The following is a 70160-nucleotide window of genomic DNA, read 5'->3' as shown; positions in this document are numbered from 1 at the left end:
CAGCCTGGACGACCTGGAGAGGTTTGTCATGGTGGCACGGCTTGTTCCAGAAGATGTCAAGAGATTTACGTCCATTGTCATTGCCAATGGGAAGCTCCTTTTCAAACAGAACTGTGAGAGAGGAGAGGTGGAGTCCAAGTGTGAAAAATGCACCCAGCGTCCCCAAAAAGAGACTGAGACCTGCCAAAAGAGCAGTCCCTTCAACAAACTGGCAACCGAACACTCCCTTGACCTGGCAAAGAAGAGCAGAGTGAATGTCTGTGGACGGGTGAGCTCAGGGTGACAAACAGTAAACCTGGGGGCTTTGTTTGTCACCTGAAATGGTCCTCACTGAGGGGGAATGCTGGGAATGTGTGTGTGTAGAAATGTGCACATATGTATGGAAGCCAGAGGACATCCGGGGTGTGACTCGTCAGTGTTTCTTACTGGCCTGGAAGTGGCCAACTAGGCTAGGCTGGCTGGATGGCAAGGCCTAGGGATCTGCCTTTCTGTGCCTCCCAGCACTGGAGTGACAGGCTTGTGCTACCACACCTAACCTTCCCCAACCCATTGAGCCAGGTCCTTGTACTTGCAAAGCACTTCCCAGGCCCTCTCTGAGTATGTGTGTATAGGTGTGTGATGTCTGGCTCTGTCTTTCCTATCTTATTTTATTGTTGTTGTTGTTTTGTTTTTGAGAACAGGGTCTCATTATGTAGCCCTGGCCTGGAACTCACTATGTAGACCAGGCTGGCCTGAGATCACAGAGATCCATCTGTCTCTGTCTGTGCCTCCCTCCTGAATGCTGTGTATAAAAGTGTGCGCCACCATGACTGGCACCAGTCTCTTTTCACTCTTTATTTTGAGATAGTATCTTCCTAAGTTGCCCAGAAGGGCTTTGGGTTTGTGTCCCTGACACCTTATCCTTCTATCCTGGTTAGGGTGATGGTGGCTGTGATGAAACACTACCAAAAGCAAGTTGTGGATGAAAGGGTTTATTTGGCTTACATTTCCACATCACTTAAGGAAGTCAGGACAGAAACTCAAGCAGGGCAAGAACCTGGAGGCAGGGGCTGGTGCAGAGGCCATGGAGGGGTGCTGCTTACTGGTTTGTTTCACATGGCTAGCTCAGCCTACTTTCTTATAGAACAAAGCACCATTGGAGGGGGTGGGAGAATCCTCCCACAAGGGGCTGGGCCCTCCCACATCAACCACTAACTAATAAAACACCATACAGGATTGCCTAAAGTCCAATCTTCTTTTTTCTTCTTTGGGTTTTTGAGACAGGGTTTCTCTGTGTAGCCTTCTCTGTGTAGTCCTGGACTCAATTTGTAGACCAGGCTGGCTTTGAACTCCCAGAGATCTGCCTGCCTCTGCCTCCCTGAGTGCTGAGATTACAGGTATGAGCTACCACGGCCAGCTCTAAAGTCCAATCTTACGGGGGCATTTTCTCAGTTGAGGTTCCCTCCTCTCCAATGACTCTAGCTTGTGTCAAGTTGATATAGAAGTAGTCAGCACAGAATCTTCCAAGGTGCTGAAATCAGAGCCCTGAGCTGTTACTGCTGGATTTCTTCACATTTGCAGGTTGAGTCACTGTAGGTGTGTTTCTCAGAGTCAGAGGAGGAGAACATTCTCGCTGCTGTGCTGACCAGCCAGCAGCTCAAGGAACCCCAAGAAGCTCTTCTCCGGCTGGGTACCTCTGTACCCCACAAGGAGACACTTGAGTTCAGGGATTCCCAGACTGCAGAGGCCCAGCAAGTGACTGTTACAAGCAGAGAGGCAGCACTTCCCAGGTTCTTCCGGAAGTGCCTGCTGACACATTCTAGAAAGTTGACTGTTTTTTGTTTGGTTTTTGTTTTGTTTTGTTTGTTTGTTTGTTTTGTATTTCCATTTTGTCAGGCTACATTGACAGGCAACGCTCAGACCTTTGCTACCAAAGCCAAGGCATGCATCAGTAGGCAGAATCATGAGCAAAAGCTCATATTTAAAAGTAAACTTTAAAGCCTGGTGGTGGTAGTGGTGCACACCTTTAATCCCAACACTTGAGAGTCTGAGGCAGGTGAATCTCTGTGAGTTCCAGGCCATCCTGGTCTACAGAGCGAGTTCCAGGACAGCCAGAGCCGTTTACATAGGGAAACCTTGTCTCAAAAATCAACCAACCAAACAAAGAAACAAAATAAACTCTAACTGGCTTGAGAGCGCACGCCTTTGATCCCAGCACTCCAGAAGCTGAGGAAGGGGGTGGGGAATTCCAGGCCAATCTAGGTTACACAGCAAGGTCTTGAGGGTGTGGTGGCGGTGGTGGTGGGGCTCAAAAACCACCAACCATGACAGAGAAACAAACAAACAAAAAAAGTGAACTTAAACCGAAAGCTATTCAAATGAGTACTATGAAGATTTAATTTTATTTTTCAGAAGTCACCTCACCTGCAAGAGAAAGGACGGCCCATCCTGGAAGGAAGGTCAAACGGAAACCAAGATTTTGGTGGCACGGTAAGCCCTCGTGCACCCCAGTGCTCTAAAGAGTGTGATCCTGCCCTGGACAGCTCTCCTGGGCTACAGAAACTCAGTGTTACCGTCTACTCCGTGTTTACGACATCCACGTGCCTTTTGCTTTCTTAGGCAGGGGGAGGAACCCTGGACACTTGGAGTCAAGCATGAACACCTAAGTATCAGGGGAAAACATTTTCAGATGCTCTTTAGGGTTATCATGGGTGACATCCACATGACAGGACATTGTCACGCGTCCTGTGATAATTTTCTCTCTCCCTCTCTCCTTTCTCTGCATTTTATAATTGAATCTAAGGTTCTGTGTAAGTCAGGCAAAGACTGCCACTGAGCTACACCCCAGCCTGGCAACCCTTTCATGCTTCTGATGATGCACACAATAATGCATTTTGGTTCGAGGTTTAGTATCTTCGTGGTATCTTTGACACTTGATCAAAATCTTTTAACCCAAAGATGTTATCACTGTGTGTTTTTATTGGCTGCCCTCTATTTGTGGCAGGAAGAAAATTTCCTTTCACCGACCTTAAATGTTTCCTCTAAATTAAATAATGCACACAGAATGAGTCCAGGGCTAGGGAGATGGCTCGGTGGGTAAGAGTGGCTTGCTATGCAAGCATGCAGACCTGAGTTCGAATCCCCAGCACCCATGTGAAAGAGCCAGTCATGGTGAGCTGCTATGTGACTGAAACCCCAGCATCAGAGGGCGGGTAGAGACAGTCAGCTTCTGGGAGCTCACTAACCAATCAGCCTAGCCAAGATGGGAACCTTCCAGTTCTATGAGAGACCGTAAGTCAAGGCGACAAGATGGGGACAGATTGGAGAAGACACCTGACACCATGTTTTAGTCTCTGAATGTATGTGCACAAGCAATACCTGTGCACCTACATACATGCACCACATAACACAAACACACACACACACACACACACTGAGCCTATTTAAAACCCAAGTAAGAGCCCAGTCGATGTTGAGAGATACAAAGGAGAAGAAGGTTACAGGAACTGTCGAGTTGCAGTAAGCCACACCAACAACTGAGGCACAGGAGAGAGCAAGAGAAAGGTGCCCTTTGCCTTGAACAAGCCAGATCAGGGCAGGTTCCCAAGTTTCAGCTGTCCCCAACCCTTAGTACTTAGCTTTGGCTCTCTCCTGCTGAAGGCCACAGTTTTGTCCCATATGAGGAATGCCTTGACTTCCTACCACTCTGATCTCTTGGATCTGGACAGAGGCTAAACATCCACAGTCCAAGCCCCCAGGTGATGCTGATGGGGCTGGTCCCCCCCAGGCAATGCTGATGGGCCTGGTCCAGGGCCCACATCTGCTTCACACTAATAGGGCTTTCTCATTGGCTCCATGTATGGGATGCACCATTGGCTTCTCAGGACCCACCTCTGCCCACAGCCCACAGCAGTCTCCCATTAAGAGACAATGACAGCTTCCTCCACCTCCGACTCCGTTCTTGACCGGGTAGAGGATAGAACCAGTGAGACATACTGACTGACACTGCCTGGAGAACAGGGCTCACGGCAAAGATCAGGCCCTCCTTGAACTGGCACTCTTCCTCCCGCCTCCAGAGAGTGGGGGTAACACCCAACTCCTCACCCCCGTGAACGTTTGAAAGTTGCAAGTTTATATAATCGGTGTGTCCTTTAGAATGTGTTTCTTATGGTTTACAGAGCTGATGGAGTAAAATTATATGAACAAATGCGTTACAGTCTATAGCCCAAGAATACATACTGTTGCACTTGGGTGGTGGTGGCTGCACGCCTTTAATCCCAGCACTCAGAGAGGCAGAGGCAGGCAGATCTCTGAGTTCTGAGTTCAAGGCCAGCCTGGTCTACAGAGTGAGTTCCAGGACAGCCAGGACTACACAGAGAAACCATGTCGAAAGAAAGAAAGAAAGAAAGAAAGAAAGAAAGAAAGAAAGAAAGAAAGAAAGAAAGAAAGAAAGAAAGAAAGAAATTCATTTGTTAGACTAATGTTACAGCCAGCTATGAATTTCCTTAGCAAATCTGCTTTTTCTCATAAGGGTTCTTGCAAATTGAGCCAAAACAGGAGAGCAAAGAACTGGCGATTCTAGTCCTTATTTTTTTTTCCCTCCTTCCTCTTCTCTAGAGTTCTACGTCTCTTGGCTCTCTCCCTCCCAGTCGGCAGAACCCGGAGAGGAAGATCCACCTGTCCGAGCACTGCAGGCTCTATTTCGGCGCACTCTTCAGAGCCATCGGTGTCTTGGCCAGCAGCCTCAGCAACAGCCAGCCCCCTGAGGTCTTCATTACTCAGAGCAAGCTGGTCATCACCGTCGGGCAGAAGCTGGTGGACACGCTGTGCAATGAGACCCAGGAGAAGGATGAGCGCAATGAGATCCTGCATGGCAGCAGTCACCTGTGTGGGCTGCTCAAGGACCTGGCGCTGGCCACCAAGAATGCGGTGATCAAGTACCCTAGCCCCAGCGCCCTGTACCGCCTCCAGACAGAGGTGGAGAAACTAGAGCACCACTCTCGGAAATTCAGAGACACATTGGAATGAAGCCTTTCCAATGCTCCCACAGAGGTCAACTCCTGGCTAGCTTCATACCCACAGCTGGTGCCACTCTGTTCTGGGGAAAAGCCACAGGGCTCGGGGATGGTATTAGTAAGTGGCTGAGCTCTGAAGGGCAATGGCTGACCACAAAGAGGTCAAGAGAGAGGGACAGGGGACAAGTCAAGACCTTGAGATGTTGACCTCGCCTTGCCAGGTGTGCGGCGCCAACAGTGGAAGCAGCATCGTAGGAGCCACGCGTCGTGTCAGCCAAATGTGTGTGTGGTTTACAGTCTACACTTAATTATTAGGCCGCACCTGCGGTCAAGTTAAAGGGCCTGAAGTGACAGCTGCGTATCAGAGGCTCTGCCCTCACAGACTGGGAGGACAGACCAAGGGGCAAAGAAATGTGAGCAGTGTGCCTGCTGCTAGTGAGAAAAGAAAGTTGGGGGGAATGGAGAATGGAGAAGGAGAAAGGATTACTTTCTGTTGCATTCATTAGAAAACTGCAGGGGTTGGTGTTGCAAGCCTTTAAGTTCAGCCCTGGGGAAGTAGAAGCAAACAGACCTTAACGAGGGCCAGACTAGCCCACAGTGAGTTCCATGCCAAAGAAGGATCTGTAGTGAGAACCTGTCTTTTTTTAAAGCCCCTCCCCCCAAAAGCAACGAGTTTGCCTTTATTATCAGTTGTTTTGCATTAACGCTGTGAGATGTATACGAATTGTACATGAATGTTTGTGCATATGTGTGTGAATGCGTGCAGCTGCTGGAAACTGAATCCAGGGTTTCATGAATACTAAGCATGTAGTACTCTGTCACCAAGATTGGCCCCTTGTTCTCCCCACCACAAAACTTACTTTGGCTGTTACTTCACCCCAAGGGTGATTTGTCTGTCTTCTGTTGAGTCCCCTACTAACTTATTTTGTACATTACAAATCCTGTATCAATCAGTTTCACTGCTCGGTTAGATTGGGTTTGTACGTCACTAGTCTCAAATCTATATTTATCTATAATCACGGATGGATTTAAACACATTCGCAAGGTCCTGAGAGATGGCTCAGGCGTTAAAAGCACCTAACACCAATATTGATTATCTCAGGGACCCACGTGGTAGAAGGAAAACTAACTCCTGATGACTGCCTTTGTACAACCACTCACAGAAAAACCTAAGCTGAAATTAAAAAAATTAAAACATGTAAGCACGCCGGCAGCAGTGCTTTCTTTGGAAGAGTCTTCGAGCCGCACCCCCTGAGTGCTGGTACCAAAGTGAAGCATCTGCTTAAAACGTCTTCGCTCTGAACATGTCTGCAGGGATCTGTGCAAGTCTGTATGTGTCAGTCTGGACTGGAAGCAAAACTGTCATTTGTGTGTTCCCGGAGTGGGGCAGGAAGACGTGGCATGCAGATGACAACCACAAAATGGTCACAGCTATGGAAGTGTTACCAAGCGCCCTCATGCAAACCACTTCCTTTTTCTCCCCTTGCAGCTCAGCTTTTCAACTCCCCTTTTCCTATGGTTACCTAACCTTATCATTCACTTAGTGCAGCTCCTGTTAGTATGATTATCTTTTCATGCCGTGGAAGGGTCCCTGTCTCCCCTGAACCCATGATAACTGCACAGACTAACAAAGCACCCCCAGGCTGTGTCTCCTGCAGAGGTGCCAAGTCCAAGTCTATCTTATCTGCATGTGGTGAGCACTTTTGAAACATTGACTCTGGGGACTGGAGAGATGGCTCAGTGGTTGAGAGCACTTGCTACTCTCACAGAAGACCCTGGTTTGGTTACCAGCATCCATATTGTGGCTCACAACCATTTGTAACTCCAGTTCAAGGGATCTTGCCTCTCTGGCCTCCTTAGACAGCAAGTGTGCATATGTGTGTACATACAAACATACATACATCCATAGTCATAAATGAAAACCCTCATACACACAGAACAAAAATAAATCCTTTTTTTAAAATATTGAATGTAAAAAAATATATATATTGAATGTAGGGGCCAGAGAGCATGCTCTTCTCTTCCAGAGAACCTCATTTCAGATCTTAGCATCTTTATTGTGCAGCTCATAACTGCTTGCAACCACAGCTCCAGAAGATCCAATGTCCTCTAGCCTCTGAGGGTATCTGTACATATGCAGCACACACATATACATAAATAATAGTTTTAAATCATGTTGAGTATAGAGCCAGGTATAGTGGTACACATCTGTAATTCAAACACTTGGTAAGGAGGCAGGAAGATCAGAAGTTCAAATCCAGCCTGGACTATGTGAGATCCTCTCTCAAGAGCACAAAATAGCAGTAACAGAGGGGAGTGAACAGGGTAGCAATTAGAATGGGTGGGAAAGAGAGTAGATGGGGATTCGGTCTCATACAAACAAACCACCATTGCCTCTAGCAGGCTGCTCTCTCAAGACCCTAAAATACAATCCCTTGTGAGGCTTGGATCCAGCCCAGGGGGCTGTGTGTGTGGAGGGGGATGTCATATTCAGAACAGCAGGATCCTGCTGTGAGTGAAGGAAGTTGTGACCGCTCTCTCTGAGCTATGCAGGAAAATGCTGGGCTCTTGAGATAACCTGAAGCCAGCTGGCCACATAGCTGGCCAACTTCAGGGCCTCCAATGTTGTCAAGGTACAGTTTTCAGGTCCCACACTCTGTGAGCTGTTTTAAATGAAGAAACTCCCCAATCATTTAATATTACCAATATAGACTCAGGAGCTCAGAGAGGCAGAGAAAGCAGCCACCTGACCTTCCTACTCAGCTCATGTTCCAGAAGGAAAAGCCAAAAGCTTGTTAGCTCACGGGACAGCCTGGGAAGAGAAAGCCAAAAGCCCCCTTTTCTTCTCCTCCATGCTGTCTTAAATACCCCCTCTCCAAGTCCCTTCTTTCTACTTAATCCCTGTGAGCTGGTTTCTTGCTCTGCCTCTTGACCCAGGGTTAACTTTATTAAGTCCGGTGTACAGAAAACTCTAGGATCTAAGGTGTGTGTTAGGGCTGAGACACACCCTAATCACCTGTTTACAATAAACAGAAAGTTCTTGGATTAAAGGTGTGTGACAGGCTTGAACCACACCAAACAAGAAACAGGTTTTATACTTCATAATCTCATGTGTTCACAATAAAATCAGTGGCAAAGTGGCTTCCTTGGATTATGCCCTCCTTGATTATGTCCAGACGAGGGACTTCTTTTTGTTTATATTACCTTAAATCAGGTGCCTGCCCCTGACAGTGTGAATAACCTATTCACACACATGCAACACACACTCAAAGTGACACAACTACTCATACACCCACACAAACTCACTCATAGACACATACTCATATGCATATACACTCCCACACCCACTTCTATTCTTTCTTTCACACACACCCACTGTTACACACACTCACTGACACTGACACATACTCACACTCCCAGTAACTCTTACCACTGGCTCTGTGTGGTAATGTGATGCATCTAAGGATTCCTTCTGTCGTTTCTATGGATGCAGAAAAAAAGAACAGGGCTTCTGGCAGAAGAGGCTGTGTGGGTGAGGCCTAAGCAACCCTGTGGTGTAATTAGTCAGTAGGGGGACTTACAGTACATCATACTCAGAGATATGCTTCATTTCTTTTTGTTTTGTGTTTTTGAGACAGAGTTTCTCCATGTAGCCTTAGCTGTCAAGGGACTCTCTCTCTCTGTAGACCAGGCCTTGAACTCACAGAGATCCTCCTGCTTCTGCCTCCCAAGTGGTGGGATTACCGGTGTGTGCTACCACTGCCCAGCACTGATTCATTTCTCTGAAAGTAAGAAGACTCCGGGGATTAAATGCTGTGGAACCAGGAACCAGATTTCAAGAGCCAAGACCGTGCTTCATTCTTCCAGCACAATGTGGGGTCACCACCCAAGAGGAACTTTGACTGGCAGCTCACAGCACAGGTGTCCTTTGCCTGGCACATTCCATATATCCAGGCTTCCAGGAGAAAGCAGATCGTTAGCCTGGATCGTGTTGTATGTATAGTTTAGGCTAAGCCATGCTTAGCCATTCTGGGGATGGTGAAAAGCCTTCCAACTTCCACGTTCCTGTATGATGATCGAGGGCCATGCTTCAAGCTGACCCTCCTAAGCACGGCAGCCAGGTGTGTTGCATAGACCTAGGTCTGCAAAGACAAGGATTTGAAGCACCAAAAGCAACTGGCACTCACTTTCATATCGTTGATTGATCTGTGTCCCTTCAGCCTCAAGGGATTATGCAGAGCTGGACTCAGGTGAAGGCTGGACACAACAGGTTTGTATCAGAGCCAGCGAGTTTAGGAACGTGTCATCTTTTATAGTAGACCCTAAGCATAGCCACGGGAGCTGTGTCTGACTGAGACAACATATTTATCTGATTGCTCAGCAGCTGGCTCTTGGGAGACAAAAGCAGGAGGGTTGCTGCAAGTTGAGGCCGACCAGGGCTATGTAGCTAGATTCTGTCTCAGCTTAAAAAAAGATTATACCTATATCTATCTATACAAATTATAGACATCTATAGACACATTTAACTATAGATACACCTGTGGTAGATATTTCTATGAAGTTGAGCTCAGCATGGTATACACAGCAAGTGTAAACATAGCAAGTTATAAGCCAGCAGGGTTATATAGTAAGCCCATCTCAAAAAATAATAGGTATATATATATATATATATATATATATATATATATATATATATGTACATGTATATATATGTATACACTGTTAGCCAAACCAAACCAAACCAAACAACAACAAAAACTTGTCCTTCACTCTGGAGGGAGAAACTATCTTTATCTTCCAAGGTTGTCTGACACAGTATCCATGAGAACAAAATGTCATGTGGTCTCCTCAGACATGCAGAAATGGAAGACAGCCATTGCAAGGCTGGGGAGGCAGCTAGAAGAGCAGGGATGCATGCAGCTGGAAGCAGGAATGGAGGCACCTGGAAACGGAAAGCTACAGGGAATCAAAGGGTAAAATCTTCTTGCTGCAGAAACACTCGTTTGTTTACTTGATGATAGGGCAGCATTTATTTGCGCTGGTTCTTTGGCTCAGCACTGTCCTAATGCCTGGCAAGCTTGAACTCAGCCCCTCCCCAGTGACAGACAGCCTAGTAGCTTGTGACACAGGGCTGGTTTCCATAGTTTTGAATTTTTTGAATTGTGTTCAAACAAACAACTGTTGTCAAGAGATGTGGGTCAGTTGGTAGAGTGTGTGCTTAGCACGCATAAAGGAAGTCCTGAGTTCCATCGCTAGCACCTCATTGATGGGGGTGGGGAAGGTCAGGGTTTCAAGGTCATTTCCAACTACACAGGGAGTTTTGGGGCTAGCCTGCACTATGTGAGAGCCTACAAAGCAAACAAAGAAAATCCTTGTCAACAAAGAGCAAACCCATTGTGTACAAGATCATGAAAAATGCTGCTTCTCGATGCAAATGTTTTCTTCCCTTTTTTCGAAGATAATGGCTATCATGGGGGGGTGAGCCTCCCCAGACTGATTTCAGAGGACTGCCCGGGAGCTTTAGAATCAAGTACACTTTGTCAGCATTGGCAACTTCCTGTTAAGTAAGTTTTTTTTTTTTTTTTTTTTTCTAAAATCCATCATTGTGTACCATTTCCTCCACATAAAGAGAAAGGAAATGGTGGGTGGTGGTGCTAGCAACCTGGCCTCAATTGAGTTCAGTTTGCCGAGAGGATGGAAGTGGTGAGGACCCACCTGAGAGATCTTCCACTGTGACAAGCACTGGGTCATCGTCTATCAGTTTTGGTGCAAATACATTTTTTTTAAGTGAGGGTCTTGCCGTGTGGCCCAGGCTAGCTTCAAAACCACCATTTTCCTCCCCATGTGCTAGGGTTGCAGGCATGTACCACTCCCCAAATGAACGGCATTTATAAAACGCCTTCTTGGCCCAGTGGGTGAGATGGATCTGTGAATAAAGGCGGTTATTGCCAAGTCTGGGATTGATCCGCAGGACTCATATGGTGCGAGAGAACCTCCTCCTGTAAATTGTTCTCTGACCTCCACACATGAGCTGTAGTCCGTACACATACAGCCCGGCAAAACATTCATATATAAAATTTAAAAATTTTTGAAAATTCTAATATATAGTTTTTGAGGCAGGATAGAAAGGAAAATTTAAATGGACATAGGAAGCAGGGGAAACTCTTTCTGCTAGGGTTAGTTTTCACTTTCCACAGACTGAGAGAAACACAACTGACTAAATTGTGACTGCTTGCCAATGGATCTCTGTAAGTTCAAGGCCAGCTAGGACTACACATCAAGCCCCTGGCTCAAGAAGAACAGGAGGAGAAAGAAGAGAAAGAGTAAGATAATGATGATGGTGATGATGATGATTTCCCAGAGTCTACATTCCTTTTTAAAGAGATAATGTTAAATAAGCCAGGCATGGTGGTACATGCCTTAAAGCCCTTGGCTCAGGAGGTTGTTTCCATGAGTTCCAGGGCCAGCATGGTCTACATAGTGAGTTCCAGGCCAGCCAAGGCTGTATAGCATGACCCTGCTTCAAATAAACAAACAAAAAGTGCTAAGGATCTGCTTCATTGGATACAGTGCCTGCCTATCACACACAAAGCCCTGTAATCCCAGCACTAAAGAGATGGAGGCAGGAGCATCAGAGGTTCGAGGTCACCCTTGGCTACACAGAGGGTTTCACTTTCCACAAACTGTCACAATCACCACAGCATGCTTCCTTAAAGACAGAACGCTTATGAGTCTTTGGGTTTCTCTGTATCAGCACACTCCTCTCATCCCCAAACCCAGGCAATGCACCCTTGGCAGGAAACTAAGTGAGCTAGCTCGTAATTTCCTACTTAATCTTTAAACTTTGTTTGAACTCTGCATTTTGTTGCAAGCTGCAGCCTTTGAGCTATGTAACTTCAGAACCCACAACATCAGATGGATAGCTACTGTTACAACACCTAAGGGTAACTCTCCCTCTTGAAAAGGTCATACCCAAGTACAGGGCGTTTAGTATTGTTTCTCTTTTTTTAATGTATACACAGCTGTAGATATGCATTTATAGCATGCTAGAAAAAAACATGATCTGCCACTGAAATGTATCCACATCCCTTAATTTTCTTTCTTTCTTTCTTTCTTTCTTTTTTTTTTTTTTTTTTTTTTTTTGGAAACAAAGTCTTACTCTATAGCCTAGGCTGTCCCTAGTACATGTCATGTAGGCGCAGGCTAGCCTTGAACTTAACGTAATTTGTAAGTTTGTAAGTCTGAAGGCACAGGTATAAGTCATTTTTCTGGGCCCACAACTACCTAGGATCCCAGGCACAGCCAAACCCAGAAGATGGAGTACTCCCCTAAGTGAGGGCGAAAACGCAAAAGAGATAGGCTTCTGAGACTGCCTGGTCACCTCAAGCAGTGGGGACTTCAGACATGCCACCTTTGCAAGACTGGAACTGACAGAGAAATGAAGACCACACCTCACCCTGAACTGCTTACGTATGCATGCCTACTGCTTCTGTTGTTCCTCTAGGCCTACAGCTCATGTCAGTACCCAAAGACAGACTGGAGAGTCCTTGAACCCCTTATTTGTCCTCTTCCCCATATGGTCACACTTTATCACCTTTTTTTCCGCCTTCACCATCCCTCATCTCTTTAACTGGCACAATGGGATGGTGGCTAAGCTTAGCAGGTCAGACACTGGAGCCCCAGCTTCTGCCCTAAAAACGCTGGATACGTGGTGGAGAGATGGCACAGCGGCTAAGAATGCTTGCTGTTCTTTCAGTAGTGACAGGTTTGGTTCCCAGAACCCCTGCAGCTCACAACCATAAACAACCCCTGTCTCAGGATGATCCAAAACCCTCTTCTGGCCTCTGCAGGGGCCTGCATTCACGTTGTGTGCATGCATGCAGGGTCCCCTCTCCTTCCCCTTCTTTCCTTTCTTTTTCTAAGTCTAGCTTTAAAATATATGATAGCATCAATCCTTAGACGTACAGCAAAGCTCGCCCTGGTCTGCAAAATGCTCAGGGTCCAGGCACGCAGACCTCGAGCCACCTGTTCCCTAGTCCTCCCTCAAGTCCCAGTTTCCCTGACACTTAGGTTCCCGAAACCACTGGAGAAGGGAAGCGGACCCTCCATGGTCGGAAGTGGACGCACTCCCAAGAACGCGCTGGCACTTCTCCCTGAAGCCACGCCCAACTCCCGTTACCGTTTTCACGGCAACTGGTGCTGAGCCTTAGCTCGGCTGGCCTCGCGCTGTGGACCCGCCCCATTTGCGGCACGACGGTTGGTGCGTCATCAAGGAGAGCCGGAAGTAGATAGAGTTTCTCTAGAGACCCCGGAAGCGACGGGCTCTGGTTTTTGCTGCAGTTTCTGACTCCGGCCTTGGGATGGGTTGCGACGGAGGAACAATCCCCAAGAGGCATGAGCTGGTGAAGGGGCCGAAGAAGGTCGAGAAGGTCAGCGGGGACTGCGGGCGGCGGGTTTTGGGATGAACAGTGTCCACCGGCGCTTATGGAGGTTTACTGTTTACAGCCACTGGGCAGTACGGGGTATCCTCCCAACAGACGCCGTGTTGAGACGTAAACATTAACGCTCAAAAGGACAGAGACTGAAGAGCTAGTTAGTGGCCTAGTCAGGACTGGGACTGCATCTGCAGTTAGCGACGATTACGCTAATAGATGCTGTTTATGAACTTTGTGTGGTTTGGTTTGGTTTTATGAGACCGAGTCTCATGGCTGACTGGAACTCCTGCCTCTGCCTGTAAAGTACTGGAATTAAAGGCGTGGGCTACCATGCCTAGCACTTTGTGTATTTAAAAAATACTATTATTTTTGTTGTTGTTTTCCTGGGTGTGTATACGTGAGTGCGGTACGCAAGAAAGCCAGAAGACGGCATTGGATCCTCTGGAGCCAGGGTTACAGATTTTTGTGAGCCATAAGACTTGGCGATTAGGAACCAAACTCGGAGCTTTTGGAAGAGCATTACAAAGTCTTAACCACTGAGCCATCTCTCCAGCCTAAACTTTGTGCATTAAAGACATCTCCCCCAACCGGCACCTTATTGTGTGAAGTCAGCCCCTTATTAAACCACTCCAGCACTGAACACACTGACTTAGTGGTTGATCCCAGTTGATCCGCACCTGACTTTGAGCTCCAGATTGTGGAAGCTGTGCACCATTTTTCTTTCAGAACTAGCACAGTTTCTGATACGATGAATATTTTAAATAAGTGAGTGAACAGTCTTCAAATCTTACAAGACGTTGAACACCTGGCATAGCTCCACACTAATGGGAGGGAAGTTGAGTACTTCAGAGTAACATCACTAAATTGAGTACCTCAGTTAACATCACTAAATTCATATGGCCTATAGTTGTGAACCACTATTCCCATCCAGTTATGTGCATTTCAAAGCTAGTGTAGATGATGACGGTGTAATAATACAAGGCGTGGAATGCCCCGATACAGTTCCTAGCACAAGGAGGACAATGTTTCTGACCCAGCAGTCAGAGAACGTTGGGATGGGAGGTAAAACCATCCAGTATTGTACTTAAGACAATGCAGTAGTTTCCTGTCACATTCCTAATAAACTCCACTGGGTCCTGTGTGAACAGCTCCTGCTTGTCTCTCTGCCCTTATCTTCTGCCCCTCTTTAGCTCTTTTCATTTTTGGGGCGGAGGAGGGACCTACTTGAGGCAAGGTTTTGCTGTTAGGTAGCCCAGGCCTGCCCCAGACTTGTGATTCTCCTGCCCCAGCCACCTGAGTGCTGGGATAACCATGTGTGAGGCTCAACTCCTTTTCCTCATTTCTTCATCCAGCCTTCATCACATTGGCTGCAGCTGGGGCTCTTCCATTGCAGTCACTCTGTTGCCCCTGTCCTCCTCTGCTGCTTTACTTTTTTTTTTTTTTTTTTTTTAATAATTCCTGTCACTGTGGTTATTAACTACATCTCTCTCTCCCATGTGGACTGGGGTCCTTGCGTGTCTTATCTCTGTAACCTCTATGATGTTTCCGCCCATAATAGACATTCACTGAGCATGTGTTGAAAGTAGGGATAGAGTGCCCTCAGAATCCGCTAACATGTCACATTCAAGTGTGCATAAAGTTTTCATTTTACTTTTGTTGTCTTGTGCCCAGGGCTGACAGGAGTAGTGTAATAAGAGTTGGCAAAAACAAAACAAAACCTGGTATCAGAAGGGTAAAGAAAAAATTATCAGGAAGTGTAGTTTTTATTAACTCCACTCATACAAGTACTTATTAAATGCTTGTTGTATGTACTGTTTTGGGCCCTAATGACAAACAAAAGAGCAGGATGTTCTATCCCTCCTAGAGCTTCCATATGAAATGCCTGTTATGAAGTAATAATACAGATATAGGATGGGAGATCTGTTCCTGCCTTGACACACAGCTCAAAAGTCTCATGGAAATATCACTTATTCTGAGTGTGGTGACTTTTTTTTTCTTAATTTGAAATAAGCTCTCACTATGTTGTGCTGGCTGGCCTGGAACACTCTATGTAGATCAGGCAGGCCTTAAACTAATAGAGATCCACCTGCCTCTGCTCAAATGCCAGGATTAGAGGTATGTATCCCCACATCCAGCTCATGGTGACTCGATGAAATCTTGGTTGGGGACTGGTTACCAGAAATACAATATCATGATTAGTAGCTTGACACTTTTTTTTTCTTTTTAATATTTATTTATTTCTTTGTTTATTTATTTATTGTGTGTGTGTATGTAAGAGCTTCTGTGTACCATGTGTGTGCAGGAACCCAAGAAGGCCAGTAGAGGGCATTAGAGTTCCCTGAAACTGGAATTGTGAGCCATCTAATGTAGTTATTGGTAACCAAAACTGAGTCCTCTGCTAGAGCAGTAAGTGCTCTCAAGCATTGCACCGTCTATCTAGCCCTGGAACTTGGCACTTTTATCCCCTCCATCTTCCAGGAAGAAGCTATATTCTGTAAGGTGTTAACTTACTGTAAAAATATAGATATCATTGTTGGTAATAGGGCTGGAGATAGCTCAGGTTAGAGGACCTCTTGGTGTGTGCAAAGTGACTCACCCCTGCCCTCTACTCCCCCAACTTCTATGTTTTAGTGTAGCATAGTTTAATGGCATGGTATGAACGTGCTTTGTTGTGTTGGGTCTTTATTTAGCATAATGTTAATTTAAAACTTTAAGTTTTGTATTATGTGCTGCTTATGTGGGGATCAGAGGACAACTTTTGGAAGCTGGTTCTCACAACACTGTGGGTTTCAGGGATCAGATTGAACTTGGATTTGTTTGTTTATTTTCTGTCTTGTTTTTCTCACTTCTGAGCCATCTCACCTGCTTTAATTTCTTAAACCTTTTAAAAGTCCAAATTCGTATGTCACCATTTTATTTATTTATCGTCAACTTACTTTTACATGAGAGCCCCATGTATGCTAGGTAGATGAATGCTGAAGAGCCACATTCTTCACACCCCAGCCATTTACATGTGTCCTCTTATCATTTTAAAAATATGTTGATTTATTTAGTTGGGGTTGTGGCACATGGATGGCACACATGTGAAAGCCAGAGGACAGTTTGCAGTTCTCTCTTTTACCATATGGGTTCCAGGGACAAATTTGAGTCATTAGACATGGAGACAAGTACCGGGACCCCGGAGCTAGCTCCCTGGCTCCATTGTTTTCTTTCAGAAGCAGCACCTTGTTGGGTCATCCAGGCTGGCCTCAAATTTTATCCTCCTGCCTCAGACTCTCGAGTGCTGGGATAGTCACTACTGCTCCTGGGTATGTGCTGTTATATTTGATTTAAAAATTTAAAACATCACAGTGTATGTACTTGTTTTCTTCCTGTTGCTGTGATAAAAATGCCATGACCAAAGCAACTTATTTTGACTTACGCTTCTGGAGGGAGTGTCATGGCAGCAGTGGGCAGAGCAGGCAGCTGACTGATCACAATTTTCTCCACACACAGGAAGGACACAAGAGTGAACAAGAAATAGAGCAAGTTAGAAAGCCCCAGGGCTGTGTTCCCTCCAGCAGGGCTACACCTCCGAGGTTTCATCAACTCCTCACACAGCACCACCCACTGGGGACCATGTGTTCACATCCATGCACTTGTGGAGGACATTTCTCATTCAGACCACCACAGTGTGGGTCAGATACACTCTCCACGTGAGGACTGGAATAACTGAGTGTGTTCTCTCTTAGGTTGACAAAGATGCTGAACTGGTGGCCCAGTGGAACTACTGCACTCTGAGCCAGGAAATCTTGAGGCGCCCAATAGTTGCCTGTGAACTTGGCAGGTGTGGATCCTTTCCTTGATCAAGATGCATTTGTTCTGCTGATTTTTGAAGAGACTATGGAAGTCCTTGATTGGTCAGATACGTGGGGAAGATGACCGTGTGTGGACATAGCTCTGTACCTTCTTACTCAGTTTGTTTTGAACTCAGGAGCCAATAGTAATTGCTACGATACAAATACAAAGCATGAAGCAGCCACACGTACCATAGAGAGCATCGGGGAGTCAGGGAAGTGAGGGCATGACCTGCCTAAAGGAGTAGGGGTGGAGCTGCTACTCAGTTCTAGCCAGTCCTTACAGCTGAAGAATGCGGGCCTGGTGCTTGTAAATCTTCTGGTCTTAATTTCTGAAGGCCAGGGGAAAATAACAACTTCCCATTGGTTTGTCCAAGTCTTGAAGTCCTCTCAGGCGTAGTTGAACTTGGCAGTCTGCCACCTTGGTTAAGTTGCTGCTTATGTGTCTTGGCAGCAGTGGAGGCGGGGTTACACCTGCTGTTAGTACCATAAATCGGGTGACTTTTGAGTCATGTTCAGTTCTTTTCCCCCTGTTTGGTTATCTGAAATCATTGTTGTTTCTTAAACTAACCCTTACTCTTATAGGCTGTATAACAAAGACGCCGTCATCGAGTTTCTATTGGACAAGTCTGCTGAAAAGGCTCTAGGGAAGGCAGCCTCACACATTAGAAGCATCAAGGTAGGATGAAGAATATGGGTAAGCTCCGGGGCCTCTGAGTAACGTTACTTTAATAGGATTTGTTTACACTGGAGACTGAATTCAGCACCAGCAAGATGGCTCGGTGCATGAAACCACTTGCCAGCTGTCTTGTGGTGCAAACCTATAATCTGAGTTCCATCCCTGGGACCCACATGGTGAAAGAGAGAAATAATTCAGTAGGTTGTTTTCTGACCTCCACAGTGTACTGTAATTATTTATGGCATAAACATGCAAAATTCTTTTTTAAAAATAGAATTCAGGGGCTGGGGAGATTGTTGGATAAAAAGCTTGACAGACTAGCTTAGGGACCTGAGTTCAGATCTCTATCACAGGTAAAAGCTACATAAGGTGGCATGTGCCTGGAAGCTCAGTCCTGGGGAGGTGGAGACAGGAGGGTCTCTGGGGCTCATGACAGCCAGTCTTGCTGAGCTCTTGAGCGCGGGGTTCACTTAGACTGTCTCAGAAAATAAGTTGAAGGCTGTGTGGGTCAGCTGCACTGAGCTCACTGAGCTCATTTCACATCCGTGTTATCAACGGTTCTCCACAGAATGTGACAGAGCTCAGGCTTTCTGACAACCCTGCCTGGGAAGGAGATAGAGGAAACACCAAGGGTGACAAGCATGATGACCTCCAGCGAGCACGGTTCATCTGCCCTGTGGTGGGCTTGGAGATGAATGGCCGCCACAGGTGAGTGGTGGCAGAGCAGGTGAAATGGCCTGGTCTCGTGGGATGTCTCTGTATTGTCCTAGACTGTTATAGAGTCTTGTGAGAAGCAGTACCCAGTCATGGTGGCCTTCTTCCCCAGCAGCCATCTGTGCACTCACTGCCCACCTTTCTCAATTTACTCAGAATAGTAGCCCTGCTCTCCCCATGGCCCTGCTCCGTTCTGGCCCTACTCTGCCCCAAGGCCCTGCTCAGCTCTGTGGCCTTGCTTTGCCCAGTGGCCCTGCTCAGCTCTGGAACCCTGCTCTACCCTGTAATCAGGTACTGCATGCACACTGGTCTTAGTGCCAGCCTAAGCTGCTCTCCCTTTGTCCCTTTCCAGGTTTTGCTTCCTTCGATGTTGCGGTTGTGTGTTTTCTGAACGAGCTTTGAAAGAGATAAAAGCTGAAGTTTGCCACACGGTGAGTTTCTGCCACACTCCATTTGTTCCTTTTGGCAGCTGAGGGAATCAGCATCTTTCCCTCTATCATTTAAATCCTAAATTCTTTCTGAAAGCATTTGATAAGTTTGCCTCCTCTTCTGTGGCTCAGACTCAAACACAATCAGGCCGTCCCTGACCACTTTCTACTCGAAACTGGCAGCCTGGAGGGCCTGACTCCTCCTCAGCCTCACTTGCTCTGCAGATCTTTGTCGCCGACCTTCCTTGTCATGGAGTACCTTGTCAGCCCTTTGATGTCATTGTCACAGAATTGTGGATGTGTGTGTCAGTCTCCTCAGTGGACTGTGAGATTGTGACATCAGGGGACAGTGTGTCATCTCTTCATCTCTAAGCCATGCTGTCAGTAAGGGATCACCTGAGGAGTGTTCTTGAGACTATCCTAGCCCACCCGAAAGAAAGAATGATGACTTGGCATTTGCAGGTGGTGCTACCCCAAGCCTTAGCTTCTTTGAGTTTCTCTGGTGCTTATAAGGGTGGCATCTAGTGTAATGTTAAATAGAATTCATGCTTGACTGTATTCAGTGAGTATAGGTGTGGTGGCCAGGCCTGTCATGGATTGTGCCCTCTGCTGGTGGCTTTTAGTGAGCAGTTGTCATGGCAGATCCTGTCCTAGCCCTTTACTGGTGGGATGCCCTAAAGGAAAAGATCCACCACAGTTCTGTTTTCATGGATCTTCCTTCAACTGGGGAGACCCTCACAGAAGTGAGGATCACCTAGATGTGATGTGCTTAGAGGGGAGCTCGCAAGGCTGTGTAGCCTAGGGAGAGCATCAAACTTAACAATGGGCAGCAAAGGCATCTTGAAGCTTTGAGTTCAGAGCTAAAAGGCACAGAGGCGCTAACAAGAGCTTAGGCAGGAGCAGGGTACAGCCATAGATATGACTCAAGAAGCAGCGAGTGTGGCAGGGTAAGGACAGGAGGCACAGGTGTAGTTATAGTTAGTCCCCTCACACACGCAGGCCTGGGGCGGCCACCTTGGTGTTCACGGGTTTTAGTCTAAGCTGATAGGAAGCCAACCTGAAGTGGGTGCAGATGTTCTTCAAACGAAAGTGCACCCTCCGCAAGAATGGCTCCACAAGAGTGGTTCCATTTCTGCAGCATTCAGAAAGCTGATGGGAGATGACGGCAGTAGCCAGTGCTGGGGCTGGGGCTGACTAGTCTTCATGTCAGGCTTTCTTTTTTAAAAAATGATATCTTGGGATCATTAACATGCTTGATGTTACTGGTGGCATGTATGAGCCTGTTGTTGAAGATGGTGACACATCCTGAGGTGTGTCCATGTTGAGAGCCTGGTGTGTATTAGTTTGGCCTGGGAAAGCAGCACCTGTCTGGGCTGCAGAGTTCAATATGTAAAGTGAAGAGATTATAATGATCCTGCAGAGCCCTTCCTTTTAGATCCAGAAATCCAAACAAGAACATGCTTAGGTAGGGAAATAAATAGACTCAGGTGTTATTATCAGGAACCAAACTCCGACTTTAAGTGTAAAGTTTCTGGAGTTTGTCAAATACACTGGTAGAGGGTTGGCTCGCTGCTGGGACTATCCTTTTAGGTACTGCGTGAGGAGCACAGAAGTCCAGCTAGGCTGTTTCTTCCCTCCCTTCTTTCCTTGACCTGACGGGAAGCAGAGAGGACTCTTGGGAAGTTTCTATGGGTCAGAGCTGCAATTGTACCGGGAACATTAGAACCCATTCACATGACCATACCTTACTACTTCAAGGAGCCTGGGAAAGGAGTCTGGCTGAGTGTGTAGGATGAAGCAGCAAGTGCTGGCCCTTTCTGCAAAACTTCGCCCAGTGCAGAGATGGCACAGCAGTTGCATTGACATGTGTCATGATGAGTAAAGGGAGATGAAGCCAGAGGGGCAAGGCCAGAAGATTGCCAGGTTTTAGGCACTGGCTGAGATGTATAAACACTAACAGGAAGAAGAACAGTGACGGGGAGGCTAGGCAGTGGGGCACCCGTGTCTTTAATCCCAATGCTCGGGAGGCAGGGGCAGGCAGAGCACTTTGTGTTCGAGCCCAGTCTTGTCTTCTGTGGCAGGAGGGCAGCTTGATCTCAGCTCATCAGCCTGGGCTGCAGCGAGATCTGTTCGTTTGTTTCCACAAGTGCCTGTGACACACACACACACACAATATACATAAGTAATGATAAAATAATTCAGACTCTCAGGCTCCAGCTGGTTTAGCTCATACTGTGAAATATGGTGTGTGCTTTGCCCTCTGAGAACAGCATCCACAGAGGTACAGGTGCTGTGGTTTGGTTTATACAATAAACAGATCAGTCACTAGCCAGAAAACGAATCGTATTCCTACTGTGTGCTTCGGGTCTTGTAATAAGAAGCACCTTTTTATGCAAGAGATCAGGGGGTAGCTTAACATTTTCAGTGTATCATAAGGAAAATGCTTGCTTAGACAAAGGCTACTTTAATCTTAAATATTTTGCTTAAAGCTGATTTACATATCTGCCTTTAGGATATTTTTGCTCTGTTCAGTTTTTCCAGGCCATGCCAGTACCTCACTGGCTGTGATCTCAGCTCAGTGTGAGAAGCCTCAGTTGACTGAGGTGCTAATATTTGGCCTTTACAAAAGTTTCCTTTCTGGGGCTCCTACTTTAATTAATACATATATATTAATTATGTATGTATTATATAATTAATTATATAATATATTATATATGATTATAAATATATATTTAAATATATAATTATATAATTATAGGTGTTTTATATAATTAATATATTATATGCTATATAATATAGCATGGTATATTTTATCTATTATATTTTTATATTATATATAATTAATATATATTAATTAAAATATATCTATTGCAAAGCTGGAGAGATGGCTTGGTGGTTAAAAGCACTGGATGTTCTTGCAAAAGACCTGAGTTCAATCCCTTCCACCACATGGTGTCTGGCACCCACTTGTAACTCCAGTTTCAAACCTTCTGACTTCCAAGGGCACATGGCACACATACATACATGCAGGCAAAACATTCATATCCATAAAATGGTTGAATATGTCAGTCTTTATGCCACCAAGGCATTGTTAGAGAAAGAGCATATATAAAAGTTTCCCATAACAGCAGCAACAATAGAAGAGTCAGGGACTTAGGAGGGAAGGTTCTGGACCCGTGGCTCAGCATGGCCAAGGCCTTTCATGCCTTCAGCCTGGACACGCAGGGTGATAGCTGTTTGCCACATGGATTACCTGATGTGATAAACCCAGTAAAAGTCAGGAGTTCCCTCCTCCCTCTCTCTCCACATTCTCGTGTGCAAAAGCTCCTGTGGTGGTGGCAGCATGGGCCAGTGTGGTTGTGGCATGAGCTCGTGCAGTCGTGGGCTACCCGACACGGCAGGAAGAACAGTAGATGACAAACCAAGACTGCACAAACTCAGCACTGTTTCCCAGAATTGTATTTTCATCTGTGGGATAACTCATTTACCCACAAAAGGAGCCCCCTAGATTTCTTTCTGGAATTTTCTAGAACAAAGTCGCACTGTTCCTAGTCCACAGAGACAGCTCTGGAGAAGCATGGCTTCCTCGTTGTGTATCAATGTCTCTTAACAGGATCTCCAGGCCCTCAGAATAAGACCTGCTGCTAGTTACTCCAGCGTGAACTGGATTCGGCAGGTGGAGAAATTAGGCAGTTGCTCACTGAAGCCTCCAGCTGTTGATTTGTGCTCCCCAGCCACAGCCTCAGTTACTTCCCTCCTTGATCTCCCCCTGCCTGTGTCAGTGGTGAAGTCTGGCCAGGAGCATGTTTCTGAAATAATTTGAATCCAGGGATTGAAAGAGTGATGCTGACGAGAAGCACCCTCAGTGGTGGGGTTGACTGTTGAAATGGCTTTCCTGGGGAAATAGCCAGTGTGGCTCTGCAGGGACCTCGGCCTGCTGTAAGGCTCTGAGTCTGTGTCGCCTCTCTAGGCATGCCACCACCAGGGGGTCTGTGGAGGGCTCAAACTTGGCAAACAAAGCTGGCGATTGGATGAGCCAAGGCAGATCTCCCAGGCCATACACACAGGTGTCTTGGGCATCGTGGCCTGTAGAAAGAAACAGAAATTTAACTGTCTGTTTCCCCACCAGTTCAATCTCAGTACAGGTAGGTAGTGTGTCAGCTGGGGAGGGGGGGGGTTTACTCTGCAGGAGAATTCAAATTAAGTATTGTCCCGTAACTGTGTTGTCCGTTTCTAAGGTTGGATTCTGAATTTATAGTGAAGGGAATTTTGCCTTTGGGCAAGTAATTGGATAACATTCTAAACAGCATGAGCCACTAAATAGTATTGCTACCCGAGGGGGGTGGGGGTGGCTCATGCCTGTAAATCACAACAATTGGGAGGCTGTTGAGGCAGGAGAAATTGCTGTGAGTATGAGGGCAGAATTAGTACCAGGACAGTCTGGGCCTAATGAGCCTGTGGTCTAATTCCCATTTTAATTTACACTTCCATCAAGCTTTCCTCAGAAGAACCAATAAAGAGCTGCTGACTTTCCACACCAGATCTTTCTGATGAACTACCCACAGGCAAGGAGAAGCCTGAAAGGCCATGGAGTCAGGGTCTGGCAGCTGTGCCAGATGTGGTCACACACACCTCTAATGGCAGCTCTTGGGTGGCTGAGGCAGGAGGGTCCTATGTTTAAGGCTAGCCTAGCTACATAGCAACACCCTGTCTCTAAAGAAAATGGTGAACAAGGTCTGGTGATGTAGCTAAGTAGGTGGAAGGGAGGGTTTTTTGACAGATGCTGTTGTAGCTGTCACTATGCCTTTAATCCCAGGAGGTAGGGACAGGCAGATCTCTGAGCTCCAGGCTACCCCCCCCCCCCCCCCCCCCCCCCCCCCCCCCCCAAAAAAAAAACAAAAAACCAACCCACTGAGCTGCGCAGTTGGCCACCCTCTGACCTGGCACTATTGGAGCAGCTGTGTTTACTCATCTTTTAGCTACTTTGGCTCAGAGTTGACACCCCGCTTGCTACACTGTTTATTTTCAGTCTGCCTTTAACTGGTTGGGAAAGGGGCACCTGGCCCATTGCACATGTCTGCTGTCTCAGTCCAGGGCTGTGCCTCAGCGCAGTTGAATGGGGTGATACCCTTGTGTGGGGGCTGCTGTCGTGCTTAGGAAGCTGCTTGTGGACAAATGGCAGCACCCCAGAGGGGGCCGTCAGCCTGTGTGGCCTGTGACTCGTACCCCAACTTGAGCACACCCCCTTCTGTGGACTCTGTGGAGCGTGGGACATCTGTTCACTCATTAGCGTTGTGCAGTAAAGTAATAGGTCCCACAGAGCTGTCTGCACTCTTCAAACAGCTGTCTCCAAAGTGAGCTTGGGGGTGACAGAGGACTGGACTTTACCCTCCAGAGAACTCATAGCTTCCTGCACCCCAGTGTTTATCCAAAGACTAGCTGACCATCAGGCAGGTCCCATTAGACCTTTCATATCTGAGCCCATGATCTCTCCTTTCCTTTTGGTCCAGCAGAGAAAGGGTGAATTTGTGGTTCCTGAGGGAGAACGTATCAGAGCAAAACAGAAAGACGCTCATGCAGCAAGAACTACCTGAGAGCTGCTTGGGTGCCCCATTCCCCGTGCCCCATGCGAGCTGGACACAGCACCTTGTACAAGCAGGATGTGGTGCTGTATACCTTTAATCCAAGCACTTGGAAGGCGGAGGCAGGCTGCTGCCTGGGGCTTTACCTGTACACCCCTTGTGACCATCTCCCTCCTCTGATCTTCGTTTAGTGGCTCGAATGTTTCCGTCCCAGCCAGCATCTGGTGTGGCCCCTGGAGCATCTGCAGGGGAGACAAAACCAGGGCATGCTGCAGGGTGCAGCTCGGGCTGCTGTAATGCAAGCTCTGCCCTGCCATCGCCTCTCCTGAGATGATGTCACTGTGAGAAAGACCTGTGCAGTGCACATCCATGCATCAGGCTGACCAGGGTCAGTGCCCGCCCTGCCCCGCCCCGCCCCGCACTTTTCACCCCCATCCTGTCTCTCAGAACTCACTGATGCATGCAACGTGCCCCCAGGGCCATTGCGCCCCTACCTGCATTTCCCTCTAATGGCCCTGAGAGATCACAGAATGGTCCAAGACATTTCTGCTGGGTCCTTGTCTGCGAGAGTTATTTATCAGTGGCTGTAGGTGGCCAGCTTGAAGCAGCATTCTGTGAGGGAACCAGTCAGCATTTCCCAAAGATGACTATATTACCCACTTAAAGGGTGCAGTGGAATGCCTCAGAAGTGGGGAGAGCACCACAGACAGCAGTGGATTTCATATTGGGAGGGTTGTTTTTCTATTTTCTAGTCAGTAACTCACACTGTAGCTTAGGCTGTGCTATACAGCTGTCCCCCTGCCTCAGCTTCCCAATAACTGTGATTTATAGGTGTAAGCCCTTAGCACAGTCCTAGGCTGTAGCAATTGTCTGGTAATATTACCAAGTGAAGGAAATAGGCAGATTTTCCTCAAACATTTATGCCCAGGATTCCCAAAAGGCTCTGTTGGAGGAGACACAGAACAAGCCTAAAATATCCATGTTGGATGAACATGACAAGACCGTCTCCCTAACTCCACACTCCTAGAGCCAGAAGCCACTCCATATTCTCTGAGTGGAAGGCCTTGTGAGATGCAGTCCCTGTACAAAGCCACAGCAAGGCAGCTGAGTCAGCCCAGCTTCTTCCCTGAGCGCCACCCACACTGCGAGTTATCCTACCTTTCAGTTGGTTCAGGGTCACCCAGTAGTGTTGCTCTGGGTGGTGGATGTCTTTGGACCACTGCAGCATGTCTTTTGCACGGGGATCAGTCAGGACGAACCCTACAAACTTTCTTGTAAGTGCATAGTAAGCACTTCCAGAGTACACTGTTAGGTTGTGGGGTGGTTTTTGTTTGAACCTTGTGTTTGGAGATGTGTAGGTATTTTCTTCAGGGCTGGGCTTCAAGGGGCTTTGGCCTGCCCTGGGTTTGGTGTTTAGAGGTGGGATCAACACAGGAGTGATGTTTTTCCCCTTCCACTTGGTTCTGATATGGCGGATGATTTCTTTGTTGGTTTTGATTGGGAATTCCTGGCCGCCGAGATTCATGACATAGTGCCATTGAAATGTGGAGTGGATGAGGTCCCTCATGCAGTCAATCTCTGCCTGCAGCCTCCTGAGGCCATCATGAGCCACCTTCTGTGTGCTTGATGAAATAAAGACGTTTTCAAGACAGTCCACGAAGGTTTGCATGGCACTCTTAAACTTCTTTGGGGCCTTCACATCAATGTGGATACAGTAGACATTCTGAGGTGCATAAATCGCTCTGAGAAGCCGAACAGACATGGCTAGCTCCTCATGAGCATGTATAACATATGCCAAAGAGAAGTTTCCCTCTTCTGCAGACAGGGGTCTAGATATGAAATGCAATCCCTGGTTCATTCTGGAACAGTTTCCGGGTGTACGTAAATGAGCAAGTATTTCAGAGTTGTGAGGGGGTTTGCAGAATTGTGCAATTTGGGGGGCTGCCTTTTTCCCTTCAAATAAAGCCGAGCACAGTTCATCTGGATAGAAGCCACATTCCGCTACAGCTGGATAGGTGGGCTCCGCCTCAGCCTCCTCAGGACTTGGGCTCCGAAAGTAAAGTAGGATGAAGGCGCACATCACACCACATGCCACAAGTCCAGCCTTTGTGGTCCGGAGCTGGCTCATGCTTTGCACTACAAGTGTGTTCTCGCCACCATTGCTTGAAAGGTTTCCCTTTCCGTTTCCTAAAAGAACAACAGAGAACAGTAGAGTCCAGTAACCGCAGCACCACCGCTCCTGCCACCCCCAACTCTCCTGAAGCACATTAACTGTATGTTCTTAAGTGTATCAGTTGGGGCCAGGGATGCAGCTCTGTGGAATGCCTGCCTGCCATGCATGAAGTCCTGTGTTCCTGGGAACCAAGAGTGGTGTTGTGTGTCTGTTAGCTCTGCTCTGGGGGTAGAGACAGGAAGAGCAGAAGTTCAAAGTCATCCTTGGCCACACAGTAAGTTCCAGGGATGGATGGATGGACAGATGGGAAAATGCCATTTGAACACAGCTTGCTTTATTGGCTTCTTTCTTTTGAGGGGCTTGTTATGTTGTCCAAGCTAACCTTGAACTTATGGATTTATGCAGTTCTCCTTTCTCAGGCTCCCAAGTCACTGGACTGCCGTCACTCCAGTGTGCAGTGGCACACCTGCGTGTAATTTGACCGTTTTCAAATGTGTGTACACTCTGAAACTATCACCACATCAGGGCAACCTTACCTTGTGTGTCCTTATACCTCTGGGAGCCCATCTGTGTTTCTACCCAACCTTGCAACAGCCATTTATGTGCTCTGTGTCCCTGAAATCATTTGCATATTCTGTGGTGTGCTATAAGTGGAAACATACAGTGAATTCTTGGTAGGGGTGGCTTTTCCTAGTCATGGTAATGATTCTGAGAGTCAACCTCATCACTGCAGTTTTTGTTACTTGTTTTACATTCCTGGGTAATAATACATCTCATGGTTGTGCACAGTTTATTGAGCTGGGAGTCATTTTTAACTTATTACAAAGATTCGGTAAGCACCATGCAGAAGTCTTTATGTAGACAGATAGTTTTATCTCAGGTAAAGGTGGCATAATGAAATGTCTGTCCCCCATGTTGGGTGTATGGCTTCATTCTGGACTTTTCCAGGTCAGTACAGCAGCAGGCAGGAGAGTTCCCTACACTCTTCGAGTTGTCCACACTCCATTTCCACGGTAACCATCCTAATTGGCTTGTAAGGGGCAATTCCCCATGGTGTCACTGTGTGTCCCTGATGACTATCCCTGCTGAGCACACACTCCTGAGTTAGTTATTCCCTGTATTTACGCCTTTCTCTGTTATATTGAGTCAGAGTTTTTCCATAAAGGGCTTGAACAGCAAATTGAGAGCAGTCTGGTGGGTACAAAGATAAACCTGTTGAAATTAGCTGATGAATTGTTTTTAGACATTAAAATCAAGGTGTGTAATGATGTCTCTTGATGCCAAGGTGGTAAACTGTCTAGAGCCGCAGTAGCAACGTGAGCAGGCACGGTTGCAGCAGGCGTGCTCAGAGTGCATTAATAAGATGACTGCTGCACGCCATGATTGTCCTGCATTGAGAGGGAGAGCTGTCCAGGTGACATGTCTTGGTGTTTGTGAATCTTGGTTCTTAGGTGCCATAAAAGTCGTATTGTCATGGCGAATGGGCTTGCAGAGCTCTTTTCCACAGCTGTGGCTTGGGGGCAGGCAGAACTTTGAGTCACTCTCAGGTTTCACAGTCTTTATAGCTCTGTCTGTCGTACATTGATTTTCATTGTAGTTTCTTACCACCTAACATGCTTTGAAATACAAAGCAGCCTCTGGTCACAGATTCAGTCAAAATCTGTAGTTGCTGAGAGCATTGAACCGTAGGGTCTCCTATATGAAAGAGTTTACAGAGCTTGCAAGGACTACCTCCATAAGCACTCTGATACCTCTTTGTTTCTTGTCTGGTCCCTAAAATAAACAGCCCCACCCCCAGTATAGAAATCCCCCAGGAGGGAGGGTCCTTGTTGAAGGAGGCACTTTAGATTCTTTGCTGTTGTCATTTTGGGCTTCACTTATTTTTCAGCTTGGTTTGGTTTTTTGAGACATAGTTGCCCTGACTATCCTTGAACTCACTGTGGAGACCAGGCTGACCTGAAACTCAGAGATCTATGCTGGGATTAAGGGCATATGCTGCCGTGCCCAGCTAAAGCTTAGGAATCCTGAGCAAGGTGCACAGTACCCCATGGCTTGGTGCATCCTTCCTAGTGTTGTAGCTTCTGCCAGGAAGAAGGTTCAGGGGCTTCTTGGTTCTCACACTGACAGAGTGTGCCCCCCGTAAACCTCATGCTGAAGCCATGCCCCAGGGACTGCTGTTTCAGACATTTATATAATTAAATGAAGACAGTCCCGGGGGTAGCCCAGTGTCCTTCAGGGCACTCCCTGGCCTAAGTGGTTCTCTGCCTGTTGTACGTGGTTGAGAGCAAACCAGGTCCTTCTTAGCACCTTCACCTGGTCCACGCCCAGCTGACACTAGGGTCTGGCCTCATCACCCATTCCGACTCTACTGCCCAGCCAGCCACCCTTCAGCACAAACTGCTCCACTGCTTCTAGGTAGTGTTTTGCCACCTGCACTGTCTTGTAACTCCTTTTGAGGATTCTATCATTTGATCAGCAGTGTTCAGAGTTTCCCTGAGCTTTCCTTCCAAAGCCCAAGCTCGTTGCTTCATTTCTCACACTGAGTCTGGCGTTCAACCTGAGGGCTGAGAACCAACCAAGGAGCCAGGCTAGCTGAGTGCCACAAGTCCTCCTCCTCCTCAGTGTCCCTTCTCCTTCTCCTCTGACTGGGGTGGTCACCAGACCTGTGTGTCAGACTTCCCTCAGAGCTACTTTCTGAGCCTGGTGACACAAGTCACTGTGGCCACAGCAGGGCAGGTTCTCTTCTGTCATCTTTGTCATCTCTACGTTCAGGACAGTGTCCATAGAACACTGAAGGTCAGTTTTTATAAATTGCTAGATGCATCATGTTAGTTGGGCTGATTTGAACACCCAGGCCATCCAGTAAGATGGGCGTCTGTTTCTCAGTGGGCTCACGTCTAGGCCTCGTGTACTGGTCCAGTCGTGTGTTTGCAGTCGTGTGCTCCTCTGTTGGGGGCTCCACTTGGAACAAGCACAGCTGCCAGGTCATTTTCAGTACTGCCACCAATAGAAATAGGCTTGGGCTGTGGCCTCCAGGCTGACTTAACTAAGGTTAAGACATAGTGGTTTTGTAATGCCTGAGAAGTGTCATCTGTCCCGTGCTGTGGAAATAGTCCACTATGATTTTCTTCGGCTTAAAATAAAAAGCCATGCGCTGTTTTGAGGGGAAAGTGACGCCTGCCTGTCATACCTCGCTGATACTGTGTTTGCAGTGGCAGACAGCTGAGAAAGGCCCACTTCCTCCAGAGCACACCCCTGCTGCCCACCATCCCCTCCCCACCTTGTTAGTGACACACTCACCAGGTGCAGTTCCTGTTCCTGGCAGGAACGTGGGCAGGTGCTGGCCCGGCCACCTCTCCTCTCCCGGCTCCAATGCTTCCCTTTGCAGCGCCTGCTTCTCAGGCTGGTTTACCTTGTGTCCCTGGAGACTTGTATTCTTGTTGATCCCAACACATTGGTGGAAAAGACAGCTGCTTTATTGGTCCCTGAGAATTTGTCAGGATTGTACACCTGCCAGGAGAGAAGGGGGTGGCACAGAAAACAAAGCAGTAAGAGGTGCTGAGGTACACAGAGCAGCCAGATGAGGGAGGAGTATACAGCCTTCCGCGATGTGAAAGCAGCAGCCCTCTCTGAGCATCACACGCCATGTGGGGCAGGGTGGGGGCTCAACACTGAGACTCAGAAAACCACTGATTGAGCTGATGGTTTCTAAGATCTCAGTCACATTCCTAATGTATTCTTCAAAGCCAGACTCGGTAGCACACCTTTAATTTCACCATTCTGCACCTGAGAGACTGGGGCAGGCGGATCTCTATTAGTTCCCAGTTCACCTGGTCTCCATAGCAAACTCTAGGCTAGACAAGGCAGTATATGTCTCATAAAAACAAATAAAGAAAAAACAACCTATGCACAGTGGCGCATGCCTGTAATCCCAGCACTTGGGAGGCAGAGACAGGCAAATCTCTGAGAGTTCAAGGCCAGCCTGGTCTACAAAATGAGTTCAGAATAGCTAAGGCTACACAGAGAAACCCTGTCTCAAAAACACAAACAACAATAAAAAAACAACAAACAAACAAAAACCCTATTTTCTTTAAAACGGGCCAGTTTTTCCGACATTTTCACGTTCATTCATTCATTCCTTTGTGTGTGTGTGCACCACTGAGCATGAGTGGAGGTTAGGACAACTTGCAGAGGCCAGTTCCCCTTCCACCATGTGAATTCTAGGGTTTATGCTCAGGCCATGAGGCTTGGCAGCAAGTGTCCTTACCTGATGAACCAGCTACTGGCCCAACAGCTCTGTTTTCAGTGGATAAGTGAAGGGGGTTAGGTCATCACACCCCATGGGCTCCTGCGGATGTGGCTCAGTGGTAAAGTGCTAATCTAGCATTCATCAGGCCCTGCTTCCACCCACATGCAGAACAGAACACACAGTAGAGAAGCCAAACCTGAAGATTTGTCCCCTCCTGAATTTCTAGACTCCAAAATTAGATGGCTCAGAGGGTGGGTGGTGTGGATGACCCTGCTGGTGGAATGCCCCTGAGGCATGAGTGTTTTGTGGAACAGCTATCACACTGCTCTAGAAGGAGGTCTTGGTGGGGTAGCTGGCAGTTTCTATGATCTTCAGGCTGGACCTTCATAAAGCTCTTTTCGGGGAGAGCAAGTACAGCTTATGCCTTTGTGGTGTTGGACTCCATCTGTCGAGACTCTGTTCCTATCTGCAAGAATTTTAGAAAAGCAGCCAGTCGTGATACATACAACTTACCGGTAGAGGCAAGCCTGAGCTCCAAGTGAGACCTTGTCTCAAGATTTAAGATGTGAGCATGGTGGTTCTTTCCTATGGCTCCAGCACTTCGAAAGCTGAAGCAGGAGAATTACCATGAGTTCCCAGCCAGCTTAAGTATTTCTCAGCTAACCTGGGCTAGAGTGAGATCCTGTCTCAAAAGAAAAGGAGAAAAAAAGTGTTTCTAACCAAATGTGTCTCCATGAGCCATCCCTGCCTGTGCACCAGCCCTGCCCTTCCTTCCCACCAAAGGTGGCCCTAGATCGTCATATACAGAGAAGAGCTGGCAGCTGGCATATGTAGTTGCTTCCTTCCTTTGTCTCACTTGCCCTTAGGATACATCCATCACCCACATCCCAAGGTTGAATGTAAGGGAACTTTCACAAGGCCAGAACATGTAACATGGCCTGGAGGAGACTGTCTTGAGGGACAGTTCTACTTAGTTTAGGTCCAAGCAACTAATGTCATTGAGTGTTAATGGTCCTTTTGAGGGTTTGTGTGTGTGTGTGTGTGTGTGTGTGTGTGTGTGTGTGTGTGTGTCTGTTGGGGGGGGTTCATTTTTGTTTGTTTTTGCTTCTGAGGCAGGGCGTTGCTGTGTAATCTATGTTGCCCTGAAAAAAATTGCTGTGTAGCCCATGAACTTGTGGTATTCTCCTTAGTACTAGGCTTAAGATAGCCCATTAAAAAAAGAAAAAAAAGGTTTATTACGTGTGTGTATGTGTGCAAAAGTTTATGTGCACCACCTGCGTGCAGGTACCCACAAGGGCAAAAGAGAGTGTCAGATCCCCTGGAATTGCAGATACAGGTAATGATCCACCATATGGGTACTGGGGACTGAACCTGGGTCTTTAGCAAGAGCAGTAGCCGCCCCAACCACTGAGCCATTTCCCCAGCCCCAGACTTCTAGTGGTCAGTGACTTATTTAGCTCTCGACATACACCAGTGCTGGGTATGTGTGTGTACAGTCAGGCCACAGCCATGGCTGCTTCCAAAGAAGGTTGCTGCCAGCACTACAGAGGAAAAGAACAGGGCCACGGGGTGGGTAAGGAAGGTCACCCCAAGTTTCCAGGAGGATAGCCACAAGTTTGAGGCCAAGCCTGGTCTATAGGGAGAGCAAGGCTAGCCAGAGTTACTTAGTGAGACTCTGTTTCAAGAGAGAAACACCAAGGTTCAGCCTCTTTTCAGTTCTGGGCTTTTTCTCTACACCCACCCTGAATGTTTGAGTTCAGAGTAGAAGCTGAGAAAACTCACTTTAGAGACAAAAGCTTAAAATGCATGGTGCAGAAAGAGACAGCCTTTGGACATGTTGCTTCTCACAGCAATAGCAGCCCTAACATACAGTTGTCATGTTCTGTGACTAGGAATCCCATCGTCGCAAAATTCTAGTTCACGGTGGTTTTTGCTTGACATGATTTTGTGCCAAGCTTTTTGATTATAAAATACATTGGTAGCCTCTCCTCTGATGTTAAAAACTAGAAGCAGGACTGTTCAAGAAGCAGAACTGTTCAAGAAGTAGGACCATCCAGAGCCTCTGGACAGAAACTTTAGCTGAGATCCCTACAGAGAGGGTGGCCCTGCACCAAGGGTCTCGCCTTCTGCACTCTGCACCACCCTCAAGAGGCTTATTTACGCCAGAGTGAGCCTCCATGCCCCTTGGGCCTCCCTTCCCACCTCACTCAGTTCCAGAAAAGTCCCTTTTCATTCCCTCTCCAAGGAAAAGACCCCCTCCCTCACAGAGGGATTCTCTACCCAAGTGTCCCCTGGTGCAGGACTTCCCAGGGGAATATCTGCTCAGCGGCTGTTCCTCCCCACCTCCCTGCCTGTGGTATGGTGCCCGAGTCAGCCCTTTACCGCAGTGGGTACCTTCCTTCCTGTGTCACTTCTCTGGAGGCCACCGAGCTCAGGGCTCTGTTAGTCAAAGCAGATGTCTTTAGTTAGCAACACTCCTCAGGGCAGCCCTGCAAAAGGAGCAGATGCTGACCTGAAGGTGGCTTTGGGGTGTGCCACTCGTCATCCCTAGTGGGGTGAGGGAGAGTGAGGCCAGCACACTCACCTCTGTCCTGTGTGCTAGGAGGTCACAGAGACCTTGGGCTGTGTTAAAGGACAGGACCCTGTTTATCAGCTTTCTTATAGGGAACATGGCAGTGACACCTCTTCCCAGATATGATGGCCAGAATCATTGTCCCTAGGGAACAGAGCAGCTGCCTTTGAGGGTCTCTGCACTGGGTTAACCCCCCCCCCCTTATGGCTGAGGAGACTGCCCTGAGACACTGGAGCAAAGACTTCAGTTCCGTGTAGGAGAGCCTTGCCCTCTGTCACTGTCACTCTTCCTGCCGTGTGTTAGGCACTGTGCTCAGTGCCAAGGCCATAGCAATGGGGACAGCATAGGTAATGTGAAAACAGGTCCCAGCCTACTCCTCAGTGCCCAGGGCCTCTCTCTAACAGAGTTGGAAGGGACTTAATGGTGTGGTGACAGGTAGCCTCTCTGAGGTGGTGACTTGCCTGCTTGCAATTCTGTGAACAGGGGCATGTGTGCATGTAGAGCTAAGCATGGACACAAAGAAGTGTCTGTATCTGCCTCTAGGACACTATGGGGATACCTTGGACATGACTCAGTCTTGTTCTGCCAAGATGTGTCTAGTGTCACCCTTATATTTAGAATTTTCTAGAAAGACTGTCAGAAATTAGCAGATATTTGAACTGTCAGCTAAGGCCTATTGCCGCAGTGTGCTGCTGGTACAACAGCGGTGTGTGGTATGGGGAGGATGAGGGAGATCACACAGGGTAGCCACGCCCCCAGCCACACAGTGACACAGCTTCAGGTGGTTCCACTGCTCAAGGCTGGATAGTCAGAGATTACAGACTCCCAGGAGGAAAGCAAATGTCCAGTATGGGCAGTGTGAGCAAAGTCTGGTACCGTGAGCCACCCTGTCAGTTACGCATGTTGGAACCCTCTAGAGAGGGGCTGTCAGGCTGTGTTGGTCTGGGCACATGGACTGCTCAGGCCCAGGCTGGACCTGAAAACAGCTGATCTGAGATGAAGACAAAGCTGTGACAGATGGGAACCAGCAAAGGCTGGAGGCCAGTGCTGAGTGAAGAGCAGGGCCATCGATACCTCCCCTCCTGTGACTGACTCTCCTCTGTTTTGCCCTTCAGTGTGGGGCTGCCTTCCAGGAGGATGACATCATTATACTCAATGGCACCAAAGAGGACGTGGAGCTCCTGAAGAAGAGGATGGAGGAGAGGCGGCTTCGGGCCAAGCTGGAAAAGGTAGTAAGGGGGCCTCACTTCTCCCCCAGAGCCCATTGAAAGCTATTCTGTCACCTTAGCACATGCTGCCGAGAGCGACACGGCTGAGTTTTGTCCACCCAGGACGAGGCCTGGTCTCTAGAAACAGATTTAGGGCATGGCTGCATTAGGCTTCATCACCAGTGGGTGGTTGGCTGCACAGGGTATGATGGTGTAGGGATGCTTTTAAAATGACCCATCAAGCACTTGTACACAGTGTGGCATTGTGAACTCTCGGGAAAAGGCAGCCATATTCCATCTTCATAACTAGGAAAGGTGAGAGCACAAGTCACCGTCGCCCCAGCAAATGTGAAGGGCCCACATCCTCAGCCACCTGCAGTGTGGTCCAGCAGTCCTGGGAGGGGAAGGGGCAGAATCTTTTTTTGTTGTTGTTTTAAGTTGGCACAAAAAGCAGTGGACTTCATTGAGGCTCTATTTGGTCTTTTGTTGTTTGTTTTTGTTGTTTTATAAAAGGTTAAGTTGAAGGTAAACTTGGGCCTCACTTTCGTTTTTACTAAGGTAGAAGTCCAGATGTGGGCCACCTGTAATCCTCTCCTCCTGACATGGAGTCAGGAGATGTAGAGGCCAGTTTGGAGACCCAAGGGCCAAATATGACTCCATTGGAGAGCAGCTGCGTCTCATGCACAGAGTCGTGGCTTTGATCCCAGCACTGGAACAAACAAAAAACACAGGGCAGTGCTGCAAGCGTTGGAGCTAATAGTGAGGACACAATGGCCAGGAGATGGCTGCCATTAAACCCGCCCACATCTGCCTGTGTCATCTGAGGACTTAGGGCTGTAGTGACGAAAGGGGCTTCAGAGCTTTGCATCTTAGTCACAGAAGGAAGAACAGAAATACATCACCCACGGGCGATAGTAGTTCACATTTGTGAGGCTTAGAAAGCTGATGGTAGCTGACAGGTCATGGCCCATGTCTTTAATCTCAGCACTTTGGCGGCAGAGGCCAGCCTGGTCCATAGAGTGAGTTCCAGGACAGCCAAGGATACACAGAGAAACCCTGTGTCAAAAAATAAACAAAAAAGCTTATGCTCAAATCCATTCTCATTTCCTCCTTTATCATTTTAGAAAATAGTGCATGAAGTACATGCAAATGTTCCATAGCACTAGGAATTGTGGACAACTCTGAAATTAAATGCCATGGAAACATTTTGTGGAACTGTTTACAAGATGGTCACAACATTCATGAGAAATACTGAAAGCCACTGGGTCATTTAAGCTGTATATGGAGATTTAAAAGAAAAAAAAAAAATCCAACGTGTGTGTGTGTGTGTTAATTCCAAATTAGTTTTCTAAATTACTCTGCACTTCCCAGCATAAAAGCATAGAAAATCCTGAAGTGTCTTTGACGAGACAGCAGACAAAGTGATCTGCCTGCTGTCCTTAGTCACTGTGTGCTCAAAGCAGCAGCTAGAGAGCTGCAGAACAGAGAGCTGTGTTCTCCTGGAGCGACTGTCCCTTTACAGGATTCCTGCCAAGTCCTGCAGAGCCCAGTGGGATTAGGTCCCCTCTGCAGCCTCCGCAGCAGGGCCTCTGTCAATGCGCTTAGATACTGCTACCAAGATACAAAATATTTCCCAAATACCCTCACCTGCGGATGGGGCCTAGTGTCTCTCTGTGTATACCTCCAGCTTTGAAACAGCCCTGCTGTAAATGGAGGTCTGAGAACAGAGCATTTGAAACAGCCCTGCTGTAAATGGAGGGCTGAGAACGGAGCATTTGAAACAGCTCTGCTGTAAATGGAGGGCTGAGAACAGAGCATTTGTCTTTGGCTGTTTTGTGTGGTTGGGAGTGTGTGAACACTTAGTGTGCTCACACACTTGGAAGGCAGGACAAGATGTCAGGTGACTTCCTCTATCACTCTCTGCTCTGTGACCTCGAGACACTAAGGCTGAAGACCAGCATTTCAGCATGCCTGGCTGACCAGCAGATTCTCAGGGCCCCAGTCTCTTTCCTACCAGGGCTGGGTTACAGATAAGCACAGTCAAGCCTGGCTCTCCGCACCAGGTGATTCTGCTCTGAGACACCTCCTTAGTTCTTAGTCTGTGGGTTTGGTTTTTTGTTTTGTTTCGTTTTGTTTTAGTAGTAGCTTTCACAGATGTGTGTATTTCATGTATGAAACAAACATTTTTTTTTCAAATACTTTAAGTTACATTATGTGTATGTCACATATTGAGGCCACCATATTTGTAAGAAATGAGGGCCTTCCGAAAAAATCATTATTTTGTTTTAGTTATTTTATTATTATTATTATTATTATTTTAGAGAAAGAGTCTCATGAAGCCCAGGCTGGCCTCCAGCTTGCTGGTCTTAAAGTCATGATTCTCTTGTGTTTAGCTCTCAGTGCTGAGCAACAGCTGTGCCGCCTGGCTAGGCTATGTCTCTTTGATACTTCTTGGTTCTTATAGAAATGACATTTTAAAGTAACTTGTGAGCTGTACTTCTGATCAGCTCTGCAGTTGAGTGTAGTTTGGGAAAATGGTCATCTTTCTGGGGCTGACCAGTAACCGTCTTACCAATCCGGCATCTAGAACTCCAACAAGAATAACCTAGACTTTAACTTAGCTAGAGTCCTTAAAAGCCTCCAAGCCCTACAGCTAAGCATCAGCGTTTGATAGCTTTGAAACTGAGAGCCATGGGTGAGTGAGACTTCGTCTATGTTCATGCGTGTAGATTATGTTATTATCTAACTGCTCTTTTGTGTATGACAGTCCCTGGAAATATTGTTTGTACTGTGGCTTTGGGTATCAAACTCATGGCCTCAGGAACACTGGATGAGTGCCCTGCCACTGAGCAACATTCCCAACCTCTAACATTGACTCATCATTGAAACATAGTCTTATTTAAAAGTTTTGAGACTATGAAGCTAACACTGAACATTCGCTCTATGTGGACCTCCTAGCTTTTTTGTGGGACATCACTGCTTGCCCACAGACAGGTCATCCTTAGAGAGATGTGCCAAGCCATCAGAGGGACCCTGGGTCCTAGGCAGGCCCTCTGTATCAGTTACTTTCCTGTCACTGTGCAAAAACACCATGACCAAAGGCAGCCAACTGAAGCAAGTTCTACTTGGGCTCACAGTTCCAGAGGGCTACGAGTCCATCATGGTGGGCAGGCATGTCAGCAAGAGCGAAAAGCTGTGAGCTAACACCTTCATCCACACTCAGGAAGCAAAGAGAACTGGAAACGATGAGATACTATATACCCTCAGCCCTCCCCAGTGCCACACCTCCACTGCTGAAAGTTAGCTCCATAAACTCCCAAACAGCACCACCAATTAGGGACCAAATGTTCAAACACCTGAGCCTCTGGGAGACATTCTCATTCAAGCCACAGTGTCTCCAACAGTGTCTTCCTTCTTACAGAAAGCAAAGAAGCCGAAGGCAGCTGAGTGTGTTTCAAAGCCGGGTATCACAGAAGGTAAGACCTTAAGAACCTGACATGCAGGTCTGTCCTCAGTGCATCAGGGCCTTGCTCTGCTTTGGCTCAAGGTTTATTTTGCTGACTCTGTCTTCTACAGACTCCGCGGGGCCATCAAAAGTGAAGGCTGGCAAGCCCGAGGAGGCAGACTCCGATCCTAGAGAGAAAAAAAGCACCTTGATTCCCAAGGGCACAGGTAGGACTTACTGAGCCAGCAGAGAACTGAGAAAGTTGGAAAGCCAGAGCAAAGGGCTGAGAAAACGTAGGCTTTCCTAGTCATTCACAGGTGGCTCCCTGTGTCTTTTGATTAAAAAGTAGACTCACTTTGATAGATACATTGATTTCTTCCCTTATATGGTTCCCTAGTAAGGGGAACAATGACTGTCTCTGACATGAACTCAGTGGCTGGCTCTCTGATCACCTCCCCCTGAGGGGGGAGCAGCCTTACCAGGCCACAGAGGAAGACAATGCAGCCAATCCTGATGAGACCTGATAGGCTAGGGTCAGAAGGAAGGGGAGGAGGAGCCCCTTATCAGTGGACTTGGGGAGGGGCGTGGGAGGAGATGAGTGAGGGAGGGTAGGATTGGGAGGAAAAAAGGGAGGGTGCTACAGCTGGATACAAAGTGAATAAACTAATTAATATAAAAATAAATTTAAAAAATTATATTAAAAAAGTAGATTCACATTCCTTCCTGGAGCCCTGTTGGCCCAAAAGGTTCTTGGCACAAAGCCCACTTGTTACTGCTGAGTGAGCTATGGTGCCACAGCCCAGCAGCACACAGAGCCACTCAGATGCTTCAGTCACTTGGGCACTGCAGACCCTTCCTATACTGCCCTCAGGGTCCATTCTCTTTGCCTGCCTCATGGTCAAGTGCAAAACTGCTCTTGAAATTCAATGTCTTTACCTCAAAGAAAGAGATTTACGCCGCCTAGTGGCAGAGATAGAGTCAACCATGAGTGCCAAGCCAGCCTGGGTCACATAGTGAACCAGCCTAGACTCTGTACTGAGACTTTCAAAAAGAAAAAAGCTAGGGCAGGAGAGCTGGCTCGGCAGTTACGAGCCAGTTACTGCTCTTGCTGGAGACCCGAGTCCTGTTCCCAGCACTTAGATCTGGCAGTTAACAACCACTTGTAACTCCATCTCCAGGAGATCTGACACCATCTTCTGGCCTCTACAGGCACATTTATGTACATGGCATACGTTCGCACAAACACACACATGCATATAGATAAACAAAGAGAAAAAAAGAAAACCAAAAGAGGAAAATAGATATTTATGCCATGCCTGGTGCCATAGTTCTGCTATCTCAGCTATGTGGGATCTGAAGGATCAAAAGCTTCAGGCCAACCTGGGCAATTTTCAAAATAAAGCATAGAAGAGAGCTGGGGCTGTAGTTCTCAGTGGTAGAGAACTTGTTTATCGTGTGTGAGGTCCTGGGTTCAAGGCTCAGAGCTGCAAAAAGAAAATAAGGTCACAGTTATTTTACAAGAAGAGAAACACAAGAAAGAGAAAGTGAGATTGTGTTATGTCCAGTATAAACAGTGGCCAGCAGCTCCCATCCTGGCTTTACTCAGGATGGTGGGCTGGCTAGGACAGGCCACTGGGATTTCTGTCTCTCTTTGTCCTTGTACAATACCAACCTAAGAAGACTAGGCCCTCAGCCTGACTGCCAAAGAAGCTAGTGACAATCTGGTGCTAGTACACAGTGTTCAGCAAGGCCTTAAGTGTGGGAGCTCTGACTAGCTTTGAGGAGACACTATTGGGAGTCTGTGCTTCAAGCCAGGCATAGTAGCATGTACTTCCTTGGGAGGCAGAGTCAGGAGAGTCACCCAAGTTTAAGACCAGACTGGTCTACATAGTGAGTTCTGGGCCAGCCAGGGCTACATGGTAAGGCTCTGACTCAAATAATTAACTTAATATATTGTGGGTAGAGCACCTGCACAGTATGCAGAGCCCTGGGTTCTGTCCTCGGCACGGTGTGAATTGAGGTGATAGCACACACCCATGATCCCAGCACTCGGGAGGTGGAAGCCAAAGGATCACAAGTCAAGGCCAGCCTTAGCTGTGTAGAGAGTTCAAGGATGGCCTGGGCAGCATGAGACCCGCTCCCTCCGCTTCAGCTTTCTTTCCAAATGGCAACAAGACACAAGGATCTTGGGGAAATGGCATGCATGAGTTGATCCCTTTAAAAATTAGTCATTTGGAGTGACCTTCAGTCCCGGCCTTACAGGTTTTGACTTTGTTTTCTAGCAACTAATGGCAGTGCTTCTGGGAAAGCTGGCAAGCCCCCAGGTGGGACCCTGAAGAGGTCCATCGCAGACAGCGAAGAATCGGAAACCTACAAGTCCATTTTCACAAGCCACAGCTCTGCCAAGCGCTCCAAGGAGGAGTCTGCCCACTGGGTCACCCATACGTCCTACTGCTTCTAAAGCAGGCCTGTACCCCTCCAGGGCTCCTCCCCTGTGGCCTTCTGTGCCACACTTTCCTGCTGTGGCACCACGCTATAAAGTTGTTCTCTCCAATCTTCGACCTGCGTGGTCACTTGCTGTGAGATGTGTGGGTCCTGGGGCAGGTGAGGTGGCTTACAACACAATAGGCTGAACCTCTTGCTTAGCCTGGTGACTCTGCTGCTTACATTAGGTAACAACAAGACTGCAGGTTACTCACAGCCCGTTCATTCTCTAAAGTCACAATGACACTGAGCTCAGGGACAGACTTTAAATAGGACCCTGAGCTTAGGGACAGACTTCTAACAGCCTTAGACCTTGCTCCTCATGGGGTTTTTCTTGCGTGATACAAGGATGGCACAGAGGAAAAGAACACCTGACTGCCTTGTACAAAATAAATCCCTTCTCTCTAATATCTTGGTAAGAAAATGGCAGCCATCAAGATGACAGTAGCAGGGCAGGAAGGCCGTCTTTTCTGTCCCCATAGTTAAAATTGGCACCTCCGTGAGACTGTTCATGGGGGCAGCCTAGAACTGCCTCTATGGGCCAATTCTAACACCTGCTCCTGGGCTGGGCAAATGGCTCGCTCAGTGGTGAAAGCACTTACCACATATGCTCGTGGACCAGAACCTTTTCAAAAGGAAGGTAAGCACAGTAGCAGGCCTGGGACTCCAGCCCTGTAAAGCAGAAGTGGGACCCCCAGGCACAGTGCTGAGCTCAGAGTTTGGGGGAGAGTCTGCCCCAGAAACTAGAGGGGAGTGCAATTGAGAGACGCACAGTGTGAGCCTCTGGCCACCCACATGTCTACGAAGGTGCAAGCGTACACACTGAAGTCCCTGCTCCCAAACCAAACATGGTGACATGTCCCTAGTCCAAGCCCTAAGAAGGCTGAGGTAGGAAGATAACTGAGATGTCAAAGCTGGCCTGGGTTACATAGCAAGATCTTGCCTCAGAAAACACCCCAAAGAAAAGCTGCACCCACTGTGCTCTGGTTTTCTACTTGCAAATGGTGATGCTTGGCCCCAAATACACGTGAGGTTTGTTCTGGGACAGTGTTAGGGTGAGTGTAGAGGTGCGTAAACAGGATAAGATGTGAAATGAGCACCATCCAAGAGAACCTGCCATGTATGACCTTTGTACTTAGAAAATTGGAATAAAAGCTTTTAAAGATATTTGGGGTTTTTTGTTTTTTGTTTGTTTTGTTTTTGAGACAGGCTCTCTGTAAGCATGTCTGGTGTCAAACGCAAGGTCTTCCTGTCTCAGCCTCCCAAGTGCTAGAATAACAGCATATGTATGAGTGTTTCAGTGGAATCGACCGTGGCTGAATATGTGGCTCCTGGCGTAGCAGTCTGCCTGACACATACAGAGCCTTGGGTTCCATCCCTAGCGTTACATGATCCGAATGTGACAGGACCTTGTCACCCTAGCATTTGGGAAGTAAAGGCAGATGGATCAGAAGTTCAAGGCCATCCTTGGCTACATAGCAAGTTTTAGGCAAGCCTGGGATACAAGAGACCCTGTCTAAAAAAAGTAATGGATTTTTATGGCATACTTTTCCAAAACAAAACTGAATTAGCTATTTCTATACCCTCCCCCCTTTTAAATAAAAAGGAAAAATTTCAAGTATCACAGTAAAATTATTTACAATAATGAAGCTATTTCTGCCAAGCCATTTCTTTCCACAGTGTCTGACTTGGTTGTATTTTGCAGCCTTAGGATTAAGTAGTTTTGAGTTCAAGGTTCTGTAAAATGTTCATGTCAGTTTCGTATGTTCTGAGCAGTCTGTAGATTAAGCTGATATTTGAGTGGTGTTTGTCGGCTTAGTGGCAGACCTGGCTAGGTAGAGCGTAGTAATCGACCCAAAGCTGTCCACTGTGCACAGAACGTGGCCGTGCAAGCAGCACGGAGCAGTTTTTCCCACGTGGACTCGTTATTGCAGGGTTCCATCACCCTGGAGATCTCAAAGGTTACTGTTACAAATGGTCATGGTCTATTGTAGAAAAGAACATTTTAAATGCCATATTCAGCAGATATCCAAAAGGTTTGAAGACCACATGCTATTAAGTACATCCAAGGTACACAAACTTTGGTCCTAGTTACCTGCTTCAGACTCAAACCTGAAAACACAAGTTAGTTGAAGCTTATTTCTAGATTTAGTGCTCTGTATGACTGCTAGTATCATGACTATAATCTATAAGATTATTATATATAATATATTATTAATATTAATTTTAATAATGATGTTATCAATATTAATATATTAATATAAACTATAATATATTATATATGTAATAATCACAGGTTTTGAAAAATATTTATACTTTAAGAAAAAAATTAAGAATCAAATGAAAACTGAAAGATTATGAGATTTGTGGCAATAGCTCTTGAGTTATTAATCCATATGTGGGCCATAGCCAGTTAATACCTCCTTGCAATATTTGGAAGTCATTAAGAGTTTGTAATTGATCTCCCCTGATTTGTACTTTCTGTGGCCAAATTTTCTGTAAACCAATCTTATATCCTAGATCACTGATAGAATCTCTTTGTGTTTTTTGTTTTTGTTTTTTTTTTTTTGGGGGGGGGGAGCAATTTGTAATTCCCAACAAGGCAAAATTCTCTTTATCAATCTTTTTTTTTTCTAAGGTATCTGTGTCTGAATCAGCCAGTTATGTATCGTCCATATAATTTTAGATTGTGGAAACTTTACAAATTATTTCTAATATCTATTGTACAAAAGATTGACACAAGGTAGGACTGTTTAACAGTCCTTTTGGTAAGACATTCCAATGATATCTATTTATAGGACCACTATTATAAGTAGGTACTAAGAAAGCAAACCTTCCCCTGTCATGCTCATGCAAAGAGATTCTGAAAAAGCAATCTTTTAAGTCAATTATTCTCATAGACAATGACTTAGGTAATAAATAAGGTGATGGGATTCTAGGCTATAAGCCCATTGGCTGAATCATTTATGGCCCTTAAATGTGCTAATGACCTCCATTTTCCTGATTTCTTTTTTTATAACAAACACAGGGGAATTCTATGAGCTGGAAGTTCTTCAGTGTGTTGAGCATTTAGCTGCTCCTTTGCCAGCTAGTGCCTGTAATTTTTCTTTTGTTATAGGCCACTGATCCACCCATACAGGCTTGTCAGCCATTAAAAGGTAGGGTGGTTGGTACCTTTGAAAGACCAACAGCTGTTGTGTCCTGCTGAGACTGTTTTTGATAATACCTTTTAATATTTTTCTCAGCATCATTATGGTTTGTTTCTGAGATTGCAAGAATGTTAATCTGTTTTCCATTGCTACAACAAATCATGTTCCCATAAATTCATTACTATATGAGTCACATATGGCTTCAATTTTCCTATTTGTCCTTGTTCCCTATACACTTGGCCCATCTTACACTTTGTTTTACCTGAGATATAAGTTCCAATCCCTAGAAACTGAATACGTACCCCGTGAAGAGGTCAATCTGGATGCCATGATTTTGGTGAAATTGTTACATCTGCTTCTATATCTTCTAAACATTCAATTTCAATGCCATTTATTTGTATTTTTAACTTTGGTCTCTGATCATTTATATCAGTTTGCCGAAATTCTTGTTTTCTGGTATCTTCTGAATTTTTTTTTTCAATCTACTAAAGCTGTTCTGTCCTTACTACATCTAGAGCAGTGTTGTTAACAACAGATGTTAAATCTTTTAACTGCTGACAGGGAATGATTGAATCAAATTTGATGTCAGGGCCTGTGGGAGGACACCTGAGGACACCTTGCCTTTCTATTGTTAATCTGCATTCATGAGTCCAATGTTAGCCTTTGCCACACCTTCTGCATACTCCAGAAGGCTAGGGCCTTCCTTTTGGATTATTTCTAGGAAAAAAAAAAAAAAAATTTGTTCTAGGAATGTCTTGCCTACAGTTCCTTTTCAAATGACCTTGCTTACCACAAGAATAAAACATCCGAAAATTCGATTTTTCTTAAAACTTAGAAATTACTTCTATCAGAGTGGCATCATAAACAGGAGATCCAATATCAGCTGTATTTCTAATCCATTAATTTATTGGTACTGATCTTGCCTTTAAAGGTCTAATCACCCTTTTACATCCTAAATCAGCATTTTCAAAAGCCAAAGTTTTGGTTAATATTTGTCTGACTTCAGAATCTGATACCATCCTATTTACAACTAAAGTCAATCTTTGCAAAAAAAATCAGTGAAGACTTCTTTGGGGCCTTATATAATTTTAGTAAATGACTCAGACCTTTTTCCTGAGTGTTCAACCTTGTCTTAAGCATTTGAAGCTGCTAAATGACGTAGAGCCAAGGTGTGATCATTAAATTCAAACTATCTTTGTAACTTAGCATATTGACCTTCACCTAGTAACAGATCCTGGGAAATACCAATACCTGTAGACTTATGTCATGGCTCTGTGGCCCTAGCTTCCTTTTTCTGTCATGTTTTTCATTGTGACTGAGAACTAGCTTCCAGTATTGCTGTTGGCAAATCTTTCTAGTCTTGGGGTATAATTCTGTTCTGAGTTGCCTATGAATTTAATATCTGCTTCACATAGGGTAAATGCATACCATATGAAATGATCTCTTCCTTATATCTCCTCAAATCTAATATTTCTGTAGGATTCCATTTAACTTCTTCATAGCCTTGGGGGTGTTTATCATCTGGTAGTTTTTGTATATTATTTTCGTTTATAGTCTTTCTAAGGCTTGTATCTTATCAAACCACTTTTCATATTTGGCACAAAAACACTATGGCTATTAAGGATAAAATATTAATTACCAGATTGATAGTAATTATAATCAGTATTATGTCAATCTCAGTTAAGGCATTTATCCTTTCATTTTCTGCTTCTATTTTCAAGCCCTCTAAAGTAGCACTATGCAGGGTCCTAACACCCTGTATGATGATGTTTCTCATCCTTAAAGTGAGAAAAGATTTTTCCTTTTAATATTACTTAACTCTTCTTTAGGGCTTCCCAGGTGTCTTGCCAAATATGATGGCTTCTCAGTTTGCCCACAGCTGGTGTGATTTCTCTGTCTGTGTGGTCTCACCACACATGGGAACGCCAAATGTTGTTTTTAACAAAATCTCAATTATTCGATTTTACCAATAAAGACTCAGGAGCCAGATTCTGGGGTGAAAGTCTACTAGCAGGAAGAGCCAGAGAAAGAGCCAGCTGACCTTCCTCCTCAGCTGTTGTCCCTGAAGGAATGCCTCCTGCTCCCACACTGTCTCAAAACAGACCCCTCAAACTGAATGTCTCATCCTTCTGCTTCCTGTGCCTCTCTCTGTCCATCCTCCCGACTTCCTCTTACTTTCTCTCATTTTTTTTTCCTTAATAATCTTATGTTCACTTCCTGTCAACTGGCTGCTTGCTCCACCTCTTCACCTACGGTTGACTTTATTTAATCCTGTTTACAATATTCAAGCAGAAAGCTCTTGGATTAAAGGTGTGTGCTAGGGCTGAGCCACACCACAACTAGAAAGCCCTCCCCCCCAGTAAATAACACAGCCTCAGGTTTCACAGCGTGATCAAATATCCTGCAGCCCTCAGCCTTCTTAAGCTAAAGGCATCACAATGGCCGGGACTGTCGGCTCAGGGCCCTCTGTGACATCACCAGGGCCCAACACTAGGTCCCCAGTCTCTCTGGCACCCCAGCAGACAGACCCATCATGAGCAGCTTCCCGTCCCACCAGTGTTCACCATGCGTACGCTGAGATGGTTTCTGTTCCTGCCTCTGTGCATTTCGTGCACCTGTGCCTTCATGTTTTCTTCTCTGAGGGAGAAAGCCAAAGAAAGCCCGGGGAAGGTGCCTTGCGGAGGGCACTTCCGAATCAGACAGAATCTTCCAGAGCATGCCCAAAACTGGCTTGGGAATAAATGGCTCTGGCTTTTTTTCGTCATTGTGACATACGTGATACTGAAGTTTCGAGGAGAGAGTGAGAAGAATAAGGTAAGGGGTACCTTGGTCACACCACAAGCATTTGGTCTCAGAAATGCAGGTTCTGTTCCTAGAGCCAGGGCTACTAGTGTCTGAAACTTGAACTTTGACCAGAAACCTCCACACGCTAGATGAATTTGCTTCCTCGGTGACAACAGTAGTCCCCACATCTGTAGACGATGGCACAGTTTAAGGTGGGCTGCTAAACAGCTCACATTTTTTTCTGTGAAGTAAGCTTTGTTTTTTTCAAATTGGGAGTAGATTCAAGAGCTCATGGTGTGTGTCGTGTCAAAACAGCTCACAGATCCAGGCTTACACACACTCCAGGCAAGTTTTATTTTCATTGCTTTTGACTCATCACAAATTTCTGAACGAAAGGAAGTATGTTCTCAAGTAGAGGGAGTTCTAGGCCTGTCCTAGGATAAAGAATAGTGACCAATTGTTCCCCACAGTGACTTCAAAGCTCTTCAGGGATCAGAGAGACAGAGGTTCCTTCTTAGACAAACCAAACATTTCAAGACACTGTGGCCAGGGGCTGGGAGATGAGTCAGTCTGAAAAGTGCTTCCTGTGTAACATTGAGAACCTGAGTTCAATCCACGGCAGCCAAAAAGTCAGGCATGGTGGCACACACCTGTAGCCTGAGAGCTGGGGAACAGACAGGAGGACCTTGTTCGACAGCCAGTGTAACAGAATTGTGAAGTTCCAGATTCTGTGAAAGACCTTGTCTTAGAAAATAAGGTGAGGCGGTGGAGGAAGACACCAGCATCTACCGACCTGCACGCACATGGCTGCTATACACAACACATGACATTCTTGCTAGAGCAGAGACTTGCAAGCTGCCTGCAAGGGGTCAGATGGAAATCATTTTCAGCTCTGCAGGACATGTAGTCTTAGTGACAGCTACTTCATCTCTGCCATTTGAGCCTGAGAACAACCACAGCTAATATGCAAATAACTGAGCTTGGCTGTATGCCAATAAAACTTTATTTAAAAAAAAAAAGTGGCGGGCCAATTTGGTCAGTTTGTCAACATCCAGATTAGGTTTATCATTATGTTCCCTCTTAGATGAGCCTAACTTTTAGAACTGTGTCCAAACTAGTGAGGCCACTGGAGTCATTCACCCTGATTATCTTTCTTGACAGGAGCAGAATCCTACTACTAGCCTTCGAGGCTGTCAATTTCGCGCTTCACCAAAGAAAAATCAAAATGTTTGCCCCAGCAAAGACTTCACTTTCAATACTTTAACCCAGCTTGAGATGGAACTGGTGAAATTTGTGTCCAAGGTGCGGAATCTTAAAGTCTCTATGGCAACTGGCAGTAACCCCAGGCTGCATATCCCAGAGATACCCATGGACCCACAGAATAATGTCACAATCTATGAGATATGGGGAGAGGAGGAATCTGAGTGAATGGGCCTACTATATCAAAGTATGAAAGAAGATAAGTCGAGTGTTGACAGACAGTATCTGAACTAATAAAGAGTATTCTGAAGAGTCCTCCGTGTGAGATCTTTCCCCACCCCCACCCCATAACCCCTTTTTTAAAACTGGAGTTTAAAGTGACAAGTCCCAGTAGCCCTGGAAGCCACAACTGTGTTTCCCTTCCCCACAGTTGTGTACCAGGACATTCCTGAACACAGACCACTGGTCCTGGGGGCTCTGCCAGTCTCGCAAGCCTAGAGGAAGGTGCTGACGCCATTCTCCCGGGCACTCTTGGTTTTTATATACTATCTGCAGATATCCATTCAGAATGATTAATTCCATTACAAAGTCTAACTTTTAACTATGGGTTTAAAAATGACAGTGATCCCAGTCAGGAAAGAGTTCTGGAACCATCTGCTTCTCTCACAATCAGGGTATTCTTTTTATTCATTCCATTCCACAGACCTTAGATGTTGCAAGCTTGTTTTGTTTGTTTGTTTGTTTGTTTGTTTTTTCTAGCAAACCAGCAATTGCATGTAGAATGGTAGAATAGAGAAACAGTTGATTGTAACAGCATATATATAGTCCCAGTGCTGGGGAAGGCTAATGCACAGGGTCTCAAGTTCAAGGTCAGCTGCATGGAGTTAGGGAGGGGAGGAGATATCTTCTGTGGCTTAGGTTTAAGATACAGATGAACCAAACAAGGTTCCTCAAATTAGTCTTTGTTTGTTTGTTTGTTTGTTTGTTTGCTTGTTTGTTTCAAATTAGTCTTTTTAAAATGTACTTTCAGGTATGTGTATGTGTCTGCTGTCTGTATGTACACTATGGGCATGCAGGTGCCCTGGGAGGGCAGAAAAGGGCACCAGATCCCCAGGACCTGGGCTTACTGGTGGTTGTGAGCCTCTCTGTGGGTGCTCTTAACAACTGAGCCATATTTAGCTTGCTTTAGTCTTCAGGATGGGAAAAGTGGGAGGAGCTGGTGACGTGTTATTTTTACAGCACACAGCAGAGAATCCAGACGGGCAAATTAGTAATGATAATGTTGAGGACTAATGGTTGTTTCAGTGGTTCAGGATGGGCAGATTTGAGATCTTCCCCAGCCAGCCAGTCTCCGCCCCTGTAGCTGCCAAGGTCCGCAGCTCATTGGCCAAATCTGGCCCACTGTCTGGGTTTGTGTGGCTTTGCAAAATATTCATTGTCTTTCTATTTGTAAGTGGTTAAAAGGGCAAAGCAAATAATCTTTTGTGACATGTCAGTGTCTAAATCTTCCCAGAGTGCAGCCACCTGGTTAACTTAAATGTCATTGGTGACTACTTTGATGCCACCAGGGCAGACAGAACGACAGCAACAGGATGGGACACTGCGCAGAGTTGACTGGTTTAACACAGGAGAAACTCGCTACCCTCCAGTCTGTGCTCCAGAGATGACGGCGAAAAACAGCAGGCTTCACCATGAGTGTGTTAGGGAAGATGCCCTGGTGGAAAGAAAATTAGAATGTTGGGAGCCATGTCAGATGGCAGGTTGGAGATTCCTCTAGGACCCAAGAGGGGGTCTCCAATTAACAGAAAGAAAGTAAGGTTCTCACCTCTCAGCACAGGAGATAGGTCCACCACAGTGAGGACCTGGAAGAAAGAATCGAGCCTTGAGTGACAGCACTGATGTTGGGCTGGTCCCTGCGGCACCCCTGGGAGACCCTTAATAGGAAATGTCTGGTCTGTGGGCAGCCTCTGCCCGCAGGGTGACTGTGTTTTTGAAGCCATGAGGTTCCTGGTAGTTTTCCTACAAAGCAAGAGAAAGCAGGTCCAGTGTGTGGCTGCATGCAACAGGTGAAAGAGTTATTCCACATGCTGCTTCTGACACATCACATGGCACGCCAGACTCTGCCTTTCCCCTGACCTCTGGTCTCTAAGCCCCAGAAACGGTGCCAAAGAAATAAACAGCTGAGGGTCAAGTGGGAGGAACTGTCCTTGAAGCCAAGATCCCATACCAGTTTGCTCGTCATTCTGAAAAATTACAGATCCTGGAGCCGGGGTACAGCTCGCCTCGTGTGTGAGAATGTTGGGTTCAGTCCCCAGTGCTGCATGAAATGGGGTGTGGTGGGGCACGCCTGAGGAGGCAGGAGGATGAAAACTTCATCTGAATAGTAACATCAAGGCCTTTATGAGCATAGGATAGTATGAGCCCCTGTCTAAAAGGAGAAAAAAAATGAAAAATCTTAGAACAGAAATTTACCAGAGCAGAAAGGCCTTCTGTACCCTTCATTTCTCCCTTGGGTGACATAGCTGTAGCTACAGCGTAGCACCACGCCAGGAAACTGACATTAGTCCAATGTCAGTAGAGCCCTGTGCTCCTTCGTACAGTGATCTGTGGTGCCACCTCCACAAGCAGGATGATGATCTGACTGCATTGGCACCAGGCATGGCTTCCTGGCTCACCGAACACACCGACACACCTGGTCCCCAGGGCTAGCCATCACCTGTGGTCTCCAGGCTCCTGTCAGAAGGTTACACAGGGGAATCCTGTAACATAGAACCTTTATGCTGACTTCTTTTGACGTTCTTAGGACCTGCTGTGTTTGACAGTGTCCTCTGATGCCTGGGCTGAAAGCTAACGGCTGTTGTCATCACCATGTGAAGAGGCAGGCCGGTCAAAGTGCCAAGGCCATGGTGAAGAGTGTAAAGTTGCTGAGGTGTGGGCTGTGCCCCTCTTCTCTGTCTCCTTTGCCCCTTTGCCTTCCGGCATGAATAGCTATCACAAAGGCCTCCCTGCATGCCGGACTCCAGATCCTTCCAGCCTCCACTGAAAACCACCGGTTATGCTGACTCAGGGCCTCATGAGAGCTGCAGGAGAGAGTCAGTCTGTGTAGCAGCACCGGGAGAGCAGGCTGAGAGCCCAGCTCCTTGCTTTGTGTGGACTCCCATACATGGAGCGGCTCCCCGGTCACTTCCGGGTGCTGGCTCTTACACAGACAGGTGCCACAGAGGACTGTGCACAGGTTCTGGGCATACACGCGTTCCCAGTCCTTGGCAGAAATGCTCAAGGGCACAGGCTGGCTCGCAGAATTGGAGAATACTTCGGTCCAGTATAATTTCTTCTTTGTTTTGATTTTGAGACAAGATCTCACTATGTAGACGAGGATGGCCTTGAACTCACAGCGATCTGCCCAACTCCCTCCCAAGTGCTGGGATTAAAGATGTACACCTGAGCAATATAATTTTTTTTTTAACTTTGAGTTAGTGGTGAGCTTTTTTGAAGAGATTTCATGTTTTGCTGTAGTTTATTCGCGAGGAGACAGACAATAAAACAAGTAAAATACCTGTAATATACAAATTACAATATGCAAATTTTTATCATGCGGGAGGTTTCCCTTCTGGATTTAGCCCACTCCAGTGCCTGCCATGGGGCTGCGGGGGGCATCTAAACCCATATCCCTACCTTAGAGGCCCTAGTCTCCTGACTAGAAGGGCTCTAGTTTCCTGGCCCTGAGACCAGTCTTCTGGCTATGCTGGCCAGGCTCATCTCTGTCTTAGGACTTTTGATCAGCCTCTCCTCGGAGGCTTCTTCCCGAATGACATGAATGGCCCTGGATGCCATTCTTGTCTCTGCTCAGCGGCCAGGCCCAGTGAAGCCTCCCAGGAGCCCCAGAGAGGAGTCCATTCCATTTTTGGATCTCCTCCTCTACCTGGCTCTGCTGACTGTGTTGAGTCTGTGGGTTACCAGAGCTGCTGACCAAGGCTCCAAGAGTCAAAGCTTTGGAGAAAGGGCCCTGAACAAGTACCTCTCTTTCCTCCTGTGATCCCATCTCTCCTCTCCTCCACCCTCTCTCCCTCCTGCTCTCCCTCCTTCATCTCCTCCCTTCTCTCCCTCTTCCCCTCTCTCCTCCACAGCTTCCCTGGCACAGCCCTGAAGGCATCCCGTCTCTGCAGCTTCCGTTTCGTTTTTCATCCTGTGCCTTTTGCTCTGATCTGTGTGTCTTTCTCACGCCTTCCTTCTTCATGGGAAGGTAAGTGTGCCTACAGAGCGTCTGGGTGCCAGTTTCTTCCCCTTCACAGCTTTCCTAAGAACACATCTCCTTTTCCCCTCTAGCTTCAGGACTGCCAGTGTGTGTGCAGGTGCCTCTGACTACCCCACCACACCCATCTGTGGGGAATCTCAGGGAGTTTCCAATCCTTCGCAATCACAGACACCTTGTACGTGTCCGCAGTGGTTGAGGGTGAACCGCCCAGGCAGCCTCTACTTGCAGGTGCATGCTGAGGGGAGAGGGAAGTCTGACAGGCATTTCCACACTACCTCTAGAGGGAGTGTGCCCATCTTCACTCTCATCAGGAACATCAGAGAACAGTCGTCTGAGGAAGCATGGGGGTGCTTGTCTGAGAACAGGTATGTTTGACACAGCAAAGTCCCAGTATTCCGGAGCTGGTGCACGTGGCTTGCAGTTGTTTGTACAGCCACTAGGTGGCAGACAAAGCACATTGAAACAGTGAGGGTTTGCCAAAGCCAGTGCTGGGACAGTGAGGGCTTTCAATTACAGTCATTTTTTTTTTTTAATCTTAACAATAAATTTAATTCTTCAAAACAAAACAACAAAAAACTCCGACAAAACTGTTTACTCCCTTTAGTTGTGACAATTCTCCTATCTTGATCTTTAATTTTTGTAAATTTTTTTAAATTTATTACAACTTATTCACTTTGTATCCCAGCTGTAGCCCCCTCCCTCAGCCCCTCCCAATCCTGCCCTCCCTCCCTCATCTCCTCCCATGCCCCTTCCCCAGTCCACTGTTAGGGGAGATCCTCTTCCTCTTCCATCTGACCCTAGCTTATCAGGTCTCATCAGGACTGGATGCATTGTCTTCCTCTGTTTCCTGGTAAGGCTGCTCCTCCATCAGGAGGAGGTGATCAGAGACCCAGCCCCTGAGTTCATGTCAGAGACAGTCTCTGATCCCCTTACTGGGGAACCCACTTGGACACTGAGCTGCCATAGGCTACATCTGTGCAGGGGTTCTAGGTTATCTCCATGAATGGTCCTTGGTTGGAATATCTCAGAAAAGACCCCTGGGCCCACATCTTTGGTTCTGTTGCTATCATGGTGGAGCTTCCATTTCCTCCAGGTCTTTCTATCTCCCCCTTCTTTCATAAGATCCCTGCACTCTGCCCAAAGTTTGGCTGAATCTCAGCATCGGCTTTAATAATCATGTGGTATAGTGAAGTTTACGTCAGTTAACCTAGAGATCCGCATTTAATGTGTGTAGCATCTTTGCTTTATTTTGTTTTGAGACAAGGCCTGAAACAAGGCTGGACTGGAATTCAGTTTGTAGCTCAGATGGCCCCTGGACCTGTGATCCTTCTACCTCAGCCTCCTGAATGGTAGGATTATAGGGGGGGGGGGTCACTTGGCTTCCACATTTGTTGGAAGTGGAGGGTCTCAAACTAACTGGCTGTGTCACTGAGGATGGCCTTGAACCCTTGACCTTCCTGCCTCCACCTACCGAGTGCTGGGGCTACAGGCATACCACCAGCCAGGCTTTGATAAGCTAACTAACAACCCGTAGCCGTATAATTTGCTCATTCACTCAACAAATACATGTATATATTTTCTAAATACTGTGAATGAGACAAAAAAGACAAAACGCCATTTTAAAACAAAACAAAACAAAACATCTTGTTTTTGACTGGTGGGAAAGAGAGAACATATAAGCAAGTATGTATGGGCTAGAGTGTCACTCTGTGGCAAGCCCAACACTGGTGAACAGGAGGTCCTGGGTGCCACTGCCTAGGGTAAAAAAAAAAAAAAAAAAAAAAAAATTTTTTTTAAGGAGCAGGTCCAAGCTGAGTGTATAGAGCTTGCCTGGCAGTCCTCAGGCTCTGAGTTCAGTTTTCACACACACACACACACACACACACGTGCGCACACCAAAAAGCAAAAACAAAAATCCCCTGAATTCTCAGCTGACAGTGTAGCTCAGCGGTAGAAGGCTTGTCTAGCATGCTTGAGGTCCTGGGTTCTATCCCCACCAAACACAACAACAAAATCAGCTTAAAAAAAAAAAAAAGCTGAAGTGGTGGGTGTCTGTGAATTTTCACCTGCCTCTGGGCCCACGGCAGCCCCACCTGGACACCTACCTGGTCCAGGTTTACTCCCTGATCTCCTTTGCAATGAATAATGCCCCCCGCCCATCCTACCCCCACCTCTGCTCCTGCAGCAGTGAGCTAGGTGAGTGAGAATGCTAGCTAGGCCCCTTATCTGCGGACAGGCACTGTGGTTCTATCTGCCTTAAAAAAAAAAAAAAAAAAAAAAAAAAAAAAAAAAAAAAAAAAAGCTCCTTTTTCGAGTTTTTCTGGAATGGTTGACAGTATGGAAACACACAAGCATCATATTCCAAGACCCTCACTCACTTCCCTCCCCAGACCCCACCAAGAAAGCCTGAGCAGGGAAGGAATGGTGGCTGGCACTGGGCCAGGCCCTGGGGGCTTTAATTCCCTGGGGTGTCACAGACCAAGTAAAAATTGAGGAGACTCAGCTAGGAGAGTAGCAGGGGGTGAGAGACGTTGGACAGAGGTGGAGGCCGGGACCTCTGGTGCAAACCTGAGCCTGAGCTCCTGGGGCAGGGCCACACCACAGGGCCTGAACAATTAATGGGTCTCAGAGCTGGTTGCCTCAAACGAGGCACTCAAAAGCCTCGTTTCTTCCTATAGGGCCACCTAAGCTTCTTGACCAGGCCCTTACTCTCCCGGGCTCAGAGCTCTTGTGGGGGACTCTCCCACAAAGTCCACACCCAGGGTAGGAGCCTGCCTCTGTGGAGCACACCAGAACTGAGCTTGCAAATCAAGGCAGAGAGGCATTGGGTCTGCAGAAACCTTTAAACTCTGGGAAGCCTGAGGGATTGATGCACCGACTCACAGCCACTCTGGGAATGGGGACCCTAGCCTGGACCCGCTCAGCCCCCTCAGGTGACCTCCTTACTGCAGAGTCACCTGCTCTCATGGGCCTTCTCATTCCCCAATCAGACAGTCCTGCACCCATTTGCTGTTCATGAAGCATTCAAGTCAAGTTTGATGGAACATGCCTGGAAGGTCAACCTGGAGGAGTCCGAGGCATACGTTTGAGGCCAGCCTGAGCTACAAAGCAAGACAAGAATCAGTGATCACCCCAGTGTGTACGCTGAGGGCTGAGCTGAGGAAGCCAGGGGGACAAAAGCAGGGTGTGGGGTGCATCCTGCCTGCTGCAGACAGGACAGATAGGCCGAGGTTCGATTCCCAGCACCCACATGGCAGCTCACAACTGTCTGTAACTCCAGTTCAAAGGAATCCAATACCCTCACACCAACCAAAATTAAATAAATTATTTATTTATTTTTTTAAAAAGCAAGAAACCCTGGTGGCTGTCCCTAGGATCAGAAAACAACTTGACCACCTTGGACTAGCTGGTCCAAAAGCACCACACATGAAGAGAAGGGGGACAACGAGAGAGGTGCAAAGGAGCTTAGGGGGGAGATGGGTAGAAAACTGGAGGAGGCATGGAGGCATTTAATCCCAGCCCCGGGAAGTAAAGGTAGGTGGGCTCAAAAAACGAACAAAACAAAACCAAAAATGTTTTTTTTTTTTTTTTTTCTAGACAGGGTTTTTCTGTGTAGCCCTGGCCGCCCTCATTATTTTTTAATAATAATAAGCATCGGGTTTATTATTATTAACAATAATTATTTTATTACTTTTGAAACAAAGTCCTTCTGTGTGGCCCTGACTGGCCTGGAACTCAGTATATAGATCAGGTTGGCCTCAAACACACAGAGGTTGCCAGGCAGCAGTGGTGTATGTCTTTAATCCCAGCACTCAGAAGGCAGAGGCTGGCAGATCTCTGAGTTTGAGGCCAGCCTGATGTACAGAGCAAGTTCCAAGACAGCCAGGGCTGCACAGAGAGACCCTGTCTCAAAAAAGAAAACAAAAACAAAAAACATCACAGAGGTTACCCTGCCTCTGCCTCCCACGGGCCTGCACCACCATGCCTGGCCTATTTGTGTGTGTGTGTGTGTCTGCCTGTCTGTCTCTGTCTCTATATATGGGTGCCTACACTTCTGAAGAAGACAGAGGAGGTTGTTGGATTCCCTGGACCTAGATTTACATGCTTCTCTTGTGGGAACACTGCTTCTGGTCCTATTTATTTCTTCATTTGTTTGTTTGTTTGTTTAGGTTTTTTGAGGCAGGGTCTCCTGTTTTTACTTTTTCAGACAGACAAACCTGATGATGGAGCCTCTCCCTGCCTAGAAGGGGTGACTGGTGGCTGCCCTGGCCCGACCTCCATTGTGACTGTGGCTGCCCTGGAAAACACTGTATCTTTGCGTTAGCACACTCCTGCCTGCCCACTTGCTCCGTTGCTTGTCTTTGTTTTCCTGACTCCCTTTTCTGACTCACACATGATGTATCCCATGAGATATCATCTGCCTAAGAAGAGACCTTGTGTGGATTCTTAGGAAAAAGAGAAGATACTCTGACCCCTTAGTAGCCCCTCCCCCTGCCTCCCAGCCACTGGCTACTTCCTGTTTGTCAGACCCTCCTCCTGACATTTCACACAAATGGCCTCTCATAGTACATAGCCCTTTATGTCTATAGCATGTTCGTGTTGAGGAGGGTCCTGTTCTTTTCAGGGGTGGATAATATTCCACTGTATGGATAAATTACATTTTAGTTTAGCCATGTGTCCACTGATGGTCATTTGGGTCTTTTGGCAAACACCTTATGTAGCCCAGGATGGCCTCAAATTCATGACCATGTAAACAGAGCCTTCTGAGCTCCAGAATTACAGGCATCTGTGTCCTGTTCAGCTGTTGAACTCACTCCTGACTGACTCACCCTGCTGCCTCCACAGTGGTCATTTGATGACCCTGAGCCTCTCTCCTCCTCCCTGTGCAGTAGGCTCCATGCAGACACCGAAAGCCTGCTTGATCCTCCTGGCCATGTTCCAGCGTAGACTGCATGGAATCCCGCTCCACTAACTCAGGCCCCCTCGAGGGCCTGGTGTGATCCGGCCCCCTTCACCCAAGAAAAACAGACCCACAGTTCAATGTTCCTCTGAGTCTGCAAGAGGAAGTTAGGGAACTGGAATGGCAACGGCTGCACGGGGTGACAATGGCACTTGGAAAGCAGAGGCAGCTGAGCCTCGGAGTTTGAGGCTAGCCCAGTTTACAGAGCAGGTTTCAGGGCAGCCAGGACCACACAGAAAAACCCTGTCTAGAAAAACCATTTTTATTTTTTTCTGAGTCTGTCTGCCTTTACGTCCCAGTGCTGGGATAAAAGGTGTCTGCCACCAAGCTCAGTGTCATCCTATGACCACTGTGGGTGAGTCAGGCAAAAGTGAGGCATTCAGGAGCCCTGCTCAGTCCACTGAGCCCCAGTGCACAGCAGTGCAAAGTTCCCTGTGGTTATGTGAGAAAGTTGAATGCCCGATGATGCTCATTATCTTCATTTTACTTTATTTTCACATTTTGGAAAGCATTTGCCAAGTAGAGTGTTGGGAAATGGTTTTGTGCAGGGTGTATCTTTTTTATTTTTATTTTTTGCTTTTTGAGACAGGGTTTCCTCTGTGTAGCCCTGGCTGTCCTTGATTCACTTTGTAAACCAGGCTGGCCTTGAACTTTCAGTGACCCACCTACTTCTGCCTCCCTGGCGCTGGGATTACAGGTGTGAGTCACTGAGCCTGTACTGTGCGTTCAAATGCTGATCTCTGTATCCAGAGATCTGGTTGCAGTCCAGATGCTGGCATTGTCATTTCTATGAACTGTCTCAATGCTGTGTAAAAGTTATTCCCTATCACCTCTGACTGGTTAATAAAGAGCAGATCAGCCTATAGCTGGGAGGAGTGTTAAGGTGGGACTTGCAATCCCAGGAGGAGGATGTCAGGTGGAGAAGGTCTCCCTGAGTTAGTTTCTATGGGGAAGTTGCCATGAAGATGCCAATGGAGTAGGATCAGCCTGGGTGAGACTGGGTGGCAGGTAATGGGGCACGTAGCTGGGAAGTAGCCAGGCCAGCGTAGTCAGGTTAGAATAGATGAGTATCTGCGCCCAGTGATAGTGCTTGAAGCTTATTAATAAATATAACAGATCTCCATGTCATTACTTGGAAGCTAGAGCAGTTGTAGGAAAAAAAAAAAAACACCTTAATTTTACATAGATCACTGCTACAGTCACCCCCATTATCAGAAAGAGAACCCTTCCCACATACACACATCTCCACCCAGGACGCGAACCTTTCAAGTCTCTTACATAAAATTATTTCATGTTTTACACAGAATACACATACAGTCTCCATAAACTCCGAAACAGGGTCTCTCGTATAGCCTAGGCTAGCCTTGAACTCACTATGTAGCTGAGGATGACCTTGAATTCAGGATCCCCTCCTGTCTCTACCTCCCAAGTGCTGGGATTACAGGGCTGTGCCACCACATCTGGTGTCTGGGGTGCTGAGGGTGGAGCTCAGAATTTAATGTCATGCTAGAGCAGCACCCTAGCAACTGAGCCACATCCCCAGGCGCTGAGGGTTCTAGGATGTTCTCTGCCTTTCTCTTAGTGTCTGGCCATCCTTGGTGTCCTCTGGAAGATAGCCTCCAACCGGCACTGATTTGGTGGCCACATGAGGTGCTCCACAAGCACCCTCCTCGTGGGGCTGATCTGTCTGTGTCTCTTTTCTTATAAGACTGTCATGTTGGACTGTGAGTGCGCCCAGCCTCAGAGCGACACAGAGGAATTGAACTTGGAGTCCTGTGAGCTCTAGGAATGTGCTCTCTACCCCTGAGCTACAGCTACAGCCCCAGCCTATGGTTTGAACCTAGAATGACTCTCTCGTAGGCTCATGTTCTGAGTTCTGAATGCCCCATCTCCAGCTGTTTTGAAAGAGGCAGAGCTTTTAGGAGTTGGGTCCTGACTGTTGGAAGTAGGTTCGAGGGGCAAGCCTTCAAAAGTTATGCCCAGTCTGGTTTCTGTTTCCGGGCTCACGGAGACATGAGGCGCCTTTGCCACTCCCTCTGTCTCTTTGAAACCAGGAGCCAAAATGCATCTCTTTTTCCCTAAGTTGTTTCTGTCATATAGTTTTGCACAGTGACATGGGAAGTTAATATTGGGGGAGGAGGGCACAAAGAGGCAGGAGAGATGGCTCAAGAGTTAAGAACACTGGCTGATCTTGCAGAGGACCTGGCTTCCATTCCCAGCACCCATGTGGGAGCTCACATGGATGTGTAACTCCAGTTCAAAGTGACTGGCTGGGAAGACATGTGTGCGTGTGCGTGCGTGAGTTCTACCTTTATGGAAGTGACATGGAGTGGGCCTAATCCCAAACACTGTCTTAAGGGAACAGAGAGCAAAAGCCTGCGAGGGAAGCAGGACTGGTCCACTCTGAGAGCACAGCACAGCTAGCCCAGCCTGCCTCAGCCCTCAGGAACACACTGACAGGTGGATCGGGTAGGGACCACGAAACCCATGTTCTCTACATACTTGGCCTAAGCCCCAGAACAAGATTGAAGGTCTCGTGGTCCCAAATGTAGCTCTGCCCCCGCCCAGGACCCTTGCCAGGACTCCCTGATGCAGGATCATTTTCACAGAGGAACATGAGTGGCTCAGTCCCTTGGTCCATCTTCAGGGACAATCAATCCCTTCGTCTTGGTGACACTGACAGAACCTAGCTTCTCCTGTGGCTTGGCATCCGCCCAGGGCTTCAGAGTTCCTCACACTTGGTCTCCAATCTGCCAGAAATAGTAAATATTTTAGGCTGCGCGGACCATCTGTTTCTGTCACCCGTTACTCTGCTGTGTAGGCGACAGCAGCCCTCGTTTACATGTTGTTTGTCGCTGCTCTTGAGACCATCTGGGCTGCCAAGCCCAAGTTTGCTGCCTGGCTCTTCACAGAGGCAGTCTGCCAACACTACCATCCACTAAGCACGTCTGTTCTCTCTAGCACCAAGGCTCGAACCCAGGACCCTGAGCACACCAGGCAAGCTCCCTTAGCAGCGAGCCTCAGGCACAGGCCCAAGAACATCTTTCAAATCTGTAAATAGCGCTCCCCCACCACTACACCACTTTTAAGAGCTGTGTTTTGCTCCCCTTCCATGGTACCTCCCCACTCTCTCCAAGCCCTCTGTGAGCTGCCACCAAGCCCAGGCAGCCAAGGAAACAGGTATATCTAAGTCTCCTAAGCCTTGCAAGCTATAAATCAGGCCTTGATGGCACGTCCCCCTGTAGCACCCATGCTGGCCTGCAGGGTGGTCTCCAGTCCCCTGTGACTGGGTCCCCTTGCTTATAAGGCCTGCAGTTCTGAGCAGCTGTGCGCTAAGGGCTCCGTGAAATCACCCCCAACCCTCGCCCCACCCCACCCCCGTAATTATAGTTTACAGTGGTTTACTGAGGGTAAAGAATTTCTGTCTTGCCTGAGGCTATTATAGATCCAGCTGGGCTGGGGGAGGTGATGGAGTTGGGGGGGGGGGGGCAGGTGGCAAGATCCAGGAAGCAGAGCCTGGACCAGTTTTTCTGGTTCCCAGCTCTCAGAGGCTTCCCTTTACCTTTCTTAGCTAGCAGCCCTACAGGGATTAGCTAGGCCCACAGAGAAGTCACTCTTTAGAAAGTATGGCCTCCTAGGCCTTCTTTCCTTCTTTCTTTTCTTTCTTTCTTTCTTTCTTTCTTTCTTTCTTTCTTTCTTTCTTTCTTTCTTCCTTTTTTCCTTTCTTCCTTTCTTATAGAAGAGGAATTAGATGCTTGTGCCGGTCATCTTTGACTTATGCCCAGTTGTCTTAATGCCACTGTCATCAGTGTCTTCTGACCAAGAAGAACCTCTCGTACCAATAATGGGCCTTTCCAGCATAGTTCTGGTCTAATGCAAACTTCACATCCCCACGTGCTTTCGGATACATTGGTGGAGACTGACAGAATGAAGATATGTTTATACCTTCAAGTTTTCCAAATTTGGAAAGGTGCCGGAGTGTGATGTTATTGGAACCCACCAAGCAAGCTTGCCGGGGGTGCCTACTGTGGAATACGGTCAGGGTTGTTCGGGATACCACAGAGACCCCAGAAAAGAGTGTCAGAGCCCCTGGAACTAGAGTTAAGACCATTGTAAGTGGCCATAGGGGTGCTGGGATTCAAACCTGCCTCCTCTGGAAGGGCAGTCAGTGCTCTTAACTGAGGCGCCATCTCTCCAGCCCTTATGCAGAGGCCCTTCACATCTGCATTTTAAGAGCAAAGTTTGGCTACAGGGCTGCTCAACGCAGGGAGTTGCTAACCATTCCGTGCCTAGTTTGAACAGAGCCTTGAACCCTCTCCCTGACATCAGGAGGGGAGAGAGGAGGAGGAAAGGAATGACAAACCAAAAGCACGCAGTCCTCCCAGATGAGGCATACACCTGCAATGCCAGGACTCTGTAGGTGAAGCAGGAGGATCACAAGGCTAGCTTGGGCTACACAGTGAGATGCTGTCTCAAGAAGCCAGAGGTGTGGACATAGTTCAGGGGTAGAGCCCTTGCCTTGTTCAGACGAATCCATGGGTTTGATGACAAGGGAGGAAGGAACAAAGGAAGGAAGAAAGAAAGAAGGCACTCACACATTTTCACATGTGTAACTTCCCTTTAGAACAACCATTCTCCAATTTAGCTCCATAAGCACCTGGGGACAGGCAATGCCCTGCGTGTTACAGGCTATTTTGTAGGCTTCCTGACCCGTTCTCACCAGCTAGCTGCATACTCCCACCCGCAGTGACCCATCCAGATGCGTCCCCGGCATTGCGGAGTATGTTCTGGAAGGGGGGAAAATGTTTCCCAAACCCACGACACTCCAAACATGAAGTAACCACCACAACTTCTGAGGCAGGAGGAGTCGGAGGCAGGGAGAAGCTTATGGTGAGCTCTGTGGTTCTGTGGTTTCTGTCCCACAAGCAGGAGTGACCTACAACACAGAAACATGGAAATAGCTCTGTATGTGAATTCAGACAAGTGTGACTAAACCCAGGACATCCTCAACGCTTCACAGGAGACAGACTCACAGGCATGTGAGACCATGGTGACTGATGATGCTCCAATGGTCAGAGAAAGGCACAGGGGGGCGAAAAACATACCAAACCAGCAGGGGTCACTGAGCTGGCCTCCTCGCTGCCCTGTATAAAGAATGTGAATGCCACAAAGGCTTGTATGCCTACAGGGCAGAACAGTGGCTTTGCCACCTTCTCTGCATTAAAACAAAAAGAGCAAGTGCCTCTGTACAAACCATCTGTCTCCCTCCCTGCATGGCCGGGTTCTAAGAACAAGACAGAGTCCCTCAGTACTTCTATAACATCACCTGGAGATTATCACTTGCTCATTCTAATTTTCTCTAGTGATGGAAGAGGTAAAAAATGTCTTCCACAAGTAGGATGATAGTGCATGTGCCTTTAATCCCAGCACTCAGGAAGCAGAGGCAGGAGGAGCTCTGAGTACGAGGCCAGCCTGGTCTACAGAGTGAGTTAAAGGACAGTTGGGGCTACACAAAGAAACCCTCTCAATAAAGCAAAAACAAACAAACCACACACACACACATACACACACACAAACAACAACAATGAACAAATACATAAATAAATAATATCCTCCATGTTAGCTAGGGTCTTAAGGGCAGTTGGGATTTCACATCAGTACCTTGATATACAAATAAGCCTCACCCTCAGAGGGCATGTAAGGTAAGTGCTATGGATGTGACAATCTTTGGAAAACACAACCCGCCATGTGAGCTTCTCTCCGTGTGTGACTCTGTCTCTGAGCGTGTGGCCATGCTTGCACACACACGTGTGTTCCTGTAAATCAGTAGCACATGTGATGGCCAGAGGATGACCTCTCAGGGCCTGTCCACCTTCATCTGATGCAGGAGCTCTTGCATGCCCGGGACTTACTAATTCAGCTAGGTTGGCTAGCCAGTAAGCCCCCACAGTCCACCTCTCTCTGCTCCCCAAAACACAGGAATCACAGGTGTGTGCCAACATGTCCAACTTTTTCTTTCTTTTTTTTTTTTACATTGTATATTGTATGAAATTTTTTATTTAAATGATGCCAGCTTTTTTTTTTTTTTTTTTTTAAACCTAGGTCCTGATGACTGAAATCAGGTCCTCGTGTTTGCAAAACAAGCACTATACTGACTGAGCCATCTCCCCAGCCCCTGACCTGTCCTTTAAGTAGTCCTGCCTACGGGTTAGGGCTTGGATCCTAAAGGCCACGCTGAAGGTGTTGTCACCAGCTTGCGTTACCACTAGTGTGTAGCGATTAAGAGTTCAGTCTAGTGGGCGAAAGTGGGTCATTATGGATGGGCCCTGAAGGACATATTGGGACTATGGCTCCTTCCTGCCTCTATCTTTTCCTTTCTCTGTCTGATGTTCATGGCCATGTCGCAAAGGCCTCATCACTTGCTCACAGAGAGGACAAGTGACCAGGGGCTGGACATTGAAACCATGAACAAAAGAAAAGTTCCTCCCTTAAGCCATCACCTCAAGTATTTGGCCACAGCAACAGAAAGCCGACAGAGATGCTGGTAGCTAACAGTGTTCACCCTGATTCTTGGAATGGCCAGGGGCCAGGCTGGCACAGTTACAAAGATTTTAATTAAAATAATCCCAGGAAAGAATTCTGATGGGGTTATCTTTTTTTTTTTTAAGATAAAGTTTTTTTTCTTTTTTTTTTAAATTAAGATTTATTTATTTGTTTTGTATATAGTGTTCTTCTGTCTGCATGTGCAGCTACACACCAGAAGAGGGCACCAGACCAGCCTGGACTAATGTACTGGGTTGAATGAGAATGTCCCCCATAGGCTCAGATGTTTGAATACTTGGTTCCCAGTTGGTGGTGCTGTTTAAAAGGTTTTAAAAGTGAAGGCTTGGAGGGGGCAAGTCACTGGTGGTGGTGAGAGTCTCAAGACTGCCGTTTCCAGTTAGTTCTCTCTGCTTTGTGCTTGTAGTACAAGAGGTAAGCTCTCTGCTTCATGTTTCTGCCATCATGCCTAGGGCTTGTTCTGCTTCTCTTCTACCATCATGGACTCCTGCATCTGGAACTGTAAGTCAAAATAAATTCCCTCTCCTTTGAGTTTTTCTTATCAAAGCAACAGTAAAGGAGCTAACACAGAACATTGGTACCAGGAGTGGGGTATTTCTGTGAAGCAGCTACCCATGCTAGTTTGAGACTTTAGAAAAGAGCTGGGTGGTGGTAGTGATGGTGGTGCACCTTTAATACAAGCACTCAGGAGGCAGAGGCAGGCAAATCTCTGAGTTTTAAGACAGCTAGAAATACACATAGAAACTCTGTCAGAGAAAGAGAAAAAGAGACAGACAGACAGAACAGACACAGAGACAGAGGCAGAGAGACAGAGACAGAGAGAGACTGAAACTTTAGACTAGAAGAGTAAAAAGTGGTTGGACTCTGCAAGTAGAGGTTAAAAGGTCATTCTAGTAGTATGGATCCCGGAAGACAGCAGTGCTGAGAGTCGTGTAACCTGTGGAGGCCCAGCTCAGGAGGTTTCAGAGGGGAACAATGTTACGCTAGAGGCCATTCATGGGATCCTTTGGCCAAGAGTCTGGCTGCCTTCTGCCTTTGACCTGGGACTTTGATGTATAGCTAAATTTCAAAGAATGTTATAATGTCACACCCCAGGTATGTGCTGGAACAGAGGCTATAATTGTTAAAAAAGATTAAGGATGTTAATGGTCTGCTTGGATCAAATGAAAGAGTTCTCCCAGGCCAAGGCCCCACACAGCACACCCAATTTGTGAAAGCAAAGGCCTAAGGCATTTTCTGTTTCTAGAAAGAAACTGGAAAAAAAAAAAAAAACAAAAAAAAACTGTTGCTAATCAGCCAACTTCACTGGTGGAGGAAATTTCAAAACATAATATTGAATCTATGGCATGGTTATTATTAACAAGTCTGATTCAGGTCTCAATGAGAAAGTGCAGCTAGGGCAGAAAGAAATACAAAATGTAAGGTTTAGAGAGAAAAGTAGGAGAAGGCTTAAAGTTTCTGCCAAGGCAGACAAGAGGCTATAATTGCTAAGAGAGGTCTTTAAGGGTGCCAGACAGCTAAGTTTACATCCTGTAAAAGGGAAGGCCAAGGCAGTTTCTGTTCCTAGAAAGAAAGTACAAACAACATTTGCTGCCAATATAGTTCAGCCAGGTGAGGGTCCAACCCAAACCGGCCATGTTGTCCATGTGACGCTGACTTTGGAACAAAAAAGATGTAAGAGTAAAGGGGTCATAGATTTTTCTTCTGTGGCTTTAGAGAGCCATTGAAGCAAGGCAGCATGGAGCAAGAGAGTCGCTGTATGAAGGCCCCGAGAAAGTAGAAGGCCATTGTATGATGCTGTGAAAGCCTGGGTGACACTGAAAACCCTAAAATGTTGGAGATGCCAGAACCATGGTATATCTGCAAAGTAGAGCTGTAGACAGGGAGTGGAAACAACCAAAGAAATGTGCTGTAGGCAACAATGCTGGAAATGTAGAGCCGTCTAAGCCGTTCAATATCAGACTTGGAGCTACAGGAACCGGGAGCAGAAGCTGAGGGCTCACATTCTGAACCACAGGAGAGAAACGGAGTAAATTCCTTTGAAATGGCATGGGTCTTTCTTTTTTTTTCTTTTTCTTTTTTTTTTTTTTTAAATTTTATGTGCATGTGTGTATGCCTGAATGTGTATGTGTACCCTGAGCATGTTTGTGCAGTGAGTGTGTGTATGTTCACTGAGTGTATGTATGTGCACTATTTTGGAACCATAATAACTCAGGATTAGTGGGAGAAAGGTTAAGGGTTGAAGAGAGTTTCAAGCCCTCATGAGGACAGCAGGCATTGGCTCCCTCCCCTCTCCCATCCTGGCACCAAGAAGTCTGCTGCCCCACCATCAACCCTGGTAAAAATTTACTTCCCCGACAGTTATCAGGCCTCACTCCCTCACTCCTTGTTTGACCTTATATGGTTTGGATTTTGGTCCCCCCCACCACCACCTCAGATGCCCTAGCCCCTGAGTATGCAGATAGAGCATCTTTAAATACCCCTGTTCTGGCCAATTGTACATGGCCACACAAACCTTGCCCCAGAGGCCCTCCCCACATCCCCAGGGGCATAAAGATCACCCCCCATAAACTGAACCCGTTCTCCAAAGCTGTTCCCATGTGAATGTTCTTTGCCTTCACATTCACAATCCTGCTTACCTCCCTCCGTCAAGCTCAGCTATGCCGAGGGGTAGAGGCAGACACAGGGCAACACACTGTGTGCATGTAGGAACCTAGAAAGGTCAGGGGGGGCATTGGATCCCTGGGAACTGAAGTTATAGGTGTTTGTGAGCTGTCATGTGTGTGCTAGGAATCAAACCTGGGTCCTCTAGAAAAGCAGCCAGTGCTCTAACAGCTGAGCAATCTGGAGTCTTTAAACCTCAAAGCCTGCCCCCAGTGACATATCTCTTCCAACAAGGCCACACCTCCTAACCCTCTCCAAGCAATGCCACCAACTGGAGGCCAAGTATTCAATGCCAAAGCCTATGGAAGACATTCTCATCCAAACCATCATGTGTGTTTATCTGTCTTGTCTTGTGTCTTGGTCCATCTCCTATTGCCTAAAGTCAGGTAACTAACAGAGACTAGAAAAGCATCTAGGTTGTTCTACCTTTCTTTATGTTTTGTTTTTTCTGCTGTGCTGGGAATGTGAGCCGAGGCCTGGGTTGCGGTAAGCATGTGCTCTGCCCCTGAGATCTGGGATGCACATGAGGAAGAGGTTGACCTCTGCTGGTTCATGACCAGGGTCTTCCTGCTAAGTTGTGATAAGGTGGAGGGCACCACGGTGGGCCAGAATGCACATTATGAAGTCACCAATGCCACCTGGGAGCCCCACCCTTTCCTCATGGAAACCCAATTATCTCCCAAAGTCAAAACTGAGAATCTCATTAATGTACAATTTGGGGTTAAGTCTGCAGCACATAGACTTTTGAGGGATACATTCAAACCTAATTCTTGGTGGGATACCGGTGGAGATGGAGTGGGCAGAGCCAACAATTAACAGATTACTTTGGATGTTTTCTGCTAACTGTAGGGTTATGGACTAATTCAACTGCCGAAACAATCCCCAGGGGATTTTCTACTTCTGTTGGTGGCTTTGATGTTCTTCTTGAGACAGACCTCAAACTCAGAGGATGGCCTTAGGTGTCTGATCCTCCTGCCTGCCCTGGCAGAGCGAAGGGATTATGGGCAGGTACCACCATATCCACTCTATATGTTTAGGCCAGGCAAGGAATCCTCCAGCTGAGCCACCTTCCCAGCAGATATTGAGTCCTTTTGTAGCCCCATTTCACAGATGGGGAAAACAGTGGTGTATGGGCCTTGCAAACCTTTTGTGAGATCTCACAACAGTAGATGAGTGGCAGGCTTCCTACACTGGTAGCCAGGCTGCAGAGATATATACTGGTCCCAGGGGCTCTGTTACTCTCGGAGACACAGAGGTGAAAGAGTACGGGCAAACTTGGGCCCTTGCCTTCTGAGAGCTTGGTGGTGTGTGTGTGTGTGTGTGTGTGTGTGTGTGTGTGTGTGTGTGTGTCTATGGAGACCAAAGAGGACCGTTCTGTAGAGTCCTCTCATTGCACCTTTATGTGCATTTCAAGGGTTGAACTCAGTTCACCAAGCCTGAGCCATCATCACCTACCTCACAGACCTGTTGCCTGTTTGACATTCCTGTGGTTGTTCTCTTGGGCTGTCAGCATGTTTAGCACATCCAGAAAGAAAACTGCTGCCACTTCTCACTTCCGTTGACTTGTTCTTGGGTCAGCTGTGCCAGATACCCAAAGCTGCCTCCCCCCTGCTCCCCTCCCCCAGACCTCCATCCTACTGGGTGCCAATGGCAGTTCTGACTGCCTGGAATGGCCTCACTTTGTGTGGTGGTCCAGGCCATCCTCACATCCCACAAAGAGACTGTGACTATCTCCCAGACACCCACCAAGTCAGGTTTCTCACAGCGCAGCCATTGAAAACGTGCTAGAATGGTTAGCTCGGTTCACTCAACCTCCATTCTGCGCTCCAGGTCTCTCAAGACTCCAGGGCCACTCACGCCCCCCAATGCACTCTTGGCCAGGGCTGGCCCCCAGACCCTGACTGCCTAGAATGTGCTGGCTCTTTCTGAACATGCTCTCGACTCTCTACTTCCGGCGAATTCTTTTCTTCCTGGTTTGTCACTTCCTCCAGAACTTTTCTGACACATCTTCTCAAAGCAAAAGCAAGTCAGAGGGAATCACTGAGTCATCCACCCCCTCCCTGGGAAGGATCTGGAAAGCTAGGTTTGCCTAGCAATATCCGGCCTTTGTTTCTGATGAGTAGAAACAGAAAGAACACACACATGTAAATGCTGCTGCTCTCGGGGTGTGTGTGTGTGTGTGTGTGTGTGTGTGTGGTGTGAATCAGAGATCGATCAAATGCGTACTTTGTTCACAAATAAAATCATCTCAGATGGAGGTTAATGGACACTGGGTTTGTCTTTCTTCTCATTGGGTGGTCAGTTTCCCCAGTGGCAGATTGTAGACCCCTGATCTGCCTTTTCTGTAAGCAGTTACCTGCCGTTTCCTGGGGTCTGAGGTACACCCAGGCCTCATCTTGTTTCGTTTGTGTCAACCTTTCTGGTGTTTGAAGCGGCTTAAGGATACTGGTAACGTTAACTTCATATGTCTATTATTATTTATTTATTTTATATGTTTGAATGTTTTGTCTGCCCGTGTATATCTGTACACCGTGTGCGTGCAGAGTTGGAGGAGTCCAGAAAGGGTCTCCGATGCTTTGGAACTGGAGGTACAGAGGTCGTGAGTCACCATGCGGGTGCTGGGAATTGAACCCACCCAGGTCCTCTGGAAGAACAGCCAATAAGCTCAACTGCTGAGCCATCTCTCCAGCCTCTGTGACTTTATATCACAATTAACTGTGTCCCAAGAGTTTAACAAACACTGCGGGAAGGAGTGGGAATTACAGAGAGGTGAATGAAGTAAAGAAACGGTTTTCAACCCAGACTACTAGGAGTTAGTTCTTGATCACCTCCAGTGCTCACCCTCCGGGCCCCATCTCTCCACTCTCTTCTCTTTCTTTCTAAGGTCTTCCTCATCCTGAACACTGCACTGAGCTAGGGCCCCACCCCTATTCTTCACAGCTATTTCATTTCACCACCACCATTTCAAGACCAGACATGTCTCCCGACTGGAATCACAGAACCACAGCTGAGCAGGGCGGGTCTTTGGAGTGCCCACGGCCACCCTTCCTTATCAGCTGGGGCTGTCCAGCCGCTGCTTAGCCACAGCCATCATAGTGTGAAAGTGGGGGGGAGGGAGGATGGGGAAGAGGGACAGGTGCTGCCTGCAGAATGAAACGTGAGCTGGAGGAGGGGTGCCCAGGCCACTTGAAGTCACCTACTTGATAGTCACAAAGTCAGGCCCTGAGATACTTCCCTGCTTCTTTTTGTTTGATTGTGTGAAGATCATTGCAAATGTCTACAAAACCAGATCCAGGCTTAGAGATGGAAAGTAAGATGTGGTCCCAGCCAAGTGGTGCCTGCCTGTAATCTAACACTCACGACAGAGACAGGAGAATCACCACATGCTCAAGGCCAGTCTGGTCCATGTAACAGATCTCTGTGTCAAAAAAAAAAGAAAGAGCCAGGCACGGTGGCACACACTTTTAACCCTAACACTGGGGAGGCAGAGGCAGCCAGATCTCCAGCTTGCTTATGTAACGAGACCCTGTGTCAAAAAGAGAAAGAGAAAACCAGAAAGAGAAGGGGGAAAAAATGGAGGAAGAGAGGGAAGTAGAGGGGATGGGAGGAGGAAGAAGAGAGGACAGGAGAGGAGAGAAGGGGAGAGGAGAGGAGGGGAGAGGAGAAGAGAGTGGAGGAAAGGGAGGGGAGGGGAGGGGAGGGGAAGGAGGAAGAAAGGAGGAGAGGAGAGGGGAGGAGAGGAGAGAAGAAAAGAGAGAAGAGGAGAGGAGAGGGGAGGGAGGAAGAAG

General features: G+C 47.1%; 4 protein-coding genes across 4 annotated transcripts in view; 3 read left to right on the top strand and 1 right to left on the bottom strand.

The window, feature by feature from the left end:
• The window catches only part of Cass4 (Cas scaffold protein family member 4), a 20844-nt gene extending 15837 nt beyond the window's left edge, over positions 1-5007 (top strand). Inside the window, exons 5-7 of the mRNA XM_055595922.1 lie at positions 1-268; positions 2392-2469; positions 4597-5007. The exon at positions 1-268 is cut by the window's left edge and continues 1016 nt beyond it. Coding sequence (XP_055451897.1) covers positions 1-268; positions 2392-2469; positions 4597-5007 — 757 coding nt within the window. The remainder of the gene's footprint in view (positions 269-2391; positions 2470-4596) is intronic.
• Positions 5008-13283: 8276 nt separating this feature from the next.
• On the top strand, positions 13284-40871 carry Rtf2 (replication termination factor 2). Its single transcript, XM_055596271.1, has 9 exons — positions 13284-13423; positions 17161-17255; positions 17851-17944; positions 18513-18652; positions 19011-19089; positions 34778-34891; positions 38292-38346; positions 38447-38542; positions 40598-40871. The coding sequence occupies exons 1-9, from the start codon at positions 13355-13357 to the stop codon at positions 40774-40776; spliced, it is 921 nt and encodes a 306-aa protein (XP_055452246.1). The 5' UTR covers positions 13284-13354; the 3' UTR covers positions 40777-40871.
• On the bottom strand, positions 22936-26796 carry LOC129668311 (beta-1,3-galactosyl-O-glycosyl-glycoprotein beta-1,6-N-acetylglucosaminyltransferase 7-like). Its single transcript, XM_055596270.1, has 3 exons — positions 25827-26796; positions 24815-24910; positions 22936-23172 (listed from the first exon to the last, which is right to left on the bottom strand). The coding sequence occupies exons 1-3, from the start codon at positions 26794-26796 to the stop codon at positions 22949-22951; spliced, it is 1290 nt and encodes a 429-aa protein (XP_055452245.1). The 3' UTR covers positions 22936-22948.
• A 5642-nt stretch (positions 40872-46513) lies between the features above and the next one.
• LOC129668112 (protein FAM209-like) lies at positions 46514-48160 on the top strand. Its single transcript, XM_055595882.1, has 2 exons — positions 46514-46762; positions 47894-48160. Exons 1-2 carry the CDS (start codon positions 46514-46516, stop codon positions 48158-48160), a joined length of 516 nt encoding a protein of 171 aa, XP_055451857.1.
• Positions 48161-70160: the final 22000 nt, after the last annotated feature.

The sequence above is a fragment of the Psammomys obesus genome, unplaced genomic scaffold (genome assembly GCF_907164565.1).
Source record: "Psammomys obesus unplaced genomic scaffold, mPsaObe1.curated_primary_1811, whole genome shotgun sequence".
Taxonomy (NCBI): domain Eukaryota; kingdom Metazoa; phylum Chordata; class Mammalia; order Rodentia; family Muridae; genus Psammomys; species Psammomys obesus.
Note: the sequence above shows the minus strand (reverse complement) of the source record. Positions and strands in the feature narration are given on the sequence as shown.

Bases quoted from the DNA above. Each gene is read 5' to 3' on its own strand.
- LOC129668112 (XM_055595882.1), top strand. From the start codon at position 46,514: ATGCGTACGCTGAGATGGTTTCTGTTCCTGCCTCTGTGCATTTCGTGC. The intron at 46,763-47,893 runs GTAAGGGGTACC...CTTTCTTGACAG, and splicing joins GAGAGAGTGAGAAGAATAAG to GAGCAGAATCCTACTACTAG.
- Rtf2 (XM_055596271.1), top strand. From the start codon at position 13,355: ATGGGTTGCGACGGAGGAACAATCCCCAAGAGGCATGAGCTGGTGAAG. The intron at 13,424-17,160 runs GTCAGCGGGGAC...GTTCTCTCTTAG, and splicing joins GGCCGAAGAAGGTCGAGAAG to GTTGACAAAGATGCTGAACT. The intron at 38,347-38,446 runs GTAAGACCTTAA...TGTCTTCTACAG, and splicing joins AAAGCCGGGTATCACAGAAG to ACTCCGCGGGGCCATCAAAA.
- LOC129668311 (XM_055596270.1), bottom strand. From the start codon at position 26,796: ATGAGCCAGCTCCGGACCACAAAGGCTGGACTTGTGGCATGTGGTGTG. The intron at 24,911-25,826 runs GTAGGATAACTC...TCTCCCCTGCAG, and splicing joins GACCCTGAACCAACTGAAAG to ATGCTCCAGGGGCCACACCA. The intron at 23,173-24,814 runs GTAAAGCCCCAG...TTCTTTCTACAG, and splicing joins TGGTCACAAGGGGTGTACAG to GCCACGATGCCCAAGACACC.